The following is a 72,089-nucleotide window of genomic DNA, read 5'->3' as shown; positions in this document are numbered from 1 at the left end:
ATATTTTTCAACATGAGCGCTAATATTTAACAAAAATAAAAAAAAATATTCTAATATCAAAATTTGCTATCAATCAAAATTTATTATGTTTAGGGGGGGAGGGGTCTTAGTTTTTGTGACGATATATTTGCAGGGGGGTCACAGAAAGTGTGACACAGCGTGACAACCGGGGGGGAGGGGGTCATAAAACGTTAATTTTAGTGTGGCGTATTTTATGAACGGCCCCTGTCCAGTAAACAGTAATTGTTGTACACTGCTTATCATTTATCCCCACTAAGTGCATAGTTGAGTGATAAATAAATCGAGCATTGGCGATTATCATAACTTAAGTTGGATTTTTTTTAAATACATATTTAAAACATCCAGAGCAATATACTCAACGCTTAAACGCACGTGTAAACAGAATTATTATTTACTGTAAATTATACTAGTTATCTTTTCACTATACATAAATAGTTTAAATTTACAATACTAATTTCTAAATTATGACTATAATAAAAATAGAATACCTGAAATTGCTACACCAGTACGACGGTCCCCAGGTACATTTTGAAGCTCCGACCAAAACGGCTGCAAAACAACAAAATTTTTAAATACATTAACATATTACAGGTATTATTTTAACAATTAACTATTTTCAAAAAGAAGTTATTTACACCTTTTATATTTCAGAATATACCTATCCATTGTCTAGTGGGTACCGTTATATTTGATAAAAAATCTACCTGTGTATTCCGTTGTTTACTTTGGACATGATTATAGTAATAACTAATAACATTTCTAGTATTTGACTTATTGTTTTTCAATATCATCTATTTGTCACAGATTATTCAAATAGAATAAAATTGTGGTTTTAACGATATACCAACATGATTTTATTATCAGAAGTATGTATTATAATTTATAAGGTTAGCTGTGAAAATAAATGTACATGTTGAATAACTAACGCAAGATAAAGATGACTAATATAATTTTAGTACGTCTGATGAATAATAAACCTTTATTGATTATAATATTCACACAGAAGATTCTTTGTATAGGTAACAATTGTATCTCAATATTTTGTTTCAATAAAAGTTATAAATAATTTCGTCTAAAATTGAAATCTTTAAAAAAAATCCTGCGTAGTAAAGAGAAACACGCATAGTTCCCGTTCTCGTGGGGATTTGCGGGATAAAACATAAAATGACATAGGATATATGGTATGTATTAAGAGAGATCTCTGTAGCAAATTCCATCCAAAATTGGTTCAGAGGTTGTCGGTTGAGGCGCGAAGTAGAGACAAGCAAACAAAAGTAAATTTATTTTCAAATTTCTAACAATCTACAAAGCAATTCGTTAACAAAATTACATAAAAGTTATGACCTTCCATATTTGTGATTGCCATATTTTATACCTGTTTGCATTCTTGGCTTTATTATTTCAAGTGTTTGGAAAGAAACACGTCATATTATAATATGCAAATGAAATTTTTAGCACGTGAACTATGAATAAAATAAATACTTTTCAATAAATGGTTTACTGGAAAACTGAAAGTGACTTAACAAATACTTATTTTTTTTAATTTTTAAACATTTATTTATTCAAATAGAAGTTAAAGTATCTGAAAGCAACTCTTAAATATTTTTATTAATAATGTTTTAAAGCAATTTTTGTTATTCAAAGTTCACTAGAAATATTTTCCTATTCCGTAAATGCAGAGTATGTAATTTCACACATATAAATGTATATATGTATAGACTAGAGTCATTGCCTGTTAATGAAAACAACCTTGTTTTGGATTATATTAACGTCAGTTGAGCACTTTTACTTTATACTTTGCAAGACATTACTAATACAATCAATGAACCTATGAATAAATCGAATTGCTAATTATGCCACGCTAAATTAACACGTATTATTTTTATGTTTAGGTTGATTTCCGAATAATATCCTTCCTAATTTAATTAAAGAGTGAATTATTTTTAACTTACGTTTGTGTCCTTTTGGTTCGACGGCAGTCTTTTTCTGTAACAAAAAATTTTGTTATTAAAAAAAAATTTAAATTTTTTTGTCCAAAATATATTTTGTTGTTGTAAAAGTAACTAATAGAAGGGATTGTGGCAGTGTTTTTTTTTTACAAGACATTTCACTTATAATTAAAATTTATGTAAAAGGTACCATTAGAATTTAAGAAGTAAAAAAATCATTCATTTTAAATTCATAGACATTTAAATTATAAACCTGTTGTCTAGACTAGAAAGAGAGAGAATACCACGTTACCCTATCTCTCTCTCACTTGCGTTATATGACACTAAACAGAATAATTATAATTAATATAGCTGTTAAAAAAACACGATTCAACTCTTAAAATTAATATAGTAACTATCCCTGATAAGTGTACAAATTTTAAATCAAATCTGTCCGGTCAAAGTGGGTCAAAATCGAGTCCAAATATAGTCAGTTACAATATACAAACATACAGGTTAAGCTATTAATAAATAATAATAGTTTAAAAAACTGAAAAACACGCTTTTTATAGAAAACCGAACTAAAAAAATAGAAAATTTTATCAAATTAGTGTATTGTCATCGGTCCTCAATAAATCTACAAAGTTTGAACGAAATCTGGCCGTTTAAAGTGGGTCAAAATCGCGCCCAAAAAGTCGGTTACAAACAAACATACAGGTGAAGACTGAAGCTCATATACTTAAAGCGTGTAAAAACTCACCGTTTGCATAAACTTCTCGACCTTTTCATTGCCGCATATAGATATAATCCTGCACATAGTTTCCGGCGTAGTATCAGAGAGAAGTACATGGTTGATGTACTGCGCTAGATCAGCTGTGTTGTCCTTGCACAGACGAGTCACAGATGTGTTGGGTATATCGCGACAAGCGCTGCTTACACGCGTCGATAGGTAATCCTGGTTTCGACAAACATGTTGGGAAAAGTTGATAAATTGCGTAAAACATGAGATTAATAAGCATGTTTGAAGTTTGAGATGTACTGAAATTGTTATGTGGGTAATTTACTTAATTGTCACGGCGAGCGTTGTTTACGCGAGACGTTAGGTAATTCTGGGTTATTTGTAGGATTTTTTTTACAATTTAATTCAAGTTTCTAGCAGTGATTAAGAAAAGAAAGAAACAAGGACTTCTTGGTTCACTATTAATGTTTTAATCACAGTACCACATTGGGCAATTTTTAGCAGTATGAATGACATATTATTGTAAGTAATTATTGAACATTTAAAATGAATATACAATGCAGCTATTATGAACCAGCAAGTACATATTCGAATAACATGTTATTGGTCTATCGAAATAAATATTATTAAAGTATATTTGTTTCCGGTGATAAAGCTTTCCTGTGATACACTTGAAATCAAATGTCAAGCAATGTTAAACATTTTAGTTGAGATTATCAATAGCTGTTATCTTCTTTAAAAGAGCTAACATTTTTCTGTTATTGATGGAGCCCATACAACTATGTGGAATATTAAAAAGTTTTCAAATAAAATATGAAAGTTAAATAATTGTTTTCAAATTTAAAATAAATAAAGTTTCGAAACTACAATGTTTGTGCAAGTATATAAAATTACCAAGCAAATTGCCAACCATTGTCTAAAATTATTAAAAACTTTAAAAATAAATACAAACATTTAATATTTGGCTCCAAATCAAAAATTTTAAAGCAACCAAACAAAAAGTTATTATAGTAAAGCTAAATGCTGGCCTTTTTCGGTATTATTCAATTGTTTTTGTTTATGTACCTATTGTAATATTTTGATATTTAGCTCATAAAATGTGAATAGCAATAAATAATATAATTATTTACTAATACATATTATAAATGCGAAAGTAAAACTGTCTGTCTGTCTGTTACGCTTTCCCGCTTAAACCTCCGACCGATTTTGATGAAATTTGGCACAGACAATCTTTAGACCCTGTACAAGAACATAGACTACCTTTTATCAACATACCACGCAGGCGAAGCCGCGGGCGGAGGCTAGTATATTTATATTTTAAATAGTCAACATTTATATATTGATAATATTAGATTATAAATATCACATACCTCATTAATAAGATCCTTGACATCTTTCAAATCACTGAAGAGATGCACAATTTTCTCGGAAGCCTCATTTTTGTCAAAGGCAACATTTTGATGTTCCCACACTGTGCTTATGCAGTGACCTACTGCACCACAGTCTGCGGCAATCCTGTCATTAAATACAAAAACAGATATATGAATTTTCAAATTGAAATAAATATTGTTTTTACAAATTCGTTAAATTAATTTAGTAAGTTTTCTTTTAATATATATGTATTTGAAGAATCCACCATTGTGATTATCTTTACACTTTTTACAAAATTTTATTAAGTTTATCTCTTGTATAAATACAATACAATCACTTGAAAATAAGTGGGAGTAATCAGAAGATCGTTTTATTAACACAATGGATGTATGAAAGTAACTTACTTCAAACTTTTACACCAATATTCAGGACCTTTGGAGCATTCTTTTGGAATTTGTCTAGCTGCTGACAAACCTGGTAACAAAAATTTTACATTTATGTTAAATTAATGCCACGAATTTCTATATTATATTGTGGAGAGTAAACACAAATAGCGGTCTGAACGTATCCAACTATGAAAAAATATAATAAAAATATTTGGAATGTTGGTATAGACAAAGAGAAACAATTAAAATTATCAATATTTGATACAATTTAGGTCAAAAACATACCGCATTGATAAAAGAGAAATATTTATAAACCACAAAAAATTACAATTGATTTGCAATAATAAAAACATATTGTAAAATAACATGATTCAATGTTTATTATTGTAGGAAATTCAATCCTGTAATTTGAACTGCTAACTAATGAGTAGCTCATATGATAACTACCACATTAGTCATATCTAATTACTTATTTGTTTTCAAACATTTTAATTGATATAATAACCTAAAGAATATTTAATATTTTTTGATAATGAAACTACTTTCCTACTTCCTCATCAAAATTTGATAGCAAAAAGATGAGGAAGTAGGAATACTACATACTTTTCTCTTTTTTATTTGTAATGATTTAGATAAAATCAAATTAAAAACAAAATTACTATGCGAAATGTACATGAAAATCAAATAATATGGATAGATTTTATTCTTTTTTTTCTCTACTCAACAGACAACTTTGTGTTGTATCATGTACCTACAACGCGGTCACATTAACTTGACGCATCGCTGGAATGCGAAAACCCGCCTGCTTCCCCCTGCATTCCCTTAGCTCGCCCGGCAATCGTCAGTATGGTTAGCATCTCTGTTACCGATACAAAATAACGTCATCAAAGCCATGCCGCATGGCTTCGATGTCGTCATTTTGTCATTTTGCCCATGGCCCATGCGTCAAGTTAATGTGACCGCATTGTACATATTTCCAAATATTTAAACCAGAATAAATTTTAACCAAAACTTGTTATCAAAATGTACAAACTTGAGATATTGTTTATTGTTTCTCATAGTGTTGTTATTCAAGCTAATCAACTACCTAATTATTTATCAAATTTCTTATCTCTAAGTTTATATGGATATAATAAATATTCAATAATTACTAGATTCGCATTGTTGCATGATTCATTGTGGCAACAAAAAAATAGTTGTTCATTTTAATTTTAAATCTAGACAGGTTTGAGACACATTGTTTGCGAATCCAAAGAAATTTTCTAGAATACTGATACAATGAAGTAAGAGGGTAAAACAATATTATTCAATAAAACTTGTTATGACGAGTAAGGAAAAACTTTGCGGCAACATTATTTTCTTTGTTTCAGCTGATTAGCTTATTTATTAAACGGTTAAAAAATTACTCAAGAGTAAGAATGTTTCTAAAACAAGGACAACAATAATAATATCACTAAATCCGATTAATTATATGAAAACATACAAATAACTTACCCACAAAAAATAAGTACGAGAGACAAACAGCCAATGCGTTTGTCATGGCTGAAAATTACAATTAATTCGCACCAGTAATTTTTAATCTTCGCATTAATAAGACAATAAGATACTGATAAATTTTCACTTTGTGTAAAAGTTATATTGCGTTTTTAGAATCGATAAACAAGTGTCAAGTGACAAGTCTAAATTCGCTGGAAACGGAACAATGAATGACAAATGCTTTTTTTTACATTTGAGAATTAAAAATGAGTATTACCAGAATAAAAACATACGAAGTAATAAATTATAAACCGGAAAAACATATAATAATTATACACAACAATATTCATTATTATTCTTTCGCAATAATTAAATAATATTAATTGTTAATTTGAAAATTATTATAATTCAACTATTGCCATATCTATGACGGAGTATCACTACTCCACACTAGATGGCGTGTTATTCAAAAGCAGCTAATGCCAATCACCAATAGATAGCGCTAGTAACGCACACTTACAAAAGATAACTTTATAATTTTATTTAATATATTTGCAATTTGCAATATTACATTGAAAAACATCTATTGAACTAATATAAAACAGATATTTTGTTAATCAAAATACTTTATAATTCATCTTTATAATTTATGATTGCAATGAGAGTAAAACATTTTTGTAAAAGAAAGAGATAATACCTATTGCCAATTTGCCATACATCTCGCTCTAGGCTTCAGCCATTTCAGCTCATAGATAATAATAGATTTAATAAGAAATCCAGAAGAAAAGTACGTAATATCATATGTAGGTCCCTTTTCTTATCTTAGGACTATCAGTCTATCAACTATGTAGGTACGTAGGTACCTAATATTAAAATAAATTAATAAGTTATGGAACTTATTTTAATTCACTGTCCGAGCTAGGTAACCTGCTAGATAACCACGGGAAAGGAAGGTACTTTTCATCCTATCTCACCATCGGTTATTTTTACTACTTGTGTGCTATAAGGGAAGAGACCAGTGAGAAAAAAGGCCATTAACCATCACGGATAGGTACACACCCACAATTTATTATAATACCTACAATGAACATGCACATGATTAAAATAGAAAAGAAGATATGATTTTCATCTAGAAGATAATAAGAAAATTCACCTATCTTTTCTATATACCTCCTACCTATAATAATTATTTCTTTTATAAATATATATATTGTTCATTCAAGATTAGTGATTTCAACAAAATTTCGGAATTGTCATTCAATATCATCATTATATTCTGAAAAAGTGTAATTTACCTTAGTATCTTTTTTGTGTCAAATAAAAATGACTATGAAAGATCGTAACCAAAGAATTTTAAAACCATGTATTTTACAGTCTTACAGAGTATTATTATCTAGTAGGGTATTTTAAATTATTAAGGACCTAGATACGTATAGGTACTTTATACTCACATGTGTTAGCTATTGTTGTAAAATATAATCTATGTAATCTATTAAAATAAAAAAAAATGGATAAATAATAAATAAAAGTAATTTCAGATGGAGACCTCTACCGGCTCTACCACATATTTGAGAGACTATACCTTTATGAGACAAACAAATTCGTTCAAAAAACTTTTATTAGAATATTTTCAACGTAAACACAAAATATAGAAATACTAAAGCACACTCTAAAGAGAATATATTTTTTGCGCTACAATTAGGTTTCCCTCGGGAAGGAGCGGGTCGTAATAAAATTAAGAGATGCCTCGGGCACGGTCGCGGTAAGTCGAAGCCTTCGGGCATAAAACAAATCCGCTCACTGCCCTCTGTCTCGTTCAGAAAACTGTGGAGAAACTTGTTCATTTATTATTTATTAACAATTGAAAATTAAATGACTATATTTACTATAAAATAAAGGTATCCGTTTTTATAAAACTAATTAGTCCGCGACCAGGATCATATTTATAAAGAAAATGCATATGTAGTGGTACAAAATGCTAAAGTATGATACCTATCTATTATGACATTTATGACCGCCACGTTTATTATTATTAAATCAAGATGTACAACTATTGACAACTTAAAAATGACTATCTAACAATGAATGAAAATTTCTTATTTTGTAGATAAATAGTACCTATTTGTATGGAAATTTAGTGCGTGAAATAGAGATTCACAAAATTAATTATTAACCAACTTTTGAGTTCCTACATTCTGTGTAAGTAATAACCCTCCATTTTTGGAAAAAGGTTGTTAGTACAAAGTTGGTAGTAAGTACCAAAGTTTAAGTTCTTCTCATTTAAACGGAAGAAATTTAACAAAAAATTTTGTATTTCAGCTTGACCAAAAAACGTAGCACAAATGAAGTCTCCATGCCCTCACGTATACGGCGTCCATATTCTGAATAACACTTGAATAGCTCGTCCTAACGCACTGACATGCCTGTTTGTGCTAGTGCGGCCACGTGACGAGACTCCGCCTACACTCCTTACGTGAAGAAAACAATTTGTAGATATTGGTACAGGTATTTACTGAGAGTTCTTACCGAAGATCATATTGCTTTCGTTAACATGGCCATGGTGGGTATTTGATTTTCAATTTAGTATTAAATTATTAAATTATCAGTAATTCGTTATCCCAATCTACCAATATCTGGTTTTGATAATTAAGTTTCATAATATATATCTAAGGTACGAACATAATATAGGTACGAACATAGTTAATAAATCTTCTAGTCTACTCGTGGTACAATTTTTCGAAGATACTTTTACCTGTTTATGTAAATGACTCTACCACTTAAATAAAAATTATGTACCTAGGAACCTATGTACCTATGAAGATCTCTACAATTCCTAAGTACTTAGATAATTCATGCAAATTCACATTGACATTATCAAAGACATACACAACCATTCATTGATTGATTCCCTTTTACCAATATTTGACAATATTGATAAGCATGTAAGCGTAGGGAACTACGTAGGGAAGCGTAGGGAATCTAGAACAAAGGCATCCCAGGAAGATTGTTAAATTCCCGAAGCTTCATCTTTCATTTTCAATATCAAGGTCCCTTTATTCTTTATCTTCACCCTCATATTTCATCTACGAATGACATAGGTTCACCATGAATATTTGCGGTAAACTTATTCGACTATTCTATATTGTATACAATGTAAATGCCCTATTCTACAGGAAATAAAATGGTCTGCTTTTATATCTAGCAAACAATCTGTAATAATCTACGAGCAGCTCGAGTGTAGTCGCGAAGTTGGCCGCAGTTAGGGAAGATTTGTCGTGCGTCCGCCAACTAATGCTACTCTTGCTCTTGTAAGTAAAAATTATGATTATCGCTCGCCGAGAGCTGATCCTTTGATCCCTAACTAACGGCGAACGGCTCTGAGACGCGGGACTTTCCTTTTCGCCTCAACTATAACTCTTTTTTATTGGCCGCTCGGTGCACCTTCGACGCTGGATTACATACTGGCCTAACTGATCACTTCGCTCCTGTGCGATAAAATCGAGTTTACTAAAAGATACTGGTATTCAGGCTGTAAAAAGTGAAGTACTTTTCCTATAGCTTACTGATTTTATATTTATAGTCTATATTTATTTTTAACAAAATCTTCCAATAGATTGTTACATTCTGTGTTCCCATTTACCAAATTTTCAATTTTACAAGTTTAGAAAACTTTTCAAAGTAGTTCTCCGTCAGTAGCTACGTAAACTGCTTTAAATTTTATTAATCGGCGACTTATTCTGCTATTTCTTTTTTGTTTTAGGATAGTTGGTTATTTAGGTACCATTCGAACTTAATTTCTTATTCCTTTTTCATACATTCTAACATTTATGAACCATGAGTAAGATATGCATTCCTCTATAAAGTACCTATTGTTAGATTTAGATTTAAAATTAATATCAATTCTCTACATAACGACTAATCCAAATAATTTGCAGAGCCTTTCAAAAAAGTATTACATACAAGAAAAAGTAAAGAAACGGGAAATAAGCAACATGGAGGGACTCGATACATTTTCAGGAGTGCAATACAATATTACATAAACGAGTCTCGGAGGGTCGCGAGGCAGCCACGGTCGATTAAGGAAGCACTGCATCGTTGCCATGGAGACGCGGCCATCTTGCCCCCACTCTCCCCTTATCCCCCACCACTGTAAACAACCCTGTATTGCACTGAAACACTCGATATATTAAAAGATTCAAGATTCAATCGCTTCCAATGTATTAATGATTTTGTTTCACGTCATGTTGCTGAACAATTATTTCGTCAAGATCTATATGTAGTACTTAGTTAATATTTAATCCATAAATTTACCTCAATACCTACTAGGTAAATATTGTATGTGTATCCAATTTCGTAATTGTGATAATGAATTTATTTCAATCAGCAACGCAACAGCTCCTTAAAACATTTTTATACGATCAATAACCCATTAAAGTCTTTAATTAAGCTCTATAAAGCTTCTCGTAAATTAAGGGACAAATTTCTTACGGTAATTGTTTAATTATTCGAATTTTAAGAGGGAGTCGAGCATGCTTTGGCACTAATTGGATCACACCTTCACTAGCGTAGTAGGCGGCATTATGATAATAAATTTACAATGTGTTCCGTAGCAGGCAGCTACGGAGCCATATCGTGAATCTTAAATATATTTTCTAATCTAATTGTAATATACGCTATAAGCTGAAATAATAATCGTGTAACTTTCTAATGGAAGTCATTTGAGATTCGAAAACTTCGAACAACTGCACTCCACGTCATTGAAAAAGGAGTAAAAACGTTTGTGAATCCAGAATTTAATGAACGGCGAATGTTCAATTTTACGTGAACGGCCACAAGGATAAATGATGGCTATTATTCAAGATTAGGAACATTCACAGTACTTAGCTATTGTGGAACCAATTGAATGCTCTTAAACTTTGATTTGCATTTAACCTTATAACAAATCTTATTAAGGTAAAGGGTTGTGTTCTTTATAAATTACTACAGTCATCTTATGAAAATGTATATATAGTATATTGAAATGCATTGACCAAACTTTTTAGTTCATAGATAAATTCTGTGCCTCCAGTGAATAAGGGAATAACTCAAAAACAGCACTTTTCAGGAGAGACAAAAAACTATATATCAATACTAAATCTTTATTAATTCAAAATTTTAAGCTTGTATGGGTAAGATATGATGTTAGACTATAGTTTTACATATAAACACATATTGTAACAACCCCATAAATATACTTTTTTCGTGTTTTTTTGTAGTTGTTGCCTTATGAACGAGTACTTCATGGAATAACTCAATGTATTCACATAATTTTTTTTTTACTCTTTGCAATATAACGACTTATGCCCTTATGCACTATGTTCATAATCGCACAACACGACTTATATTATTGCCAGTTTTGGTTTTATAGAAATGATGTGACTTATTATGTTTGAAATTTGTGTACTTTATGACTCAATTGAGGCATTTTAGTGGAAAAACTATGCACGTAGCTTGAAAAACGAATGAAATCAACGGGTTTTTTTATCGTTATTAGATAATAAAAAACAAAACAACATTTAGGTATTTATTGGGTTTTTCGTAACTTTTAAGATTGTTTCAAATTTTTATTTTGTGATTTATTTGAATAATTTTTTTCAAAGTCACGTTTCACATGATATCTATAGTATTATACTATAGATTGAGTATAAAATGGGATCCAGACAACTTTTATACTAGGACGAAAGCCTTCAATTTTAGTAAATGACGATTATTGTCCTCCGCTGGATTTGGACTTCAAGCAAGGGGATTGGGTGCCTGAAGATGTTGTCCGGAGTAAAACCGAATATGTTATGGGGTTTTGTTATAACCCATGTATAATGAAAGTCGTAGACTGTAAAATAAACCTTTAATCGATCTTTCAATAATACAGTACTATGTTGTTAATGCTATATACAATGTTTCACCTGTCACCACAATGAGTCTAGTCTGTACAGGTTAGCAGGAGACAATCATTGAGTATTGGTATTAAATACGTATCAACTGCGTATTGCGTTTTGCGTATTAACTATTGTCCTAGTGAAAATTAATCGTCGAATCAATTTAAAATTCGATCAAGTGCTTTCCGTTTCGGAACGCCACAGATAATAAAATACAGATAATAAAAGTGGCAACGCCACAATGTCATGGTGGTATACATTGAGGATACAAGCACTATAAAGAGATAAGAGAAGCCCGAAAACCATATTCCTGTATGTTCAGTTAATACAGGAAAAGTTATAGTTGGTCAGTGGCGATATTTTACGGCATGATATAGAATTTTAACAATTTCTATATCATATAATATCAAAATAATGTAGATAAATAAAGAAAATACAATGAGCCGCAAAGATTTTATGAAAAAATTAAGCACAGATTTGAACGTGCCTTGGATGCAAATACGACTTGTGGCACACACTTTGAAGAGACTCTACGTGACAATAGCCCAATTTTTTCAAAATATGTGGTACCAGAGTATCCATAAAATGTTTACGAAAATGCAGGACCAAAGAAGTATCGATATTGCGGATTTTTAACCTATAAAAAAGGCAAATTACCAAAGCACAGTGGCTAAAACGCTATACAAATACTTTTTTTTATGCGACTATTATAGACTATAGTATTATTGTCTTGATTATTGTAGTTAGATATTTCAAAAAAAAAGATTGAAAACGAGTTATTTTTTAAAAACTTACCCAATTATAAGAAGAAAATATAAGTTTAACATTTTTGTTGGCTTTTTTTAGATGATTCAATTATCGTTCTGTATTTATATAAACAAAGAGTATAATATCCTTAAATGCACTTAATGTGTTAACTGTATTTTTAATATCTATTGCAAAAAATAGTTAATTTCCATAGAAATATATTAGTATCCCAAGTTAACTGATAAATACCTTTTTTAAAAAATATAAAGATTTGTTGTTGCAGATTTATTGAAAAAACGATTTAAAAATAATAAGGAATAGTGTGTGTTGTTTCCGTGCAGTATTCAAATAGACCAATAGCAACACGGCATTAATGCCAAACTGTCTCATGTCGTCACTTGAACCAATGACACTAAAAGAGTTGTTCCTTTATGCTCATGTTAGAAAAATGACACAAATGCGTTTATACTAAAATAGTGTTAGGACTGATGGAACAAAATGAATTAAGTCTTTATTCAAAAAGTATAACTACACATACGTCTTTGTGTTCGTGGGTACTTTTGACTCGAGACGAATAGTTCCTTTGCGATTGCCTAAAATGATGGATAAGGTAACTTATACCGTTAATCACACCCTACTTATACCGTTTGGGTCATTCGAAAAAATGGGTTAGGACGCAGCTAGAGATATGACCTTTTGATATGTTGTGTATTTTGACGAGCTGAATCCAATGGTGCAATAAAAACCAAAGGGAATAACTCGTCTTACTCCCTTATTCACTGGAGGCACAGAATTATTGTTTTAGAAAAATCACACGCATAGTACAATAAAAAAAAAGGTAGAGCTTACAATTAAAAGGACCTAATTTTTAAGTTGCATAATTTTACCTATAATAAAGCCCGATTACGAACCACAGCTTCTATTTATCTATAAATATACTAAAAGGAATAGTAAATCATGAAAGTGAATACAGCTGCCAAATAAGAAATGGAGATATGTGCTCACGAGAGTGAGAATCATACATAATGTATCGTATGTTTATGAAGATATACGAAGGCCTTCGTACCGTACGCTAATTCCTATTAAGTTTATATTATTAAGAGGAGGCAATCTGTACCGTTTTAATGTATTACGTAGAATTATAGAGGCGTCGGTCCCCGCTTACTTCTTATGATTTATTCATGAGGTGGAACAACGTTAAATTTGAGCATGCTTACTTGTACTGGGGCGTTTTACTATGAAATACCAAGCGCTTTATACTAATTTGTTTTTCAGGGAGATTTATTGGCATTATAAATATAATTTCAATTAAAACAAGTTTTAATAAAATTAATGATTTAAATGTGATTGTAATTAATAATTTATGCATGAAATGATAATTAAAATAACACTCATTGTTATAAATATTTTTCATAGTAATAATTCAAGGTGATGAAGTGAAGATGACATTCGTGCGTCAAAACCTACTTCAAGAATATTTTTTGTTTGTTAAAAAAGACAAACAAATTTTCAAATACATCAATTGTATTAAAAAATATAACTTACAATTATTACCCTGATTTATGAAAGTTCTATATAATCATAGTTCAATGTAGCCTATTATTTTCAATGTATTAGTAAATAAATAGTAATGCAGGCAATAACCTAGTTCTCTTCCATAAAACAGTAAACATAATTTAAAACATGTCCACATTTCAGCCATAAATTTAAAACCGTATCCAGTGCAATATCCTTGAGAAGTTTGTTCCGCTTCCACGGAGAGAGAATTTATACACAAATATTTCTAAAAGAAAACTTGTTTGAAGTCGAACAAAGCCAATCCACCGCGGTTATCCGTGATATTTTCGAAGTCGTACCTTATTCGCAAACAACGGACCAGTACACAATACAGTGCGAAACGAAATTCGAAGGATAGATAATTTCGTATCGAAAGAAATAAGGCGAAAGGGAAAAAAATATAAATTGAATAGTCGAATACACGCATCCCGGCATTACCATAAAGGCAACAGGGATCAAGCGGGATTCCTCTACGAACTTTTTTATTTTCCTTCCACCTCTAAATCTCGCTGGAAAAGCTTCGCGAATCTGCAAATGTTGATTTGATGATGTCGTGTCGCCGCTCCTATATAAATAGAACGATTTTTACGAACGTTGCTAATATTATTATATTCAATGTATCTTGACTTGCTTATACCTATGTATGGAATAGGGTTGTTGAGGATTCCTCTTCCGCTTCCTCATAATGAGGAAGTTCCGCAATATTTTGGGTTCATCTACCGTTACCGCATCCTCAAAAATGAAAATAAAAAAATCCTCTTCCGCTATCGCTTCCTCAAAATTTAGAGGAAATTTATGAGGATGCTGATCCGATCGGAGTCGGACTCTACTAACGAACAAGAGTAGAGTCTTACCGCCATATTTATATCTGCGCCTAACACTTATCTCTAAACATAATAATATAACATTTTCTCTCATACTCAGAAGAAACATATTTTACCAAATAATATTTGTCAAAAGTGATTTTAAATTAAAAAACAAACAAGTTGTTTATGCTTACATAATAATATCTAAGTACCAGTTAGTTTTTTTTTGTTGAAATCGCCTAATGTTGCTTCTGGCACTGATATAGATTAGGTTTTTTCTGTGGGTTTTTTCGAGTAATATGCATAAACAAAAGCTCATCTGAGTCCGGCTCGTGACTAAAATAGTATAGTACTTACAGGCTTCGTAAATTCGCTATTGGGCGAGCTAACCTAAAACAATAAACATCAATATGTAGAGACAGGAGAATGGCTTTTGTTTTAATTTTTAATTTTAAAAGTTTTTGTTTTTTAATTTTGATTATAATTTCCTATCATCCTCATCGTCATCCGCTTCCTCTTCCGCTTCCTCATCCGCATCCTCTTCCTCAAAAAAATATCCTCTTCCTCATCCGCATCCTCTAAATTTGTGTGTGAAAATTCCTCTTCCTCCTCCTCTTCCTCATAATCACTTCCTCAACAACCCAAGTATGGAAATAATACGTGGAGATGTGTATCCATAATAATACTACAATTATCGAAATATGTACCTATATATACAAAATATTTTATCTGTATTCAAGTAGACTTTACCAGCTATATTCATCGTTTTTTTCTAAATTCGTAATTGGAAATCTTAAGTGCTGGAAAATTAATATTTTTCGTCGCTATCTATAGTCTAGTCTAGTCGAGCAGTAAAATAAAATTAAGAATCTTACTAACTTCTGAAAAGAAAACTGTAATGTTTTTCTTAAAACTTTTTCAGTCTCGTTGTACGGATATTTTTTTAGAAAATTCGTTCGCTTTCAAACTTCCTTAGCACTTTTAAGGAAGCACAGTTTTAATTTTCTGTTTCTGTGAATTAATAAGAAAAATTTTAAAACTCTACATTATTAGTACTAGTAGAAAAAAAATGTTGTGTGGTTTTATGAAACCACGGTAAAAGTGAAACGGTTCGAACGGTTCCGAACACTGCTTTGTGTAGCGCATGTCGCGTGACGGTCGGCTGCCGAGTAGGTATACCTACTCGGCAGCCGCGATACACGCGACATGCGCTACACAGAACAAAAAGTTTGTGACGATGTAATAAAAGTTTCACTTTAAAAATATTTTTTTTCAAACCTTATTAAGGATAATTCATTAATTTTCATTCATATTCATTTCACTTTTGACAGTTAACTCTGTATAGTACTCACTAGACTTAAAGTGGGCACTTTATATGCCAATTATTAACATTAAGAAGAAATACGATAAACCTAAATGTTATTTTTCAGACACCTATAAATCATACTCTCAATCTAAAATAATACCCACACATAAACATCATATCTTTCTGTTACAAGATTTGAATACGAATAAACAACACATTTTATATTCGCTTCATAAGCTAAGTATCGAACATCCAACCGCACTTGCTCCTATACATTTATTATTTCGGATAGCACGTCGCAACTCAAACAACTTTATTGTGCTGTCGTTCAAACGCGACAGAACGTAATAGAATTAAATTGGGAGCTGCTCTGTTGTGTGGAAAATAATAACATCGAGTGGCTGGTATCGGAGGTCTTTTCACGCGTCGGTGGCAGGGGTCTCCACTAATGGAAATCCGGCCAATGATAATCTGTTTTCTACACCATTAATCCTGAACTAAGTCTGAGTAGAATCTGCGGCATCTTCGCAGTACGCGTCGAGTTTTATGCGATCGTTAAGGTCCGCAATTTGTGGAGTCGGGCTGTTAAGAAGCTCCCTCGCTCGAATCCTAATTCCTAGCGTGGACTTTCTTAATCTTACGATATCGGGCTGAAGGTAATTGTTTCAAAATTGTAGCCGCAATGGCCCGGTTTAGTCGCTGCGTGTGACGTTAACGAACTTGCTTAAGATTGTTAATTATTGCCCGGCTCTATAATTACTTTATGATCTTTGCTTGTTTTTGGCGTCCTTATAAATATATACTTTATAGAACTACTACTGTTCTAGCATCAATCCATCATCTAGCAAGGATTTGATACTGATAGGATTATGAGATTATCAAGATTAATTATAAAAAGTTGTATGAAAAGTCGTCTCCCCATCTTTAATTTTCAGTAGAAAAGTTATTAGTAAGGCACCCACGTTCTGAAACAACTAAGTGACGTAATGCATATTAATTATTTTTGAAAATGTCCGAAATCTCTGTTATTAGTGGAAACCCCTTTCCACGAAAATCTGAATGTAGCTGCATTTTTAGAGCTTATTTATCGAATGTAAGCAAGAAGAAAAATATGTATATTTTTCATATGAACAAAGAGTACTTCTACAAGTTCCCTTACTTTTAGTAATAGAAACAAAATATTAAATGGACTTTTTTCTCTACAAAAAAATATTTTTATTTTTTGTATTAAACTTGCTTTATATTAAACATGTTTTTCAGGAATGCCTTTCGTTTATAGTTACATTAACATATCTCAAAGTATTGATTGTATACATTTAACATTTATTTAAAGAAAAATAATGGCTCTTGTTGTATAACTATAACTGAATTATATCATTATTATTTTATACAGGGTGTCCCACTGTTGGTATACTAAGCTCAAAGGAGGTTATAGTTTTGCATACGCTGAGTAGGTAATAAATATCTACTTATAAAATTCCAGACGCATTTTTTCAAATAGATGAATTCTTAAAACTCTATGTTGTACACACCCATAACAAGCAACCCGCCCAACTGTGCCACTAGCACGTGAGCTATCGTTTAAGATTATGTTTTCATAGACAAAATGCTCACATTAGAGAAGCGGTATATGCCGAAGAAAGGCTGCGCGAAGCTAGAGAAGAAAACATGGATTTTCACGAAAAATTTAGCAAAAAAATTTTCACGTAATTTTGTTGTTTAAGTATTTTTTACGTGATCAGTGTATGCAAAACTACAAGGCCCGTCGCGCTTAGTGTACCAATAGTGGGACACCCTGTATAAATAGTGATATAATTCAGTGAGTAGATTTCTTCTTGAAAGTAATTTATAGTGCCAGAATATAGGCTATAGCGATTTCTACCATTCATTATGAACAAAATAACTAATTGTTATATTTATTATAACTTTTCTTAGGATGATAAATTATTATTAACGAAAACCAAATAAGTAGCTAATAATATTTTTTGTTCAACTTCGACACACATAAAAATATTAAAATTACGATAGGTAGGTAGAGTATATAGAGCAGAGTATAGAGAGAGATAGGTGTTTAACTCCTTTTTTAACATCGGCTAACAGTCATAAACCACTAAATTGTTTCATTTTCTCTTTTATAAAGATGAGATTTCAAATGCTATCTCATGAGCAAGTTTTCCTATTCTCATCATAGTTTTAAAATATAGTTTTAAGTTTCCTACGCAAAAAATTGTGTCAATAATAATAATTCATTTACCGTTACATACGTAAACAATATATCTAGTATACCTACATTTAGATAGGATACAGTCATCATTTTAGTATCATACGTCTCTATTTCTCCGTTTAAATTATCAACATAGAGCAAAGCTTCTTTAAAATAATTCTACATACAAAAACACAGCCAGTGAAGCCCTAAATTACGCAAAAATTACCAAGATATACGTGTTTATACTGCGGTGTGTAGATATAATAAGCGGAATTGAGCTTCTTTACGCCTCATCTAGCCCTCGTTATGCTACGATCGTAAATCTTCATTCTCCCCACACCCTTCTTGATTTTCAGCGCCCACTCCAATCTTTAGATATCATATGTAATAATGATTTGTTTTTATTGCTTCGTTTGGGAAATTCACATACTATAGGTAAGCTGAAGATTGCATTTATCGAACTAATGTTAACAAGCCATAAATTTGGATCATATTCTGTTTAAATTCCGGAACATTTATTAAGAAAAATTATACTGATCGACTTATTTCATTTCGGCGTTCAATGTTGGAGCTCTATAAAAGAAACCTGAGTGCTTAAATGAATGTCGAATGCGGATTGTTCAGAGGTAGAGATTGTAATTAATCATTTCACACTCATATATTTAGTTTAATAAATATATTTATATTCTATTTCTATCCCACACCGTCCTTATTATCGTAATAATTTATTACATTAAACATTTCAATGAGATTTTTTATTATACCAACAAAAATTTATATTCTACATATTTCCAGTAGTGAATAAAAAGAGTGATCCAGATAGATTTCCATTTGAAATATTTTAAATAAAACAGTAGAAGCTTTACAACAATTTATTCTCTCGAATATTTTTCAAATCCTACAAGTCCTGCAAGAAATAGCGACATAACGTACACAACGCAGTGTTCTGAGAGAGATATTATTTTGTAGTCAAGCGGCTTCAGGCACGGAACACAATTAACTTGTAAGATTGTCTGCGGAGGCTGCACTCGCACCCTCGCCCACATCCATCTACCCTCCCTACGAAACAAAACATCAATAAACTCCACAACGCAAACCAAATCCAACCTTCTGCTGATAACATTTCGGATTACAATCGGTTGCTTATTTTAAAGTTTTATGTGCCGCATTTATTTCGTGTAGGTATAACAGTCCAGTTACCCTTGATTGGTTGTCGTTCCTCTAATCCCGTTTTGATCCTTTCCACCCAAAACCTAGCCCTCGTCGACGTTCAGTTAACTATTGATATAGAACCGTGCATACCTGCTCGGGTTTCTATTAATTTTAATTAATTGCATCCTGTGACCTGTCCTTTCAGAGATTATAAAATACCATTATCGTAGTAATATGAATAGTTGTTTTTTAAGCTGAATATTATCGAGTCAAAGTAGGTAATGATTTTGTTTTAATATAATTCAGCATAGACGTTCGTATCATAATCTACATATAACATACCTACTTTGCGTGTTAGTAGAGGGCAAATATAATATAACGTAGGGATGATATGATATCTCGCCATGGACGTAACACACGTAGACTCCAGACCTCAGTGACTAAGGCAATCCTTGATAAAATAAAAAACAACATTAGTGTTTGCTGCCATAAAGATAAGGTGTGACGTGCATGGACGCGGTCGGCCACCGAACACATGCTCTTATGTAAGTAGAAACGAACCGAGAGCAAATACGACATTCTAATTACAGTCGAGTAAATAATACAACTCTGAATTGCCTCTCAGATAATGATAAACAAACAATACGTCCATATCTGTTAGCGTGGATCGAAGCGCGGTCGGAGCCGCCCTTATAAAGTCATTACAGATCGGTGTTAGTCCGCGAAAGCTCCCACCAAAAGGAGCAAAGAATCGAAAAGCGATACTGGCTAATCCCACTAATCGGAGAGCAATTGAAAAATAAAAATGTAGATGGCGGAATGATTCCATTTGGAGCCAAAACGATGCGACAAAATAATAAAAAAGGTACGAGCGGAACGGAATGGGCTTGCCCTCGGCGGCCGACGGCTAATATTGAAAGCAAATCCTCGGCTAAATCCTTAAAGCGCTTGGATTGAAGCACCTGGAAACTGTGTGTTTGCGCCCAGCCCGTACCTTGATAATCATTTGCTGGATTATTGTATACTTTACGCTTAAGGTCAACGATTTTCGTAAATCAATTGATCGCGATTTATTGACAGGCTTTGTAGCACCCTGAAATTTGGATTATACTTGCTCGAAACGAAATCAAATGTATTAAAATGTTTTATTATCCAATTTAATTTATTTGGTTCAAATAACAAGAATCAGCTTCTATTCCATATTTTGGGATCGCTTATTTAACTCGCACAAACAAATCGACATGTCTTCATAAACAATTAAGATATGTTATAAAAATGAATATTTGGAAAATTATTGGAAACAAAAGAAAAACTTCTTCATGAAAAAATTTGCCAGAAATTCTGAACACCAAAGTAAGACCAAAGTGTACACTTTCTTTTCTTTTAAAATAATACTTTTAAGTATATACAAACATACATTTAAGTTAAGTAATTTAAATAATTATCGTGATATTTTGGTCTCTCTATCTCTAGGATCAATTTATTATTTTAGAATTATTTTAATCATTTTCTTTGAAATCAGCTAAGTACAACCTCAAAAACGTCATACACTTTACAATCGTCATAGGCAACAACTTAATTGTGACCATAGAGCAAACATAATAGTAATTTTATGAAATACGCGAAGAAGTGTGATAGAAAAGCAGTTATTTCTTTATATATATATTTTTTTATAATCCCCATCTAGCTTTATTTATAATGAGAATCTAAATGAAACCCAAGGCACATTTTCTGTACCTATCATGTTTTGAAGAGCCTTATAACTTATACTTACCTATTTCCTTTTCTTATATATAGGTACTGCATCTCTATAATAATTAAAAGGTACCTAATTTTAAACCTTATACTGCAGATAATATAATCTGAACTATCTTATACGAAGATATTTATGTACATAAGTTGAAACTCTATATTCATTAGGAGGGCTGAGTAATATTATGCTGAAATTCAAACAACCCTCCAGATGAAAGAGCTTTTTCTGTGTGAAATCAAAATATTGTGTAGATTATCTTCATTTTTAATTTACTACAAAAATATATCGAATTTTTTTGTTTCTATTTTTGAAATAATATGTATCTACAATCAAAAGAGCTTTTCTTTTTTTTTATTCTAATACATATTAGGTACATGTGATAACGTTTTTGTAATTGCCGATATGCATAATGCATTTCGTTGGTCTGCATAGGTAATGGATACCTAAAGATCACATTAATATGATGTGTAAATAAAACATTTTTAAGGATTTCCTATAATGTTCTTACATTTTAATAGTAATAGCAATATCGTTGACAATGCAATCTATCTCTCGCTGCCAGCCGTCGCCGCCATAAAATAGCTTACGGCAGCGCTGAATTTATTTCCATTTCAATTTAATGCACATCTTCTGCAGCGCTCGAAAGCGCTTTATCGCTACCGATGCCATTTTGTACTGACAATCCATGATATATTTTGGGTATACGGTCTTTAAAAACAAATTAAACACTAAAGTAGGTACTTAATGCGTTAGTAATATATTTATACCTTTTGAACAAACAATTTTAATAAAATAAAGAACACCTGATAAATGCAATCTTCTTAATAATTATAATTTATAATAAATGAATCAAGCGAAACTTACAATCTTTTTCACGCTTGAGCCACTGAACGATAGATGATTTTAGACTCACAGTTACGAAACCTGAAAGAACCTTTTTGTGATTGAAGTTTGGATTATTGCTGACGGGAAAACTAAACTGAAATTTTATTATATTATATGTGTGATTGGTAATATGTATGTGAATAGTGCATAAGGATCAGTTTTCATACTTACTGGCCATTAACACTGATACAATTAAAAAATAAAACAACATAACATTTGAATTTGGAATCTGTCATCCTTATTCATTGAAATTGTGTTTTCTTATTTTCGCGCCAATCGATGTTAAATATTTTGTTTTAAAGTGTGGGGTAAATAAAAAACCTAATTGTTGTTATTATACAAAGATTTTTATCGTCTCCTACATTCTTTGATCTTGTTTTTATTTGGTTGATTGAGATTAGTAGGTACCTATAAAAATAAATAGTGGTTATATCACAACTTCTTAAGATTTAAAGGTAAGTCACAGTAAATGTTTATCTAACAAGAAAAACTTCACTAGATATTGTGAAATATGTATGCTGCAGTAGCTGCTATAATATAAAGCTCTCCTAAAGCTTCCCAATGGGACTGCAGTCTGCAAGCCGACTACAAAAGAAGCTCATTCATTGATAGGGTTTCAGTTACTAGTAAATAGTAAACGAAAAATAAATTCAGAAATAATGTCTAGAATGTAATCACAAAGCATATAAATAAAACAAATAGATCTGTTCTGTAATTATTTTTTATTATGACTAGAGGTTTAAGTTACAAAACAATCAGTGTTTCGTTGAATACATTTACAAAATAATCCGAACCTAGCCGCTCGCATATATTTTGTTTGATATGTATAAAATGAAAACCTCAATTTTCAACTGTTACATTACAATACTCCGATTTAATTATATACAATTATATTTTACATAACTTTGGGTTTCACTAACATTAGGCACACGGATGTGGATTCCCTAATTAATATTTACTAATTACAATGTTCTAGTAAAACATTAACCGCTATAAATACAATTATATACAATTTTTAATTGTTATAATAAATATTTACTCGTATTAGTAATGAGATCCTGGTTACGTTAATCTCATTGTATGGCTTTTCGCCCGTTTCATAGTTTTTCAAAACGTTAAGAAGTCTACGCGTCACATTCTTTAAGTTTTATAAAATAATTTTGAAATATATTTATGGATACAAAATTAAACACTTCAAACACTTCACCAATTCAAATGTTGCGGATAAAAATATTTTTAATTTTAATACTAATGACCAATGATTTTACTTTATACATACATTCAAAAAATAATTTATACATTGACATATTATTATTGGTTTAAAGAAATCGGTGGAACTGGTTATTTTTTTAATAATCGTAAATGCTGTTCCCTTTAACATCCAATCATAATTATTATTTATATTTATATACATGTTGAATGAGATTTGACTCGTTATAAAATTATTTTTTTTTCTGTAATGGTTCACCTGCAGTCTACTCAAAGACTTTCACCATGAATGTCGATTTAAAGAGTAGCATTTATAGCTAAAAAAATGTTGGGATGGTATAGATTTTTTAAGTATACATTTTTCGACATTTTTCGTTTTAGACTTTTTAATGAGAACAATGATAAACTAACAAAACGGATCACATACCGAAAAAATGGTATTTAACTTCATAAAATAGATATTATGAACAATATCTATGGTAGATACTCTAAAGATTAAAAATTTCATATAATTTACCACAATTTACACGTAAATGCTTGAACGTATTTATTAAAAATTAAAACAAAACATAGTAATAAATAACCTAATTACGTGGCTAATATTTACAATTTGCGATCTCAAACATAATTTCATAAAAAATATCGCAAAAATCATAAATCTACATACATAAGCTTGTAAAAATTGCACACATCGCTTTGGTATACGTAAGTAATAAGTACATAGCTACATATTTACAAAACACCGTCTAGTACGAATCGTTTAGTTTATTGCCTGAAGTTTCACAATTTAAAATTAAATCATTGATGCCACTTATGGTGCCGAGTCTGACACTTCGAAATAGGAATAATTGTTTTCTTTTTTTTTTCATTGAAACCTTTATCACATTTGATTCGTATTTTTTATTGAAATAGGTACTGAATTTAATGTTTCTGATTTGGGATTACATTGAACCTTTTACATAATTTACCATTGAATATATCAACCGAATTTTACTTTTATATAAACCAATGTTATTCTTTAGTCTGTGTTAGTGGTCAGCGTGGAGTCCCATAAGTGTCAGCATGTCGCGTGGTGTGTGCGCCTACGAGGCGGCGGCGCGGTCTCAGAGCACGCGGTCGGCCGCGTACTGGCACGCGGCGAGCGGCGCCGAGCCCGCGCGCGACACGGGCGACAGGTTGCCGTAGCCGCCGCTGAAGCTCGACGAGTGCTGCTTCGCCTTCAGCCGCAGCGACGCGATCGACGACGACATCGCCGGGCACGGCTCCGCGCGGTACATGCCGTACGGGTTGGGCGGCGCCGTGTACGGGCACGGCGCCACGCCGCCGCCGACGCCGCCGGAGCCCCCCACGCCGCCCATCGACCCGCCGCCCACGGCGCCCATCGACGTCGCCGTGTTGAAGCAGTTCACAGAGCCCTGGTGGTGGCTCGCCGGCACGACGGAGCCGAGCGGGTTCACGGGCCACGGGAAGCTCTTGGTGCCGAGCGGGCTGGGCACCTTCGCGGCCCAGTTGTTGTACGGGTACGAGGAGTACAGCGCGTCCGTGTCGGGGAACGGCTGCATGAGACCGTTGAATTGCGTGCTGAAACCGTTCTTGAAGTCCGCCGCGGCGGCGGCCGCCGCGTTCATGGCATTCCGTTCGCGTTTCCGCCATTTCGCTCTTCGATTTTTAAACCATACCTGGAACAAAAGACATCTCTGTTATGTTACGTTCTGAGGAGTTGGAGAAACTTTGACGGAGTACAGAATCCTGAGGCGGAGTGTCGCGTGGGCGCCTATTAACTTTACTCATTACCGAGTTGACGGAGCGGAGCGAAGCGCCAGGGTATTCGAGCCACGTAGTAATAGCGAAGGCGGCGGCCCCGCCCGGTCGCAGCCAACGACCCGTCTAATTGCGGCCGCGAAATGAAGATAAACGAGCGTCGCGATTGGACGGGGCATCTCCACACCGATGCGAACTCTTAGACCGCAATAAATGATCGGGTTTCGGGCGCACAGTGAGGCCTGCGGCGAATCGATGTTGTTATTTAGGAAGGCCGAGGTTAGAGGCGGAGTGAGGCCGATAAGTCGCCGTGAGCGGAGATAACGTTCTCGCTGATGTATGGCCACGTCCATCAGTGAGCGATCGATCGCCGACGACACCTCCGCGATAAATTGCGCAATCCACGTAGCGACTGCAATAAATATTGTGCCGGCAGCGGTATTTGTCTCACTCACTGTGGCGTGTTCACCCAGCCGAAACGGTAAATAATACCCTCTTTCCTCGGTTAAGTGAACATAAACGGTCGTTTCCACCCCATATACGAACGTTTATTTTTCGAAACATAAATTTCGCAAATTCACGTGGGTTTGGTTTTTGTTGCACAGGTGAAACATTCTTACCTAATTCAAAATAAGCTTCAAACGGAACTTTAAATTTTAACAATATATGAAAACGATTAAAGATAGGTAGATAAATTTTCCGTTTACATCCTGTGACCACGAATAAGCGGGTGAAAATAGCTCCACACAAAGGTTGGGGGTGTTCAATAATGACAACAGAATGATATTTATTTAGGTGCACATATGTGGAAATAATTTCCATTATTTGAATAGCGGACAGCGCAGCGGGGTGTAGGAGACCGGAGGGTCGCGATATTGCGACGCGGGGCTAATCCTTTAAATATATTATTGTAGGATGGTGTTCCCGGCCTTCGTCAAGCGGAGGGAGCCTTGTGATAATTTTTATTTAACCGTAATCAATACTAATGTTTGCCTTTTAATTATTCGGATTACACTTTTTAATCTTAAAAATAAATATTTGAATAGAATAACATGTTTTAATGTTTAAGTTAAAGAAAACGATGGTATATCAAATTTTCATTTAACTATTTTAATCTCTGCCTACGGGGGATATACCTTTTTTATTCCAAATGGCTTAATTCTTAAATATGGATAGGAGAACCATAACTTTGCATGATAATCAATCAATTCTGTATTCGCGACCATTCAATGACAATAATGGACACAAAGCTGCCACAATATCATTCAACAACGATCGCCAGATCGTCCACCCACCAATTGGAAATCTCCGATGGAAGTTGTTTAAGCATTGCCGCCATTTGAAGCTAAAATAAGGAAAGTTCCAATCATGTTCAGATAATTCGGCAGCACGTGGAGGGTTGGGGATGTTATCATGTTATCATGCGGGACGTGTACAGCAAGATTAATGTCCGCCATCACGCCTAAAACCTTCATGGCCTGACGTGGCCCTGACAGCGCGTGTGTCTTACAAGCTGCGCTATTTTCACGATAAACGATGCTCTTTACGTGAATATCTAGTAGTTTGTTACTGCTCTGATCTATTTATATGGATTAGAGAACGCGGTGCACTCATTTAGTATGTTTTGTATGTGCTTAAGTTTAAAGCTCTTCAGTTGCTAGCGATTTACGTAGAGAACTGATTATATTAGGGCTATTTTTTATGATAAGCCTTTTATAAAGACATTTTATTATTATTTTTTTTAATAATTTATAACTAATATTAGTAGCGATTATTTATAAAAATCCCAGTATGTCAAAAATATTTAGGTATCCATTACCTAGTCTATGAATATAATATAGCGCATCAGTCCTAATATAACCATATTCACTATCTGAGAAAATGCATTGCAATATGTTACTCTAACAAAGCTGATAAATAATCTATGCATTTATTCGCCGATATTATAATAAACACGGAACGATGCGACCGCCCCGTCCGAATAATAAACCTATTTTACGGTCAGCGTGAGCAGGGTTGCTAAATTGCCTTAAATTTAAATTAAACTAGAATCACAGTTTTATTAGTATCATCAATCAAATGACGGTCTATCGGAATCGCTGCTCTTAGTTCTGGGTTAGGGATTATAGTATATATTACGATGGCAATATAGCTTGGAATTCTGCAATAGCGTTTATTTGGGCACCAGCCGAAAGTCAAATAAACAATTTGGCTCGTATAAATGGATATGAACTAGGATTTGACACGTGCGAAATGTAGGGTTGTCCCAGTCTAGCCAATATACGTTTATTTTACATACAATGTCTAAATCCAGGGTTTTCATTTGGCTTTATTACAGGGATGAATGGTTTTTTAAATCTCAATTTATTACAGACAAAATAAATCGTAAACTGACTTTATTCAAATGTTAAAAAGAAGCAGCGATACATAAAAATCTACATTTTTTACTACTAATACTTATATTCTTGAAAAGAAGAATAAGAAAAGTTGTCTTCAATTTCCTAGTGGTTGTAGTAAGATAACATCTGTTCGCATTAGACCGCGGAGACACCCCTTGTAAGTAGATTATTATTAAATGCACCCTGCGGAGTCAAGTTGCCATCAAATAATGGTGCCCAAGAAAAATAAAAGTACTCTCCTTCAGACAGCAGCGAATTGTTATTTTCCAGATCTTAATACATGAATCATTTTCCTCGATCTATCTTCTTCAACTCTCAATTCATATTTAGCCATTCATTATATCTAAAGATAATTTTCCTGTCTGTCTGAAGATATTATTCTTAATGTAGAAGAAACTAAATTAGAAATACGCATACTATATAACTAATAATAATTTGAGCACTGAATGTAAGTGCAAAATGAATCATGATGTAAGGCCAATATTATTATCTTTTGTATAAATATATTTTAATTCCAGATGACAACATATCAAGCACGACTACCGCAAAATATACCTAATCCTTTCCTTAATAAACATAGATTAGTGCGATTATAAAACAATAATTTTCAGTTCATGTTCATTGAGTAGAATATTTGCCATTCTAAATCCACGCAAGGCTCATACGATCAAAACACTCGACATTCGGTCTATCAAAACATAAGTAGGATATCGGTAAGACATCTACTATCCTAACTGATCAAATCTCCGATTTAACTGGAAATTTTCGAGAATTAACTCTAATGTTTAGCGATATAGTGCAATTTTGTTTAACGGAAATTTATTGGCAGTATTACCCGGTATTACGTGAATTTGCAATCGTTGTTCCTCAATAATCTTGTTTCGGAATCAGATGTGATACTTTGCAAGATTACTGTCTACATTTTACAGTTAACAGTGTTGTATAAAGGTTAGGATTTGATACTGTGACACTGTATATTGTTCCGCATGTTTCGATGTTATTCCGCATTCCGTATACGACATCTATCTTTCTTTCCTTATGCTTATTTTTATTGGTTTTAGTATTCCTAATTGAATAACCTTTATTTTAAGCATTAAGTATCACGAATTATGCCAAAGCCTTGCCCAAGCATTATTAGTTAACACGGAATATGTCATCCCCGATCACTGTCATCGAGGACTAAAATTTCCATTCGTGGATAGGCTTTAGAAAAATAGCATGCAGGCTAAACTGTTTGCACGCATCGGGCGTTAAAAGCGCGGAAAAACCTGCATAAGCGCTTCACGTAAAATAAATAATGTTACGTGCCGGCGAACCTGTCGGCGGATGCGTTACACGTTTTTTTCTAGTAAACTCACTAAAATGTTTTTCTATCTATCTACAAACACTCATTGTAAAAACATTTTGTTATTAGATCACTTAATTTTCCTAGCGATTATTTTAATGTATATTTTTTCTGGCGTGACAGCGTGAGTTTACCTTAGATTCGGAACCATTGATATAAATAAAGATTTTCGTTAATCGTTTACATTTATCGAACAAGATTCACAATGCAAGTCGAAAAACCTGACTGCCCCGACTTACAACATTTTTCTAATAAGTGCTACGAAATTAAGGAAACAGACATCAACCGTAAACATCTACGATATTTTCTACGCGTAAAATACACGTGTCTCGCATTCTAAGAACGTATAAGACAATGATATTATATATAGAAACAAGAGGTAGATACGTCATCAACGCACCAAAACTGATTCCGTGAATTGGTCCTATTTGGGACCAATGCAATCAGTCAGATTGTCACCGGTCCCAGTGAGCGTATATGCCGACAGGTACATTAAAGTTGTCGAAAATGCCTTCCTGTGTGTTCAGAAAGTGCACGTATTCGTGCAAAAAAATAAAAGATAAAGGAATATCATATTATCACAGCAAAATATATTAAATTATTACAGTTTAAGAGTAAAAATAATAATTTACAATTCTTTATGAATGACACTTGCTTGACACGTGTATTGAAATAATGAAAGGGATAAAACATTGCTTCAATCACTAGTGTGACAAAGCTAGCGTACACTGTGTTCAAAGATTATCATGTAGATACGATTATTGAAAATAGAACGGTTATTTTATTAATTTCGATTTTGGTAAATACTTTATTATTTTTATATTTAAATCCACAGTTTACATCCAGTGCATATAATTAACAAATATAGCTATTTATTATATACAATGAAATCGTGATGGCAAAAATGTTTGTTTGCAATAATAAAATGATAAATAAAAATAAAATGATGTTGAATATACGTAAACATTAAAGAAAAGATTATCGCTACTGACGAAAAATGCTATTTGCTTTTCTGTAAATAGCTATTGAACATAAATTTTATTTGTGTTTTAGATAAAAAAGGCTTATACTTCATCCTTTCTTTTATTTCATCCTTTTTTTCATCTAGGCACCACTATTATTATAATAATTATCCTACAAGTTGGAGTGATGACCTTGTACGGGTTTCGGGAACTGCCTTGAAACGAATAGCGTAAGATCGGTCCTTATGGAGTTCTATGAGGAGGATTATGCAGTATGCTCAGCAGTGGGTGTTTATCGGGTGAAATGATGATGACCGAAAACGAACACCACAGCTAGATATAAAAAAATTTTTTTTTTCATTGTAATACGACATCATAATAATCATAAAATAGTAAATGAAATTGTCACATTTATTTACTTGTGCAGGAAACCTAACATCTATATTCTATAACATTGAACCTTCTGTGTCGTTAGTCTATGCCAATTACCATGGCAACTATTTGTTTATTTATATTTAATTGGCGAATTCTTATGACTTTTGCTTACACCTGCGCGGAAGTGACAAACTATCTTTGTCTTTTTTGTTTATATCATTTTATTAGAGCCATCTCTCTTATACAGTCTGTCAATGTAATAAATTAAGTAAAATGAAAATTGTATTTGTGTGTGCCTGACACTGCATGTGAAGCATTTTTTTTGGATATATTGTGAGTATATAACGTATCTATACATAAAATATCATTGGTATAAGAGACCTCGATACATGAGTTATTAGTATGATCGTTAATGCGCTGTCAGGGTGCGATTCGGCGCGTTTCGTACCAAATGAAATGTGTCAAGAGTTGTTTCACGGACGATTGGCTTGACGGCCCCACCCAGCCGTGCTTTCTCAGAATTCTCGTAGAATGCAATGTATTTACTTGCGTAGAAAATCGTTTGTTTATCTTTTTTAATGTTCTCTTATTTAGGGAGATTCAAGTTGAGATATTTTCTCTTTTTGAAGTAGTTTTAGTAGAGCATTCGTATAACTCTATGTTTGGTTATACAAACCGCTTTTCAGACGTTTTAATGAGATTAAGTAACGTAAAAGTGAAAATTGCAAACTCAATTATGAATCAACACATTAGACGTCATATTCATAATTACTTGAAATATTTTTGATAGCATTTTTTTAAGTTTTATTAAGCACATAATGCAGTAACTGATTCGTGAACAGTTGTGTGCCTTATTATTTAAAAAAATCATATTCAAACTTCAAAATACGCACACATTATTGCAATTAAAAATGTCATCTCCGTCGTGCAAAATTATAAACGGAAACATAAGCGACTAAATTGATAACGTATGACAGAAGTAATTTGCAAACGCATGCGGTTAACAAAACATTGAGCTTAAGATATCATATTTTAAGAGTCAATAAGCAGGCAATGACCCTAATGAGTTGGTAACAAAAATAATGTTCGACGATTTATCGGTGCGCGCGCGCACAGATTTATTTGACGCGAAGAGTTGCGCAGACGAACGGCCGCTAATCCCTACGTTAGGGTTGCCTGCTGAGGTGCGTTTTAATAAGATGAATGTAAATTCACAAATAGGTATTTTACAAAATTTTTGATTAAAGTAAATAGGCTATACATTTGTCCCTCCGTCACGTTAGTATGAAATTTAAAAATTACCAACAATTGCAATATGCATGCATATCAAAAGAAGTATTAATTTTAAGTAGTAACATTTATTCTTGAAAGTAGAAAATTTTAAGAGAAATAAAAAATAATAGTTAAACTTTATCTATATTTTTAACAAATTGCAACTGAAAACCCTATAGACAAATGAAGTCGGTTAAAAATAATCAATTATATGATATTTAATCAATTAGTTAATAATATCATATCACAGACAATATTATCATCACAGCCCTGTAATTTGAATACAGATAATTTAAGGAACGCACGCCGTTCAAAGCAGACGCACAGACGAACAGACTACAATCGTACAAGTATGAAATGAATATCTAGCACTTGAAATACTTGCACGGGGCTCATTTGGAAAATATCAATTTACAAATATCTGTAGAAGATTGCAGCAATAATTAAAGGTATCGAATTACAAGTGCTTTCAAGATTACGCGAAAATTAATCTATGAATTAAATTTCGCAAATATTTTTTTTGTAACCGTGAACTTCTAAATAAAATTGTTGCGAATATATTTTGAAAATGTTTAATTTGAAGCTTTCTAGTGTCGCTTCATCCATCAATGTCTTTTCAGGTAGTTACTAGCTAATAACTGTTATCTACTATCTTACCAAATATAGAGCCGAACTGAATAGAGAGCTTTAGAACTTTATCCATAAAGAGCAGTTTTGAGTTAATTTGTAGCAAACAAACAATCGAATCTTTTATCTTTATAGTTATTACAAATTAAGAGTCGTCATATTTATTTAAATTTTTATTTATTTACAGTGTAGTAGTTTATTTGGTTCTAAATCCACTAAACTGTACATCCCACAAAACAGTAAATGTGACATTTACTTTTTCAGATTCCTCAAAAAATTAGCGAAACAACACGTCCTGGGGATTAACATGGACGACATTAATTCTTCGCATAGCAAAGCAACCCAGAGGTATCCCACGTATTCGGAGCACAGAGTAAATAATACGAATTGAGTAGAACCGCAGAATCTCTAACAGGCCTTCCAAAACTATTGACAGTGTGTGGATGCGATCACATTTAAGCCCGGGATTATGAAAAGACCAAAATAGACGCTTGAAATCCTCGTGGATTAAGGGATTTGGTGTTCCGTTCGACGGCGAGATACAAAAATATCGAAGGAGCGCCGGATGCACCGATTAGTCTAAACATATAGCTCGTTAATATTGTTGAACACCTTCACGGCTGTCGCGTCACACAAATTTCTGCTAAAAAACTTTTACGGGATTCTTGTTTTTTTACGGTACGTGAATAGTGATGCTACTTTACGTCCTCTATATCATATTCACAAGAAAAAAAAAATTAGGTCAAGACAAATTTACTTTATCAGTTTAACCAAAGCTTCAGAAAGGTTTTTTTTATATGCTTTTATTGTAAAAAAAATATTAAAATCGCTTACCCTAACTCTCGCTTCCGTAAGGTTCGTCCACATCGCGATTTCCTCCCTCGTCGACATGTCGGGGTAGCGGTTCCTCGCGAAGGTCGCCTCCAGCTCCTGCAGCTGTTGGCTCGTGAAGTGCGTCCTCTGTCGTCTCTGTCGCTTATTCTTCTTGTCGCCCTTGTCGTCGAGAGACGGCTCGTCGGGGCCCACTCCGGGTGTTGTGGATTCTGTCTTTATCGTCGCTTCTGTCAGTGGTCGATCTGGTAACAAATATGAGGCTTAAATATAAGGTAAGGTATGAAATTTCACCTAAAAAAGACGTTGAAAGATTCACTTATGACATCATCTACTTTCACGCAGATGGTATGTTCATTGAATTTATATCCTTTACTCAAAGTATTTAAATATTTTTATGTACATTAAGCACACTTGCCACGAAAATATAAACATGAAACAATAAAATTAAATTTACGAAAATACGCGTGACACGCGTAAATCCGCTATAATAATATGTCACCGAAAATAAAACAATAAACTCCTTAATGTTTCTACATTTACAAATATACGGCACGACGTTGTGACCAGCGTCTGATTCGTTATATTTACATGTAGAAAATCACTTACATACTATTCGTATAAATACCAAAAATAAATTCATAAACTTGTGGCATATATCTTACTAGCTTTCAACCCGCAGCTTCGCCCGCGCAGTCAAAGAAAAACCCGCATACCTAGTTCCCGTTCCCGTGGGATTTCCGGGATAAAACCTATCCTATGTATTTCTCGGGTATCAAAATATCTCTATACCAAATTTCATGCAAATTGGTTCAGTAGTTAAGGCGTGATTGAGTGTTTTTGAGTTTTTTTTTTTTTGAACTACTATTTTCATATCTTTTACCTAACTTATAACACCTACAAGTAAGTACATATTATATGAAAGTAATAAATCAGTAATTTTCATTTGAGCGGATTTCTTTAGCGGTTTAAAATTGGGTTACATGTAAATAAACATGACAACCGTCCTATCGAGTATTTAAAGCTTGTTTCACATAAAACGTAGATAAAAGTATTGAATCATGAGCGCCGTCCACCGGTAGCAATCCACCGCTAATACCCAGGATTTAGGCGCAGACGCAGTGGATTCGTTTACGACACAGCTGTAAATCCGTTTTTCTCAATGATCAACGTCACTATAACGTAATTTATGAACTACACTATAATTTCTAGTTTTTGTTACATTCTATTTTCAGATAAATGGGTGAAGGGAGCGTCACGTAAATGAATATCAATAATTCTCTTTTAGATTTATTTTTGGAATATCTTTTTGATGGACAAGATTAAATTTGTATCGATGTAACCATTTTGGAATCTTATTTTGGAACTGATATTTCTATTTATCTTTCGAGTAATCTATACTTACTTATTTAAAAATGTAAATAAATTTAAAAATTTACAAAAGTTTTTATGTAGAGCAAAACAGAGACATCGAAAAAATAGGTTGTATCTGACTCCTTGTATACGGTTTTAGTTTCATTTATTTACTTGTATGTGCCAATATATTTTTCAATTTAATTAACACCACATCCGTTTTCTAAAACAGTGTAGCTACGGACAGGTACATAAGTATGTCGCGGCCGTGGGGACAGTGATAGGGTGTTATTACATCAATACGTTACTGATAACGGTACGATCGCAATCAAGCCCGTATATTGGGTTTAGTCGAAATCCTCGTGTCAATAAACCGATTGCATATTATAATTGTTCTGCATTTTGAGATCACAGATATTATAGGCACAATTTGAACGAAATCTTTAACGATTTTGGAAATAGCAGCTTACGACATATCAAGATATAAGAGATGAATATAATTTTTAATATACATACATATATTTATTGTTTAATCAATATAAATCTTTTGCAGGGAATATCTTCAGTGACTCATAAAGATTCGTAGATAGCAAATTACTGTGATGATATCATTCTAAATATAAATCTTTAAAATTGAATTCAGCTAACAAATTATTTAAAAATGTATATTAATTTAATTATAAATTATTATTAGTGCGTGAAAATCTACCGCAACTAACTTATAAAAATAAACAATACGAAGTCGATGATAGTCAGGAGAAAAATTTCCTTCTTTAAACGCTTCATCGAATTGAAACGTAAGTTTGATTCAGAGTAATTTAAATAAACACAAAAAATATATAATGACTGATGAATACATGATGAATTTGAAAAACTCAGGAGCATGCATACTTTTTGGAAAAACCCCAATTGATATTTCGAATTACGCGTTAATGAGTGCTCGTATCAACCAGCAAACCAATTCCAAATGTAATTTGCGCTTTTAATCGGATTATTCTTGGCAACTTTATTGCAGCGATTTATCTTGATTGATGATTTATTTAGTTATTATCTTTTCACTAATGACATGATGATACGTGTTTACAATTCATTAATGTCTTCACTGCTGTTCCAAAGGTCCAATAAAGCATGTGTGTGGAACGTCTTACACATACAACTTATGAATGTAATTAACATTGTGAAGAACATGCATGTATATTATATGAATGAAAAAAGCTCTACAAAGTTAATGATATATACTTGAATCTTCTCACTTACGTATCACTATGGCATCGAATTGTATTAGGTATTTTTGATTAAGTTGCATTTGTTCATGAATTTGGATGAAACTATGTAAAAGGAAAGTTAATAATGGAAATAATTTATTTATTTATTTATTTATTTATGGAACACACAACAATAAATACACATTACGTCATTATATATAGGATGACATTATCTAATTACATAATTGTATCTTATGTATTTATCAATTATAGGTGTACACAACATTCACATTAATAACACTTATACAATTAAACAAAATAGAAAGAAAAACATAATCAATATACTAAATTTTTATATACTACTGGAAAAACTGTGGATAATTTGATGCTTATACTGTGCGAGGGATCCGAAAAATATATCAAGATCTGGTAAGAGCATTATTTGTTGGTTATAAGTAGCACACAGTCTCGATAATGGAGCATGTTTGCCTAGGTTAGTTTTGCAAACTGGAACACAAAAAAGGTGTTTTACCGGATTTCTGGGAAGGCGATACGGTATCTGAAAAGCGATGTTAGAAATAATGTCCTCGCAGACAACAGCACCGTTTACACATTTATGGAGAAATAGTAAATCGTGTAATTTGCGACGGTCACGTAACGAAATCATTTTAAAAAAATCTAAGCGTTCACCATATGGGCAGCGATGTGATATACCTCGAGAGGCAAAAGCCAAGTGTCTCGTAAAGGAACGCTGAATAGTTTCAATACGCTGCGAATGTACGGCATAGTAGGGATTCCATACCACACAAGCAAACTCGAGGTGACTGCGAACCAGAGAATTATATAGCACTATTTTAGTTGATGTCCTAAAATGTGAGTCATGTCTTTTAATAAAGCCCAACATCCGTGCTGCATTTTTGATAATATTGTCTAGGTGAGATGTTAACCTAAGTCCGCTATCTAAAGTGACGCCAAGATCCACAATTTGAGTATTTTCAGTTACTGCAACATTTTCGATATTATATTTAGAATGCAGTAGTGATTTTTTTCGCGTAAATCTTATGTAAGAACATTTTTTGGAGTTGATGACCATATAGTTAGCTTTACACCAGATTGCTATGTTGTCTAAATCATCCTGAATAGCATTTACGTCTGATAAATTTTCGATCGATTTATAGATTTTTAAGTCGTCAGCAAAGAGAGCATAGTGGCAATGTTTGATGCAGTCAGAAATATCATTAATATAAGTAAGAAATAGCAGTGGACCCAAGTGGGACCTCTGTGGGACTCCAGATGTTGCAGTAAACATACTCGACTTAAAACCCTTCACAACCACTTCCTGCGATCTATTATAAAGGTAAGATGCGAACCATTTCAAAATGGAACCTGCTACACCGTAATTCTTTAATTTTATGAGCAGTGTTTCATGATCAACCTTATCAAAAGCGCTGCTGAAGTCCGTGTAGATCGCGTCAACTTGGCCTCCGTTATCCAGTACATTCGTTATGTCAGACAAGAATTTCACAAGATTTGTTTGGATAGAATGACCTTTACGAAAACCATGTTGATGTGGTGATATAAATTTATCCAAGTATAATTGACATTATCTCATCCTGTTTTGTTTATGGAACACTTCAGTTTTGCATAACTACGTGTAATTATTATATCACGTGTGATCGTCATTTATAGCCGTCATTTATTGAAAAATAACATTTATCTGTGGCTATCTATGTAGTTTAAAGCTATAATAAAGATTTATTTTGTGAATTCGTTTCGTAACAAACGATAAAAGCAGCAATAATAATTTATAGTTACTATATTACTTTTATTATTGGCGCCGAGTGTTATACAAACACGGTAGTGATACGAAATTTTGATTACATTTTATTCATCTAAAAATTCAATTCAATATTTTTATTTAGTTAATAAAGTTTAGTTCTATTTTCTTAAAATCGATATTTGTTTTATCAGATTCATCATTAAGATTGTGTCCATGAGGAAAATGTAGAGTACCTAATATGTACTTCAAGTTTAACTATTTTTACACGAAAGTAGTAAGTACTTACATAATATGTTAACTTTGACATTGCAATCAGTCCCGAATTATTATTATATTATCTAGTCATGGTATGAAAATGCATTCAAGGTTGCACTACGAGTGCTACGAGTATATTAAAACAATCAATCAAGGCTACACGTTGTATAATGAACAAGTAGGATTATTTCAGGTTGGGCAGGACGCTACCTCGCATTCTCGCGGACGATTACGATACCGAACGTCGATATGATAGCGTTATCGGCGATACGCTTTGAGCGCCCGCCGACCCATCCATCATTCCGACACAACCTTTGCGATCGCCGACACGACACAAGCTTGAAGGTAAATAGCGCAGTTAACATGTGTTACCGATATCGGTACACGCCACTTCACACTAGCACTCTGTGATAACGCTACAACGTTTCTTTAATATGTTACATCATTATCCTTGTTGTTTGGACTGATCGCTTTCTTAGTGTCAACATTATGCCTACCTATAGGTTCTTACTTTATACCTATATCATGTAGATAATATGCTATTAAGAACTCTATTAGTGAAAAATGATAGCTGCCGTATTTTATTTTATATTTGCAAAATAAAAACAAGCACTTTAACTTTTACCGAAACTTTTTCGTTCCATAATTCAAGGTCTAACTTAAATAATCAAGACAAGATGCGTACGTAGTTTTTATAGCGCAAACCATAAACAATGTTAGCTTATGAATGAATAATAATACGTATGTATCGAGTTTAAAATTAAACATTTTTACAGTATGCATATGAGGAATATCAGGCGCCAACGAGCAGTGTTTGTGAAAGCATTAGAATAACGTGCGGACGTATTTGCTAATAGATTTTACCGCTTTACCGAGTTTACTTACAGTTTTAATTTTGTCACTCTGTGTGGTCGATATGATGGAAACTGTATTATGAGGTTTAATATTAGAACCATTTATTTTTAACTATGTAGAGTTAAAAATAATCCCTGTCTCAATACTTCAATTAATGGAATTTGTTAATCGAAACTAGTTGAATAAACTGTAAGCTGTAAACTGTCAGAAGCTGTAGAAGATTCCGCAATAGCAACGTATGTTGTGTGTTTTATAATGAACAGGAAAACATTTACATCTGTAGCGAGTTTACCACATTTATACAGATACCTACAAAACTCAAACTCAAACTCAAACATTCATTTATTCAATTAGACTACTATTTAGTAGCACTTTCGAATCGTCATTACATAGTATTTTTAACATTTACCACCAAAAGCTGTTTACATGCGAAAGAGTAGGTAATAAGGATCGCGGAAGTCGAAGTCGAGAAGATTGTCGCGGAAGAATTCTAACAAATACCCGCGGCCCCATCATTAAAGCGGCTCGACGGAACACAGTGGGGTTTTAGTCGGTAAGAATCCGACATAACCCACGGCGCCTTCCCCGGGGGCCGTGGGTATCTTTGGAAGATTTCCCCACTTTAAAAAAAAAAAAAAAAAGGTAATAAGGATCCGTCCCATCTTCACAAACTTTTACGTTTACAGATAACAGTAGCATATAATCAATACATTAAACTAAAAATACTCACTGTCGTCAGTTAGTTTTCGATCTCTTCTTGGTCTAGGCGGCGCGTATAATGAAGACTGGTCCACTCCCGATCCCCCTGAATTTAGCGACGAGTGCCCACTATCCCGAAATTCGCCCGTTTCAGCCCATACTGAAACAAAAGAGATTAAATTTAGAAATCGATATATTTTATATCCCTTGTGTTATTTTAATAGCGTGCTAATTGTTGTTAATTCCACGAATTCCACGAAATCCTTGTAATAGTGTATGTAGCCTAAATGATTGAACTAAAAAATGTTTTTTTTTCTTTCACGCATCTCAATGCATTCACTAACTAGCGATGACGCCCCGTCGTTTATGAGCTAATTAAGTGTCCCCGAACACTTGTCAACCAATTAGTCACTTGAGACAGCTCACACCCTAATATATAGCTTTTAGCTAATTATGCATAACGTACACTTTCGATGTTTTAGTAAAATCTTGATTGAATCTTGTAGATAGGTAGTAGGTACATTTTAATTACTAGGTACTCAAGATAATGTCAGGTGTAGTTTACATTTATGTAAAGTAAATCTTAACGTAAGTTAAAATTAAAAATAACTTATCTAAATTAATTTTAGATTCCTAAATATATTTGTAGCAAACATAAAAAAATGAAACAATATAAAGCGTTGCATTTATAATACACAGAACTAGATTCAGAAAAATGGAAGCAAAAATAAACCAAACAGAAAAGTTGAATTTTTAATTAAATTACATCAGTGTAACAGCGAATCATGTCAACATTGGCTCGGACTTAACGGTCCGTCTGCTTTTTTATTTAAATTTATTGTGTTTTAATGTCTGCATTGTAACCCATGATCCCATTGTTTTGTAAGAAGTCACGAACTGCCAATTGATTGGAGGAATAATATTAGTTGTGATAATTTGAAAAAGACTTTCGCTTTGCTAATGTGTTACGATTTGTGAGGTTTGGCAGAGCTTTTTCGTGACATCGTGTAATAAATAAGACGTTACTCCCAATTCACCTGACAACTTTTAACGTAGTAATTGTCGTGTAGAGAAATGTATTAAAAAATATAATAGTGAAGTAACAAAAAATATAAGCAATTCTAATAGATTAACATTGGCGATAGGATTTAGGATAAACTACAGTTTTGGTAAAAAACTAAGCTTATGATACGTACTAAAACTATTTTGATAAAAAAAGGATCAGCAAGTTTATCAATAGGTAGTCAGAAATAACCCATACGAATACAACCATGCATATTATTGAAAAATGTGTTAATTGTAACACATGATCTTATCACGATACAGCAAAAACAAACGTCGGATCGTACAAACGTACGGTACAAACTACAAACGACACACTCGTTCAAATAAATTTTATGTTTGCTGCTTTGATAACAGGTGATAAGCGCGTTCATTGTTTTATTGGGGCTGTAAAGCGCGTCTCCATACGGACTGAAGATAGTCGCAAATAGAGTGCCGAGTTTAATAATTATATTGTGCCGATTCAATTTTTGTTTTTTAGTTTAATTAATTATTTGAAAACACATAAAGAAGTTGATAATGTATTGTTTGATTTATAAAGATACAATAGAGTACAATGTCGTGAAAAAATGTATATATATTGTATTTAAATTTCATTTCATTTTCGAAAAAATATTATGAACAGAGTCATGTTAATTTAATTATTTATACAACCCCATTGTGTTAATTAAAGTTAGTTGTTAATAACTATTCGTAAAATGTCAAAATAATATAATATATTTACAGTAGAAGAAAATCACTTCACGTAATACCATGTTATAATTATTGCCTTACGCTCTTATGTTTATCTTAAAACCGAAAATCCAAAGTAATGCAACATAATCTTCATGAGTACGATAAACACAATTTTATGTTTTAGATTAAATCCCCAGTAGCGAATTGATCTTATCCTTATTAAGGACGACTTATTCGTCATTAAGTAATAAAATATATTTTTATTCATTTCCAGCTTTACATTGTATTGAGGTATGTAATCTTCAATTACTTAGTAATGTATCTGTTGTATGTAATATTAATTATAATGTGGGTACTTGGATATACTTTATAAAAATGTAATGTCACTTGTTCATTATAATAAAGAGTTAAACACAACATGGTGTCAGGTGTGAAAATAATTGCAAATTAAGTGAATAATTAGTATATACAAATGAGATATTGTTCATTAAAAAAGTTAATAAGTATTTGTGAACATGGCAAAGAGTGATAAAGATTTAAGTTGCATCAATAATGCGATACAACAGCCAGCGGCAATGTTAAGTCATGGCAATATGGCGGAGAATTGGCGAGATTGGAAGAAATGTTTTGATTGGTATTTAATTGCATCTGGAAGAGAAAATGCCCCTGGACGTGAGAAGTGTGCTTTATTTTTACATTCAATTGGTAAATGTGGACGTGAAATATATGAAGAACTCGATTTTCAAAGTAGTGAGATTAACAAATATGACGTATTATGTTTGAAGTTTCAAGAACGTTTAGACCCGAAGAAGAATATTAATTACGAGCGTCATTTGTTTTTCGAGTGTTATCAAAACGCAGATGAATCTTTCGAATGTTATTTTGCACGTTTAAAAATACAAAGTAAAGTGTGTTCATTTGGGCAACTAAGAGATAGCCTCATTTTAACGCAGTTAATACGAGGAATACGAGATGCACAGTTAAGGGAGCGTCTTTTAAGAAAAAAGGATTTGGAATTGAATGACGCAGAATCGTGGTGTCGAGCGGCGGAGGCTGCGTGTCATCAAGCGGGCCGAGTCGACGCGCCCGCGCCGCCTGCTAATAAAATTGTAATTGATACACAAATTCCGGGAAGTTCATCGAGTTGTATGAATGAAGTGAGGAGTGCACGTTCAATGGTCGGTCGTGACGTCGAGGTGGAGGCGGTGAGTTCGCGCGGCGCGCGAGCGAGGGCGAGCGGCGGCTGGCACGGGCCCGCCTGGCCGGCGCGGCCGCAGCGCGCGCTTGCCGCGCCGCAGCATCAAGGTCATCAGGTGCGGCGTACGCGTCCGAAGTGCGCCTATTGTGATCGTATGCATCAATATAATAAGTGTCCCGCTTTTAACGTAAGTTGTTATAGATGTGATAAACGTGGACATTTTGCAAAGTGTTGTAGGTATAGTGCGGTATCGTTACGCGAAGTGAATCGTTCGACCCCGCCGTCAGAGGGTTCAGGTGAGGAATATATAATAAACGGTATTGAAATAAACACATTACTCGCACTTAACCTATAAATACTTTAACACAAAAGCCAAACAATAGTAGAACATTCGATATACACATATTCTTCCTATACTACATCATCCGATACTATTTTTTTTTTTTTTTTTTTTTTTGTGGCACCGGGCATGTCGGCGGACATCGAGCGGGCCGTGCGGCGCTGCGGCGTGTGCGCGCAGCACCGCGCCGAGCAGCCGCGCGAGCCGCTGCTGCCGCACCCGCAACCGGACACTCCGTGGGAAGTGCTAGCCGCTGACATTTTTCAGATTAAAAATAAATATTTCATTTTGGTCGTAGACTACTATTCGAAATACGTGGAGGTCGCTTCATTGAGAGATATTACCTCCGGTTCGGTAATTAAACAGTTAAAGGATATGTTTTCTCGTCACGGTATCCCGAAGCGGTTAATTTCGGACAACGGTCTGCAGTTTACATCTGGGGAGTTTAAGAATTTCAGTGAGGCTTGGGGATTTCGACATGTAACGAGTTCGCCTTATTATCCCCGATCTAATGGTTTAGCCGAACGTAACGTACAAACTGTTAAAAAATTATTAATTAAAGCCGAACAGGACGGCACAGATCCGTATCTAGCTTTATTAAATTTTAGAAATACGCCTATATCAGGGGAGATTTATTCATCAGCTCAGCTTTTGATGGGTAGGCGTTTAAATACTAGGCTACCTGTTTGTTCGAATCTTTTAAGACCGAAGCTTCCTTCCAGAGGGAAAGTAGCAATAAAACGTGCAGAAAAAACTAAAAAATCGAGCTCGTTCTACAATCAGCATACGCGGAAATTAAAGCCGCTGGGTGCCGGCGCGCGTGGAGGGTCCGGCCGCGGAGCCGCGATCGTACTGGGTGCGCACGCCGGACGGCGCACGGTATAGGAGGAATAGGCAGCAAATTATTAAGACTGGCGTCGATCAGAACGAGCCTGTTTTAAATAAAAGTAAGAAACCTGATTATAGGCGTCCTATCGGCGATTATGATGATTTTGATGAAAGTTATGTCCAAAATAACAAGATTAATTCTTCTCCTACTGAGGTGTCGCAAAATACAAAATTTTATTGTACTCGTTCTGGAAGAGTAGTGCGTCCTCCAGACAGATTTCTTTATTAACTATATATGTAATTAATGTTTTAGTTTAATATGTAACAATAAAAAAAAAAAAAAAAAAAAAAAAAAATAGTATCGGATGATGTAGTATAGGAAGAATATGTGTATATCGAATGTTCTACTATTGTTTGGCTTTTGTGTTAAAGTATTTATAGGTTAAGTGCGAGTAATGTGTTAAATTTATGATTGAATGGTTATCATTAAATTTTGTTTAATGTTACTAGCTGAGATGATTTATAATTAATGTCTATAGAATATCATCATACATGATGTTATGTTTTGCACTAATGGATAGATATAGATTATTGCAAACTAATTGATTGTTTAGCTAAACTTACTGTAATGAATGTAGGTACTCTATTGCTTAAGTGTATATATAAAGTTCATTGTAAAATTAGTATCGTTCGTCAGCAAATTATTTTAATATCCTTATGTTATATCTTATTGAAAGGGGAAGATGTTGTATGTAATATTAATTATAATGTGGGTACTTGGATATACTTTATAAAAATGTAATGTCACTTGTTCATTATAATAAAGAGTTAAACACAACAGTATCAATTTTAATAGCTTTGGAATTATTTTTTATCATCAAAGAGTTTCTCAGATTTTACAATGGCTCAAAAAGCTATTTCATTCATGTTTTATAATATGTGAATGACAATTGTAATTGCGAATCATATCATTCATACAACTTCGCGCATAAAAATGTTAATTCAAAAGAGAATCTCCACGTGATTGTACATTACACCTGTCACAGCAATATACCACAATCTGACGTGAGCTTTATAACTTTTATGAGCCAATTACTGTTTTATTTCGATAATAACAATAACGACGCTATGCTAAATAGGTTACAATGCTAATTAGAGTTATGATAGCAATTATAGAAACACATAATCGAATGTAGACATTTTGAAATCGTTATATTTTATGGAACCATCAAAATAATTGTTTTCAACATGTCAAGGTCTCGTACTTATAAATTGATGGAACTAAAAATATAATATCAGTATGGAGAATACAAACAGAAAATGTTGTATTTACTCTAAAAACAGACAGTCGCGCTCAGGCAAATATAGATAAGTTCAGTAATTTATGACCACGACCCTGACGCCTAAAATATGTATGTAGGAATTCATAAAGAATATTCTAAATTTCTTTTGAATACGGACCGAGAAGTGTTTATAATAATGGCGTTATAAACTGTTATTAGTATTACCTACTTATAATAACACAATGAAACAAATCCGTAGATTTAATATGAACATATTTTTGGAAAATGTAGAGTTTATTCTAGATAGGAACACAAACATTGTCTATCAGTAGTGTACGTAGTACGTACGTACAATCATTATGTGGATATTATTTGTGATGGCTGTCTATTGTATTTAGTAGTATCTATATGTATTACTCATATTTAATTCGATGTATAAATAGGTACATTTCGGGCTATAATTTATATCAAAAAGAAAAACAATATATCTATACCTAATTAACGAGAACAATTCAAGAATTACACTAGTATGTACTTATCACTTATGTTTTTGTTAATCTCATAATACTCACAGTGTAATACAAATATAAACAAATACTTATGGAATCTTTACGTGGATATAAAGACTCAAGTTAATTTAGGATTAGTTGATCAATAAAATTTAATAAATGGTAATTGTTATAAATGAGAGTTGTAATTTTGATGAACAGACTAGTTTATGACTTTATGAGGTGTTATTAACTTCTGCTTGTGAATTATGTAAAAAACAAAGAAAAATATTAGATACTATGTTTTTGATGATACTTCATATAGTTATGTATTTTATGTATATGTATCTCACTCAACCCTACAATAATATCTTTACCTATTTACTTGAAATTTAAATAATTTACTAGCTAAATATAGGTAAGTACACAAACTAATATACCATACCATAATGTATTCAGTGCATAAACTTGTTCAGCTGTAAAGAACTCTTGAAAGTGATTACAAACAAAAGATAGCTACACAACATCGTAAATAACCACAATGAACAAGAGGAAGCCGAACTATATCAATCAGAATGCCACTTGTCAGAAAGATATTAAATAGTTCTTCAGCACCTAAGTATCCCATTTGTACGATTGTCACAACGGCTCCGCTTATTAATTTATAGGGCGTAAATATATTATCAAGACATTTGAATAATAACCAATCTTAAAGTTTACAATGAATAACAGTTTTAACGCACCTTACAATATGTATTTCTTGGTAGACTGTTTGTCATTGAACAGAACTATCCTCTTTTGATAGATGATGAATACAGTTTAAGAATTTATTACCTAATGTGATAACTGATTACAAGCTACTTAATTTTGTATGTTATAAATATAACACACGCCTAACAAATTACACTAATGAAATTGGCAAAGACTATTGTGAATAGCACCAGGTATAAATCTTAATCGTTTGTTTTATTATTTCAGTTTAACAACGTTCTTCAATAAGTCATATTAAAACAAATCTTTTAATAACTGTTTATAAATAACTACCATTACAAAAATAAAACACTTTCTCAAATCTCTATTACCGTGCCCGTAAATACCGAACACATTTGAGATAATGAGATAATCAAAATAAAACAGTGTTAATCTCATCTACAATTAGTGGACCACCGGGCTGAGGTGTCTGCTTAATAACATAATCCTGATACGAGTATCAAGGATGCTGGGCCGAGTGGACGTTTCCGTCTCTCCGTGTTTACAATAACTTAAGTAGCCGGTACACCTACCACAGCTTATTATGTAAAACCTATTGAATTAATAATTTGGAAGGACAAAGATTGACTATCGAATAATAGGCTCATTAATTTGCAATTGTAGAGCCAAAATAATGTCTCTGTCCAAAGTAACGTGGTGCTTCTGAAATCGTATTTTGGAGTTATTTTCAATTTAGTTTTTAGCAGCCTGATTCTGAAAGTCATTGATTGTGTTGTTGAGTTCGATAACATGCAGAATTCGCTAATAACATGCAGACAATTATATCATCAATACTTATATGTAGAGGAACTGCAGCAAATTTGGAATACTGCAAGTAATTTGGAATACCTTGGATACTCAATTATTATAAGCGCCATCTGTGTTTTCTTCTTGTAAGATTATCGTCACACCCCATACGGAGCTAATGAGTACTAAAAACAGACCGCCATCTTGACATTCCGGCTGCCAGCCTCGTAGAAGCGAAACGTCAATGTTCAAATTTTTTTCGGTAAGAAAGCAATCAGTGATAATCATTTACTATGATATGTAAAATCTTTATTGTAATTATTTAAACTAATAAGCGACCGTTTTAGTTTACAGTTTTATTTTGTTGCTATTTCTGAAATAAAAATTTTTATATGAAATTTTAGGTTAGGATGTCATGTTGTTAATTTGGAATACCGAAAGTGAATATAATTTGGGATATTCCAAATTTTATGCACATTTTTGTAAGAAGATATCTAATCTTGTTTTTTTTTTTTAGAAATGTCTGCATCCCATAAGTACAGCAAGAGAAAGAAGTGGGACAAGGAGGATATGTCCGCGGCGATTACCGCTGTTCGAGAAAAGAGAATGGGATACTTGAAGGCAGCTAAACAATTTAACGTTCCCAGGTCAACCCTCTTTCGATTTGTTAATATTAAGGACTCCTCGATTGAATCTATAACGAATAAAGCCATTGGTCGAAGGCCAGTTTTGGGTACAGATATTGAAAACATGCTGGTTGAGTACATATTAACTATGGAGAATAAGTTTTATGGGCTGACCAGAATGGACTTGCGTCGGTTGGCATATCAATTAGCTATAAAAAATAATATTCAAAACGCTTTTAAGGATGGTTTTGCTGGAAGATACTGGCTAAAGGGATTTTTAAAACGACATAAGGAAATTTTATCCATAAGACAGCCAACTGGAACTTCTCAAGCAAGGGTCAATGGATTCACTAAAGAAAGAATGGATGAATTCTACGACAATCTTGACAAAGTCCAGACTGATAAGCCTTTCCCTGCTGCACGCATATTCAACGTTGATGAGAGTGGTCTCTCAATAGTTCAGAGTAAAATACCGAAGATTATTGCACGCAAAGGGAAAAAACAAATAGGAGCAATGACATCCGCTGAAAGAGGGTCCTTAATAACTATTGTCATCTGCATGAGTCCTGCAGGGATATTTGTCCCTCCTATGTTAATTTTCCCTCGAAAAAATATGTCCGAGGCTTTGATGAGGGGAGCTCCAGTTGGTTCCATAGGAAGAGCTCATCCATCTGGATGGATCCAAACTAATTTATTTACCCAATGGTTTCAACATTTCGTTGAATATGTTAAGCCAACAGAAGCATCACCAGTGCTTTTGATTCTTGATGGCCATTATAGTCACACCAAGAATATAGAATTAATAGATTTAGCGAAACAGAATTATGTGACAATTCTATCTTTGCCACCTCATTGCACGCACAAAATTCAGCCGCTTGATCGTACATTCATGGGTCCTTTAAAATGCTATTACAGCGAAGAAATCAGGGTGTTTCTACGGGAACACAACAGACCTGTAACACCATATGATGTTGTTGAGCTATTTGGGAGAGCTTACATCAAGTGCCAAACCGCCGAAATTGCTGCAAATGGATTTAAAATTGGTGGAATATATCCATTTAATAGACATATATTTACGGAAGCTGATTATATAGCCGCTGCTGCTGATGTTTGCGAGGAACAAAACCCTCAAACGAGTCCAAGACGGCTTGCCTCACCCGTGGCCGAATTTCGGCGATTGGACAACTTTGATGACGCTCAACCAGGGCCATCAGGCATCCAATCACTGGTTACTCCTTCTCAAATTTCTCCCGTGCCAATAGTAAAAAAGAGAACGAGCAATAGAGGCCGCAAGCCAGCAAAATCCGCAATCATTTCAAGTTCTCCTTATAAGAAAGACCTTGAGAATGTACAATTTCAAAAGTCGGGAAAGGCGAAGATAGCACAGATAAAAAATATTAAGGGAAAAGGCAAGAAGAAAGAAACTAAAACTACAAACGAGAGAAATATTACAGAAAGTGAGTCATCAGATTCAAATCCTGGAAATAACACAGACTCATCCGACGATATAGCTATGAGAAATGAGTCTGCAGTCCCAACTGATCAGGATGCAGAGTGTTTTTTCTGTAATGGGAAATATAGTGAGGATAAAAGAGGTGAAGAATGGGTAAAGTGCTTAATTTGTGAAATGTGGGTTCACGGAGAATGTAGTGGTTATGAATCCGGTATTTACATATGTGATTACTGCAAGAATTAATGACTAATAAATATAGTAATTTAAGTTCCTAATTTAAAACTGATCTGTGATTATTATGACTGATTATTACTTAATAATTGTATTAGTGTAAGCTATTTTGTTATAAAAATTATTATCAAGAGAACTGAAAACTGTTAAACTGTTATATAAATAAGATTTTTTTAGATATTAAGGAAAAGTGTTAAGCATTATCAAAGAAAAAAAGGTGATCATAATTTGGAATACTATATTCCAAATTATCTGCACCATAAGTCTAATGAAGCTTTTGGAGTTTATACGTTTAATTTAAATTTTGATATTGTTCTTAGTTTTCGTTTTGTTTTATTCTTTCTATTATTAAAGTTTATTAATTTTCTAACCATTTGATGTATTTTTTATTGGGCTAAGCCATATTATTTTCTACTTATTCCCAAAAAACAAACCGGTATTCCAAATTTGCTGCAGTTCCTCTAGGTATTGATAAAAAAAATTCTGATGCGAAAGTAACTCTGTCTGTCTGTCTGTTACTCAATCACGCCTTAATTACTGAACCAATTGGCATGGAATTTTTGATACCCGAGAAAGGACATAGGATAGGTTTTATCCCGGAAATACTACGGGAACGGGTTTTTCTTTGAAAACGCAGGCGAAGCCGCGGGCGGAAAGCTAGTCTATGATATAAACATAAATACAAGCTAATGTTACTTTTATATAGTTACTAGTTATTATTCTGTGCTTTTGTAAAGATTAACGTCCCTCACCTGCGCTCTACCTACTGCACGTATGGAAATGAAAAACATTCGGAAAATATGTAGCGTTAAAATATGAAACAATGTTACAAGTTTCATGGGAAAGACAATACATATTAAAACATCGAACTGCCCATTATGCTTCTTTTACATTTCAAATAGAATTATTATTTTATTATATGACTATTCCATTAAATTATCATTATAAAATAATGAGGTCGAGACAAGGCCGATTGAGTGTTTTGTATAGTCGAATCGTAAAAATCGAAACGAAGCAATAACACTTACAAAATACAAGATAAGGATATCAAATGCTACTGCTGTTATCGATAGGCAAGTCTCAGTATAGAGCGGTACCTGTGTTCCCTCCATATCTTCAGCCAATCCGAACGCGGCGCGAATTATCACTCAAATTAATGGTGTGTAAGTTATAAATGGCTGATGGATTAGGGCCGATCGATTCTATTTTACCTACCGTAAAGAACTTTATTGAAACACAAATTCTCGGATCCAGCCGCTAATATTCCCTAGCATTGGTCCTTTTTACTCGCGCCGTCTAGTAGGCTCTCTTTCTAGAAGACCCTTTTTCTTTACGACGATTTATCATCATTTCGCGGTTTAATGATTTTCTATGGATGGTAATTTTCTAAAGATAATATATTAATCTTTGAACTATTCACTTCTATATGTTACAACATCGGATATCAAACTTCTGTATCGTTCTTAAGAACGGTCGCTGCTCGTAAGAGCTAGACAACACGTAAAATAAGATTTTATGGACACTTTGACTTTATCTCGTAGAAAAAGTAAATAGAGATCGTTTCGAAGTCCCTAGACATGCCCAATTAGTATTCCAAATAGCCGTCGACATATCGTACACATAAATGTAGAGAGTGGACCGTTCGGAAGGCACGAACGTCGCATTATTTCTGCGGAGCAAACTCTCGTATTCGTAACTTGAATCTTAAAATGTTTATAGTAAGTGCCAAAGTTCCCCGCTACTATCCTCGAAGTTCACACGAGACGCTGTTTCTATTTCACCCGAGCAATAACAGTCTTACAGCGCTAGCAAGTAGGTTCAAAACGATGAGGTCGTGACCGGCGGCAGAGGAGTGCGGGACTTTGAGGCTTACGGTAATTGTAATAAAGCGGAGTGCAGCAGTTATGGGACGTGAGAGGTTCTAGACCAAATCCCAAGTAAGCTGTAACTTCCTTTCGGATTTTCGGAAGCCATTTATCAGTCTGATGTAGGCGTCTGGAAATTTTTCATGTTCAGTTATTTTAAGGAGATGCACAAAACATGTGAAAATGTCGTTGTTTATCCTGCGTGGGAGAAATCTGACTAATTGTTTAATTGAAGTAGGAATTTCGGTTGCTTTAAAGTCTTCACTCTACAAATTACCAGCGATAGACAAAAGCAATAATTATTTACTTATCTAATATTACTTTAAAGTTTTATATACTTTTATGACTATGAAACTCTTATGCAACCAGATTAGAAAAAATATAAAAAATAAATAAATATCAGTATTCACTGGGGCTCAATATCATAAGGTACAAAAAAATCTAATCGTGGTTACATGAATTAGTGTTTAAGTGCAAAACACAGAGGGTGAAATAGTTCCCAAAGCGCGCATTACGGAGATAAATCAAGTACAACCCTTCTACCACAAACAAATTACCGACCACCTGAGACTTGTAAAAATATCCTCATAGTAATAATGCGTAAATGAAGCATCGTCTTTAGACTATAAGAAGCTGTCTTGTTTTAATTAAAAATTGCAATATAAATATATTAAATCAAATGAGGTTATGGTAACAGGTTACAACCACATGGTACAAATAAACAATTATATAAAATTATATGTTCACATCGCTGAAACTATGATTAAGTGTTGCTCCAATGTATCTATTGCTATATGGCAGGTGAGAGGCAACGTGGAAAGTATTTAGACAACTTTCGTCCGGAATACTCTGCAACTTGATTTGTAATATTGGCAACAGGTCCCTGATTTATTGTAATTGGTAAATGAATTATTTAGGCAAACCCTTGTACATGAGATGCATGCGGGCAGTCATAACAACCTTAAATGACTGTTAATAAACATAGAAATTGAAGGTACCTACACTACAATTCAAACAGATTTGTATTTCTATTACATTATTATATTAACCCCAAACATACAGTGTTAAAGACATACAAGGAAATGAGTTAGGGTAATAGCAAGAGCAGTCCAGGGAGGAGGGTGTGCAGGCAATCACAGGTCCCATATGGACACAAATTACTTTTTCTATAGCAGATCAACTCCGATGACAAGTGGAATAAGGAAGGGTACTGTGTGGTTGGTTTGTGGATAAATAACAATAAGATACTAGTCTCGTAAACAAAAGGGTTGAATACAGGGTGGAGGTGGTGGTGCAAAAATGTTTCTGAGTTGCTTGCGAAGATAGTTAGCATAAGAATTATATTTGTTGGTCAAGTGTGAATGTCTGTTTGTCTGGTATTAAAATGGCTTGAAATTTGATAAGTTTTGTCATTGATAAAATAAAAACATTAAAAAAATTAAAGATAGATTGAAGAATGCAAAAGCAAAAGGAAAGAATTTAAAAATAACTAATTTATTTGGTACTTGGTAATTTAATAATACGCAATGAATTTAGAAATAACTGCTTTAAAATAAAACAAATATAACAAATGGTTTACAATAAAACAAAAAAATGATAATAAAACAGAAGCTAAAAGAATTTAAAAACGATAAGAAATATTATTTCAATACGACATATGTCGCGCTGCCAGCCAGGGGTTGGGGATTGTAAACGATGCCATTCTGTATATTTTCAATTTGCATAAATATTAGTGGGTGCTGTAATGTCATAAATATATTAGTGTACTGTGATACAGATTTTATGGCGATTACAAAATTACTCGCCGAACTTAGGGTGAAAATACATTAAGGTATATTACCGTATTTGCGGTTAGAACATTACGATGAAACTTTTTGTTTAGTGTCTAAAACACGAATCTTTAGACTTTCATGAAATATATTACGGTCTTTTATATTTACTTTAATCCTAACGCATTACAACTATACTGTTTCAGAATGAAAAAGAAAATGAAAGTTTTGGGAAATCGTTTTTATAGAGTTCACAGTTTCAAATAGATCACATACCTAATATGTGTAGATATTGGTTTCAAAATCCTCGAAGCTTAGTTTTTTATGTGGTAGTTTTATATTTTGTATCTAATGAAACTTACATACTAAGAAATCAAACAGTTACAGCCATATACACCAACTGTCTAAATACTTTTGTAGTATTCTAATATTTACCAACTTTATGTGTGTATTATACTAACTTTGTGTTTGAATCTTTTTCATTATACCTATGGAGAATATTGTAAAGTCATAATAAAATAATTACCGAGTGTGGGGTCCCTGTCTCATAAAGCGCAGTCACGGGCCATTGTTGGTCCCTGTCATATATCACGTGTCAACGTGTTCTATGCCTTGGAAGATTATTAGATTTATTAATTTTGTATGAAGCTTACCTACATATGAATCATATGAATATACGAATCCATTATGGTATGTCTTATGAAATTAGCCGGAGAAACGCCTAAAAAGAACTTGAGTTATTTTCAACTGGAGTTTATTCAATTTATTCCGAAGTAGGCTTGCTAATGCTACATAATTTTATAGCGACTGAAGTTGTAGAACCAATATCTTCAATAACGATCGACAGAATATGTAATTAGCCTACTTAATTATTAATTTTCACTTCATTATGTTTAATAGGTAAATAGTTTCTAACAAAAAATAAAAAAACATTTTTGTGTTCATTAAATAATCTAAACGATTCTAAAGGATGACATAACATATTTTGTATTTAATTGCACTATCCATTCCCACAGGGACAGTCATAAATAACCGAAAGATGGTAGTTACATAATTACCCCAAAACCAACACAATGATTGTGTTTATGTTTTCGTATGTTACACATTGCATTGTATTTGACCATCATACGCCATTGTTGCTATTTGTTCTAGATCTTTTGTTACCGCGAGGGTGACTAAGCACATTCAGACACCAATTTGTCATAAAATAAAAAGATTTATTATCCCATTGCCAATGTGTGTACAGCGCAGCGCCTTTTAACAACCGTTATTCTGCCCTTTTATAGACACAAATAAAAGAAGAATAAAATGACGGTGACATTAAACAAAATGTATATGAACATTACTTTCAAAACATTATTATAGGTAAGGATAATAGAGTGCAGGGTAACTTCCAATATGCAGTTTTCTCAGTAAAATAAAACCCCGTAATTTCTTCTTACGTCTAAAGAACAAGATATAAATGTCTAAACGATTTATCATGCAAACATGCGTAAAGATGCCATAAAATATGCTATTACCTATATCTGAGCTTAATCCTCTCTTAATAATACTAGAGTTCGTAGGTACCTAATATAAACTTAGAGCTAAACAAGAAAGTTTTAAAAGAATAATTGACAAATAGATTGATATGGTCTTCTTCCTAGTGACCACAGAACGACAGATGTCCCAAGCAGAAAGGGTTAGCTCGGCATCTGTCAACCACCATCAATCACTCGCACTGTAAATATTGTGTTCTGCAATTTATCCCGTTTACTTGTTATTTATCGATACATCAGCCGATACCACGCTGTGTACTGTCATCATTACGATTTATGTCCAAAGGATTCGAAACTTCCCGTTGCTGTACTGATCATTTATTATTACTAATTAATTATAGACTGAATGCAGTAAACGCTTCTATAAAGTAAAGTATAATCGAACGTAGACAATGGTCTAAATCTAGTCCAACTACCGAAAAGGAATTTATTTTGTTACATAATACGGCATATTATTTTTAAATTTATTTGTAAAACACATTTGATGCATATTCCCAAATTGCAGAACTGAATCTTGTCTGGTCAATTGCAATTAATCGTATGAAACTCAATATACCTGTTGATGATGATGAGTGATAGAATTGCGTAATTAAATAAAAAATCAGAGCCATGTTTTTCCAACCGCAGAGAGATAGACATGTGCTGAAGCTATTAAACTGTGTCATCGGCAATTAGTAAAGGCGAGGTTAAAGAATTTATAGCATAGCATACCTCACACCCCGACATGTGACACCCATTCTGAACGGCTGTTAACAAATTAAAACCGATTTGTTCTGTTATTCTAATAGAGCAGCTATGGGAAGTGTTTATGTCGAACGCTTAGTGTGTATTTTGACAAAATTTATTGCTACCACGCCTTCTTAGGCGTTTTTTGGATATGTACCGGGGCGGATGCAGACATCTGTCGTACAGAAAACTCCGTCACGCCCCTGCTAGAGCCCTAGAGGTCTCGTGAATTTTGAAAATATTGACATTGATATAAGATGTTTTTTGCACAGAAATTGAAATAAATCTATTTCAATATACTTAATAAAGGTACTGATGTTCTTTCTTATGCAGAAATTGAAGTTAATATAAAAATACACTTGGTTATTTTCGAAATATGAAAGAGAAGGAATTCTGGGATGTCAAAGTATTGTGTTCAATAAAAATTAAACACAATACTTTTTTCTAATTAACAATATATCATGACTTGCCGTGATATATTTATATATTTTTTTCAAAAGAATAATAAATATTCCTGAAATCGTATTCGATCACCAAAAATATGTTACAATACAAGCTTTCAATCACGAATTTATTACCTAAACTATCAACTTTCCTTAATGTAAAACTTATTCAAATGCAATAAAACTTATGTTAGCATTAAATTATAATAAACAACACAGGGAAGCGACAGCGGCACCGGTGTTAGATCCAAATGACACCGGGGGTTGCGATTTTTTTGCTGAACAAAAAAAAATATTTTATAGTCACGGCGGATCAGAGAGAGGCGGCAGACAGTGTGGCACCGAGTTTTTCATTTAGTTTTTGCGCTAATAAATCAGTGTAGTTAAGCACGAAAGGCGAAGGACTCGTGACAAATTTGAATAGCATTAATAAACGATTTACATGTTAGTAGCATGTTAATGAAATAACCTTTTAAATTATTTCGTCAATAGAGATTATTATTGTAGACCGTACATATAATTAAATGTGTGAGAGTTGTACTATTTATGGTTTAATGTAGAGTCTGCAGACTGCAACTACTTGCTGCTACTACTTGCAAAATAACGTACATTTTAAATTTATTGCAAGCATTCACTTCTACAATACAAATTACAATTATTGTATTGAAGCCTTATAAATTTCTTAAAAAAACATTGTAGAGACTAGCTACAAGTGCGTCTGATCTGATTTATAATGATTCATTTATCCACGTCGCTATAAAACTTAACACACGTGCATACAAGGTGTATTTGCATACCAAAGATCACACCCTAAAATTCTCCAGTTTGATATCATGCACCGGTCAGATTTAGGCGTCGAGATAAGTTTATAATCTCGACACGAACTAGGAAAACAAATATTTGTGTCGGATTACAGTCTCACTCAGCCTCCGGAATGATGCAGCACGAGACCCTTGATAACGTTTACAAACATTCAACTAACTATGAACGCCTCGAGTATTGATTTATCGCACACGTTTACGATCTAAACAAAATATCGATTGAAGGGGCAGTTAATTTATTGCAGATATCATTTTAATTTATTTTGTTTATAAATTTTAGCTTTTGTTTGAACACAAACGAGAACTGATATGTATCAATAACTCACAATAGAATCAATAGAATGTATTCATATACAGTTTACTTTATAAAATACTTATAAAACAAGTATGTATTTATACAGTCTTCACTGAATTAATAAGCGACATCGTTATCTCGCATTCTTCCTGCTCCAATGTCAGCTTACTGAAATCCTGTGAGCGCGTATCCATCCAACGCAATTAGTTTCATGATTTTCTGCGGCCTTATTATAAAGTGGGGTTAGCGCCGACAAAAAAATTCTCACCTGGAGACAAAATCAACGAAGGCTTTAGCAAGAATCCGTAAAACCTGCTCAATTTAAAATTAAAGCCACGAAACGTGTTTTTCGCGTATTTTATAAAAATCGGAATATGAGAACAATCTTCGGCGGATAAACCCGTGCTATTGTCGGTTACATACGCAAGGATGGGGTAATAGGATTTTTATACTACATAATAAGAAAAAAAATCCCTTCGCAAATGAACAACCAGAGGTAGGTATATAAAAGTGTCATCATATAACTTGATAGCATAACATTGATGAAAATTAATTAAAAGTAGGTTGCTGCTTGGTTACGTACTTATATTTTGCTTGTACATAATTAGTAGTTAATGGTGTGACAGTACTTACTAATTCGGAAGCGTAGCATAACGTAAATCAAGACCATGCAAGTTTGGAATAGATGAATCAATATAACTTACTAGGTAATACTACTAAAACTGGTATGTTTCATGATTTTTTGTCCCTTACAAACAATCTGTAATGAGAAATATTCGGAAATACTGTTCCGATGACTAAAAATAATACAACCTAGTACAGTAGATATCATATTATCTGTGTCTATACTAACAGCAAGGTACACTTTTCAGGAGTGACTATTTAATTATTATTCAACAAAAAATCATTAAAAATATAAAATAGGTCTAAGAAAAGCTGGTGAGATATGAATTGTGATGCTCTACAGCTACTCTACTATCATCGGAACAGACGAACGCCGAACGTAATGACGTTTTCCTAATAATTTTTACGGCATAAAAAATAAAGTTTTTTTATTGTTCCACACACAAAGTGTGATCATCATTCAATGATGACAGCAATTGACTAATGAACTCGGATACAATAGCGTTTAATAAATAAAATGCAGTGGATTTTAATCCCCCATTTAAATTCAATGGTGAGGCAAGTGCGGGGCTAATCATCGCAATATAATGCTTCGCCGATTTCAGGGGGCACTTTTTTCATAAAAGAAAGAGAGCACAATATACAAATGTTGGTGGAAAAGGGAGATAGACAATTCATTCGAATTGACTAAGCGATCGCTTTACCATTTTTACTCGTCATTGATGGATTACAAATTAGTATGGAGTTGAAATAAAACATTTACATTGTTTTAAATTTACGTTGATAGGATAAAATAACCTTTATCCTTCTTTTTGTTTAATTGATATCATATTTAGCTTATTATTTCTTACTTAAAAGTAATTCGTGTCCATTTTTAGTCGATAGAACTTTTAGTAAACAGGCAGTGTAGAGTAAAATTTACTCAATATGTTAATTCCTAAAACGTAAAAACAATGATGTATCTTTTACTTTAAACCTTGCAAATTTGAAGCGTTTTAATGTCATTATAGAAGACCTCCCCCAAATGGGCCACGTGACTAATTGCATAACTAAAGATGCGAGGGGCGCGTAATCCGCTATTGATGTGTTTGTAAAAACTATCCGATTAGACGACCCTATTTTGTTGCTATTTTCTATATAAATAAAAATTTAATACAGGTGCATAATGTGGATTGTTCTTAAGATTAGTGAAGTAAATTAGGTCAGAAATTATTTAATCTTACAATCTTACATTTTTTATTTAGTCATAATCTTTATGCATTCTTTAGTCATAAATTATGTCATATCGGGGCTTTGTAATTGATATTAAATCGTTGTATTAAATATTATTAAACCTTACGTTTTTTTACAGCAGTTACTTAATATAATTGATAATGTTGTTTATGTAGGTATCATATGTACCTATCTAAACAAGTCATTGTATAAAAACTAATGTTCTTGAAAAACGAAAGAGTTTCAGAGACGAAATTGAAGTGTTCAAAGTTTTGAATTTTTCCCAAATGATCTGTAAAATTTTGCCAACACATTTTAGTGCACGTGTTTGTACCTCGCTGTATCGCAAATAGAAAAATGATATGATATATAATTACGTGTCATCTCTCATCAGCGATGAAAGGAGTATAGAGGGCGGAGGTGAATAATCCCTAATTTTGTATACAAAGCGTTGTCAAATTGCACCCACATCTCGTCACGGCTCATTGCCTATGACGCCCGTCCAATTTTTGCTCTACACTCGATATGATACAAATAAAATATAACACGTGCGGTTTTTGTTTTATAAAACTTGTACAACTTACTGATACTTATGTGAAACTTAAAGAAGTTAGTATGGATCAATAACGTTTATAACAATACACTTTTTTTAAACATACCACTACCCAATACCCTGCATAGCCAAAGTTTCACTTGGTTAGACTCGGTATAAAAACAGTTGTGATTTAAAGTTTAAACTGACTCTATCATAGCTGAAAAGTATGCAATGTCGTTTCTGCAGCACAGCACACACACACACAAATTTACACCGATTCCACTATGAAGCGATATACATAATAGACTTACATTTCAACTTCTCCAAGGGTTCATGATGTAAAGGCGGTGCGTGATGCAGCGGGGCGTGCTGCGGCTCATGATGGAGCGGCGCCATCAGGCTCGATATAGCCGAGCCCACTGACGCCGCCACCGACTCGTGGAGGTGCCCACCGCCGTGCAGCTCCAGCTCGCTCAAACACAACCCGTTCTCGCTTAGCGGCTCCATTCCGGCCGCCAGCGCCTCCTTGTACACTCTGAGGTGAATGGTGATGCTTTCTTGGCACTTGGTTAAAATAGCCGCTGCTGCGACTCTGGTTGTGTTCAGGCGAGGAACATTCTAGAACCTGGAAAGAATAGATATGGAATAGAAACAAATACCTATGTTAAAAGTATGTTTGTGTACATGAAGAAATGATCGCAATGTGGTCTATCATTTATTTTCATAATCATCGATATTGAGATTTGAGAGGCCAACGAACTTTATTGTGTTTTGAATAGTTTTCTTTTGCAATGTTTTGAATTTTCTTCCAATTTGTCTCTCTATATCTGTCCAACAAGGCTGTTTAGGTTTTATTTAAATAATTTAATATCTTTGATACCTATCATTTTATGAGGTATTCTAACAGCCCGTATAAGAAAAATATTAAGTATATTTTCAGAAAATGTATGTCTTAACTAGCTGTACGAAATACTTTTGAATTACCCGTCATCAATCCACATTACTGAGGCAGTTATTTAAAACTTTCTAATGAGACTCTATATCAATTTAAGTGATATATACATACTATTATCAGCATGATTTAAGTCGTATACACACGCTGTAAAACATAAACGCCATAAACTAGAGCTTGATGGAAATATACGAGCTAACATTCATATTTCACGGGGCGTTGTCAGGAGAGATGTTTCAGCCTATAAAACCTGTTAGAATCAGCGAAAGGTACAATGATTTATTGAATCAATTGCTTTTGTTGATGTAGTCTGTTTGGTGTTTGCAGAATTCTCATAGTACTTTACGTTTGAAATTTTAAATTGTATTTACTTATTGAATAATTAACACAATTGCACATCAATTCAATCAATAACGCATGGAAAGAGAACTGGAAAATTCAGGTAGATTGTAGACTTAAATCAAAATTAAATGTATAACAGGTTAATTACGCCACGTATTGAAAAGTTATACTCATTTGTAGTTAATGATGATATGAAAATCTCAAATTAAAATATCTATTAAAATATAACCGCATCTATTTTTAACGTTCGTTATAAATTATTGCCAATTGGATTCTTATTGAATAAAAACTGAAACTAGATCTATTATATTTGTATATATTTTATTTATAGCACCCTCTCATATTTATCAATGTGCTATCTTTTTGCATATCTCTACATCATAACTATTTCAACTCGCAAAATTTACCAACCTTTCATAACATCCTCGCAATCGAGACAATCTTTAAACGATACATTAATGTTAACAGCGTTAAGTAATTTGGTAAAGTTAAACTCAATCGACTTGAATCCGATGTTATCCCTTTAAACCGATGTAAAGCCTTTTTTAAGCCGAAAGATTTAAGTTGGCGAAAGTGGCTGGCTCTATTAAAACGGCGTCTCGGAAACGGCGCGATCGTTTACGTTACTGAATCCTTTTATTTCAATTCTCTAACTCCGTACTTTTTCCTATCGTTTTTGAGATTTATTTGGGCGAGAATTGAGCTAGTTAGGTCACTGTGCATATTTAGGTGAGTCAAACACGAGCTGGATGACATTGTGATAAGGGAAAGACACTTGCAAAATATAAAATGTGGTCGCCGTTTACGTCTTTGTGATGTATGAAATATAAGATTAATTTTGTGTGTAGATGTGATGCTTTTATTTTTTGAATACTATCGTTATCCTTGTGAGAAATCCAGCAAGCATAATATCATTAAATCCAAGATCTTGTAAAAAAAAGTCTAAATAATGTGTCATTATATAAGCATCATTGTATGGCTACATATTTTGATGTGTATATGTATATACCCTGTGTCGCATAATATGATGAAATTTATTCCTCTGTTATACAAAACTTTAATGAAGTATTTTATACAAAGATTTACAAAGATTCAGTTTCAATATCTCTATGTAATGTGTACTGATTGTGTTGTCAAATTCCAAGAAAAGAAGTTCATTCATTAGATAAACCTTATTAAAAGGATTTATCATATTATTAGTCATTTAATACCTAATAATTACATTTTTCCTATCAATTAAAATGTAATGAATTATATAATTACACTTTGTTGCAAAGGAAATGAAATCTTCGTTTTAAACTAATCTATCTAAAGATAACTCCGCTATTTGTAAATATCACGTGGTTACTTACCTACTGATAATCTGGGCAAAAGTCGTTTCAAAACATAAATAGCATGAATGTTTCGTATTTGTTACAACACTACAATTAATTTTACACGAAATAAACTACTATTTTATAAACGCAAAACTCATTGTTTTTTTTTCTTAAATCTTTATCATGTTCTGTTTCCCGCCATTTTCTCAATTAACATGAAAACAACAGATAACGCAAAAAAGAACGTGAGATGATGACAATTTGAAAATAAAGTGGTTATAATAAAAAAATACAATTACTTTATAAAAACGCACTTTCGATCAATAAATTTTAAAAACATGCACTATCATAATTGGTGTATTTAATCTTGTAAGCAGCACAATCAAACAATTTTAACAACACTTCAATCATATCTGTATTACACGAAATTGAAACGAGTATGAATGTAAAACATGTGTAACGGCTGAGATACGTATCGGTAAATATTTGACTCTATCTCTTCGTATCATGTCTATCGGATTGATAACATGATTTTATGGCAATGTCGATGTTGACACGTGAAAGAGGCTGATAGCTTCGTGAGAAGTGACATGCTCTACAAATATAACGTGTCTATGATTCCCCGCGATAGAATTACCAGAGTATTGTCTTTAGATTTGCATGCGTGTAATGGGACGCGAGTATCTTACGCAAATTTACTTTGTGCAATTATTGTTTTCGACCGCCTACGAAGCTGGCACTGCGAACATCACAATATTGTTTTATTTAATTTAAATTCTATTGTTTATTATTATGCTCTATGGATTGCTAAATTTAATATATTATTATTCATATGAATATCTAATACCTATAGTAAGGCAATTGTACAACTTGCAAGAGTAGAATTTTTATTTTATACTGAAAGTTGTTTTAGCAATTGGCACTGTCAGTTCAAAACTGTTAAGTCCTTACAGACTAAAACATGCTTGTATTATCTGTGATATAGCAAAAGGTAGAGTAAAATTAAATAGTGTTTTTGGTGTGTGTATAACATTCAGGTAGTTTTTTGTGTTATTTATAGATCGTCAAGACCTTAAATTTATTAGTATTTCACATGCTGTTATAATTTTTATTTAATCTATATGTAACAATATTCTTTTAGCTATTTTCAAACATTAAAATATGTAGGTAGTTTAATGTTGTAAAGGATCTAAAATTGTTTGTTTGCATATTAATATGAGTTATAGAGAACTATATTATTTTTGAATTACTTCAAATTTGATAAAAGTACCTTCTAAGTAATTAATAATAAACAATCTAAATATTTTGCAGTTAAAATTAACAGTTAATTGATACTTCAAGAATAATAAAATCTACTATTAAGTAGTAGATATCCATAAGGATTATATGTAGGTTAATAAAATACTTAATTCATTCATTATAAAGTATTTTTTATCGAAAGGCTGTTGATTGATTGAAAGTATTTTTTAGTAAACCTGTGTTTAAAATTTAGTTACGATTAGTTGCAAGCAAGAAATTCCTTCATTTTTTTATATTTCTATCGGATTTGTCATTAAGCCTAATCATATCACCCTATCTATCAACTAAATATGAACCAAAATTTAAGCAATGAGATACCTTTATCAAACCAATAATACAAAATTCTATGTGAGTTTAAATCTTAAGCATATACCTATACTAGGTTTCCGCCCGCGGCTTCGCCCGTGTAGTCAAAGAAAAACCCGCAAACCCGCGTTCCCGTGGGATTGCCGGGATCGCGTCATTTTTCCGGGATAAAAAGTAGCCTATTTATTTATTTATTTATTTATTCATCTTTGACTTACAGTACAAAACATACCAACACGCACAAAGATAACAATTATTACAAAGTTTGATAGCCTATGTCCTTTCTCGGGTATCAAAATATCTCCATACCAAATTTCATGAAAATTGGTTCAGTAGTTTAGGCGTGATTGAGTAACAGACAGACAGATAGAGTTACTTTCGCATTTATAGGTATATATATATTAGTATGGATTATAGAAACTCACACTTTATATGTGAGCTATTCTACAAATAAAACCTACATGAAACATGACACTGATTTGAGTGGTTTTCCGTTAAGTGAAAAGTAAATAAAATTATAATGTAGGTATTTTATAACTTTTCATCATTCAAAGGCAAGCAGTAAATTGTTAAGATTAGAATTGAATAAAAATTCCTCATTCCATAAATTTTTAAAAAGTTATTCGTTTATTTCGCGTTGTTAAAATTGGGTGTTGGGTTATCTAAAAAAAAGACGGGTTGCACTCCGGGAGTGCCGGCAGCAGTGAAAACTTGATTATTAACGTTGAGCATGTTTGATATCCATCCGCCTTACGCTTTTTCGATCAGGTCACGTGTCCTGACGCGAGTTTGAGTTTTTTTACCCATTACAGAAAATGTGCTCAACGCCGCTAAAGAAGTTTTCACTTCAAAAATCTTCGCTAAGTAGGTACTAAAAATTATTTTAGTATTATTTATAGAGTATAGTTCACAGCATGCACAGCATGTTCAAATTGGTTTGAAAACAAATCTAAAAGCTGTTATAAACAAAATAAATTATATTTATGAGTCAAGTTATTCTTTTAATAAAGATTGTATTTGTTCAATTAAAGAATAAATCGAACATTCATGTTGTTGAAAATAAGAAATTATTGATCCTACCTATGCATAAATAATTTAAAATTTTAAAATTAAAAGTTTTAGTTTAAAATTTTCTAGGTAGGTACCTATTCATCAATATCTATTGCAAATTTTATTGGTGTTTAATATACATCTTATTTCTAAAATACGCTTTGGTAAATTGTAATTTAATACTTACCTATAAAAATTTTAATTTTTCAGACATTTACGTTGAACTCTACCAACTCTACTTTAACATTTATGGAAATCATGATCAACTGTATACCTGATTATTTTTATTACCTACTAGAATATTTCATTAGCGTAATTAGTTGTAAATGAAAACCATGAATAAGAAAATTGTGACAAAAAATAAAATAAATTGACTTTTATAACCGAAGTCCTAACCTATCCTTCCTGTGAAAATGTTAACTTATAAGTTTTTTATACCACTTGGTCTACCACTCTATAAATTTTAAAAAATAACAATACTTTAATAACAGATACGTATCAGATTGTTACGTATTTTACTGTATATAATATCTAATAACTGCGTATTCATTTTATAGCAATGTGATTAAATTTTATGACATAGGTACGATAACTTCCGTCGGTAAAAACGCCGACGCGACGGCAAGGCTTCATAAAACTACTACATATTCAATTTTCTAATCAGGAATTGATAATCTACATTTTTTCATTTCTTATATACGTTATAATAATACGTAGGTACTGTAATTACAAAAAATATACTTAAATATATCTTATTGGAATTTATTAAATAACATGCACACACCTGAACTAGGTAAGTAATTTTTATTTTACGTTAATCGTTAAAAATAGTTTAATTTTCTATGTATATTTTACTATTTATATACTGTTTATTAATTATTATTAACCAAATTTTACATAATTCTGTGAAATTTAATATTTAATTCAAGTTGTTCAAATAATTAAATAATATATTAATTCGTAGTGTCACAAGTATTTTGTTTCCTAGATATACCAAGGTAATGAATGATTTGTAATTTATTATTAGGTAATTAATTATTACAAGAAACAAATTGTTTAATTATGAAAAATAAAAAATAATGACAATTGAAGTAGGTATTTTACCTAGGGTAAAAGTGGGATAGATGCCCCACTTTTTGAAATAGCCTCATAATTTTAAAAACATGAATCTTATACGAACACTTTGTATGAATATAGCTAGGTTAATTATCTGTTTTGAATTACTATATATATTTTCTATCCTATCATTTATAGATAATGTGTAATAAATATTTTTGTAGAACACCTTTTTTGAGGATAGATGCCTACCTAGTTGGATAGTTGCCCCACCATGAAAATGCTAAGGAGGATAGATGCCTGCAGAGTGGGATAGATGCCTTACATACTCTATAAACGCGAAATCTAATAAAATTTATATGATAAACCAGCAAATGTCATGTTCACATAGTTGTTCTGTTGTCCAAGAATATACTTGCGCTCGCCCTCCTTCGTTTCGTTTGTATTTTCGTGGTGTGGTTCTCCTACAATCAGTATAAGGGCAGATCATTAATAAGTAAGTAAACATAACAAAAAAAGCAAATTAAACGAGTAAAATCGGTTAACATAGAGAAAACCTCTGACGCAATCAGGTAAAAATATGAACAGTACCTGTGATTATCGATAATAACATGTACATATGTATTGAGGGATAGATGCCCTTAGAGGCCCCTAAGGGCATCTATCCCTCGAAAAAAAAGGGGCAACTATACTCTTTGATAAGGATAGCTGCCCCAGTATTTTTTTTTATTAAATAAAAACAAAAAAGCCACTATTTTTACTTAGATTTGTACTTAATGAACCAGTGTATAGACATAATAAGAAATATAGTGAAATTTATTAATACTTATAAAGTTATGCAAAGGCAAATATCAACCTTTTTAAATTTTAACGTGTTCGTGAAGTTCGCCGCCGATATTATAACACGCACTAGCGAAACACGTCTTCACCAAACAACAGCTCATGCGTACACGAGGTTCGGGGTGATATGAGCTCCTATTTAAATCATTAATTCGTAGTCAGGACTCTGGGAAGTGAGGTTTTTTGAAAATGGGGCATCTATCCTAGTGCGGCATCTATCCCACTTTTACCCTATAAATGCTGTGCGGATTTGAATTGAAAGATTTTTTTCATAAAATAATGTTGATTTAAAAAAAATTTATTGTAATCATTCAGCATTGAAAATTGTACATATTTTCTTATGATAAAAGAAAGAAACGGACAGTTGATGGCTGCAATCTCTTTAATTGTGATAATTATACACATTAAGATATATTTACATTATCTTTGTGTCAAGATTAACATTCATTAAAACTACACCTTCAATATCGATAGAAAATAAGTGCATTGGCACCGAAATTACTATAAATGATGATGACTTTTTGGTGATGTCCTTAAAAATAAACAAATAAAAAATCTAATGTACCTTTTATTTCAACTCTACACTTGCACTCTTAATTTTTAATAATATTAGTAGGTAGGTGATTTAATTTCTTATGAATGTTATTTTTAGTTAGCAAACTGATATAGAGAAATGTAAGAAAACTTTACAATAGGCATAACTCAAATTAAATTTACTATATTCATGAAACGTATTTTTCAAAAGCTCTATGTTTTACGTAGAGTTTGACGTGCAGTATTTTTTGTTATTCTTTTTTTATTAATAAAGTGCTCTACATATGTTTAGCAATAGCAATGAATAGCACAATTTATTGAAAATTAACAAATAAAATTAAGGATCTTATCCTTTGTAATCCAACATTTAATGATAAAAGCATTTCATTCAATTCAACATATATGTACCTATATCTAAATGCATAGGTGTAGCTCTTGTTCATTAAATATTAACGTAACCGTAATGTAGGATGTCCTTATCACCTTATAATAGCCAATCCTAACCAATGTTTTACTTATTTCACCACAATACACACTGTTTACAGGGTACACTGAACAACGTTTTCAACTTACCGAAGATATATTATGAAAGCTGCGTTTTGTTTACACTTCGCGGAACAGTTCAATAGGTCAATTCCACGACAGTATCACAGAGTGCGTCCACGAAATCTGTTGATATCCGTCATAATCTGATAGAAGCCGGTGGATTATAGCAGCACGCGACCATCCGTAAACCACTAACGTAAACACCAAACCGATACCGATAAATCAAAGCGCACGAACGAATTTGAAATCCGCTAAATCCTTGCGGGGATCGCGTAAAAAATACTAGTATTAAAAACAGTCTTAAGTGGGCTTACGAACGCCGCGCGGTACGGTCCGCACTGACTCTAATCTCGGCCACTTCCCGACGCAATTTGAACCTAACTCCACCACTCTATACATCATCCGCCGGCGACCGCCCACCGCGCCGTCGCGTACCGATACCCTTATCTCCCTCGCTCGCGGGGATTTTCCGCTTATGTCTTTCTCTGTCGCCCTGAAATCTCGTCGCGTAGATTTTTCAGTGCGTACGGGAGCGGGGGACGCAGTCAGCTGGCCGAACTTATGCGGATAAAATCGACTTTTTATCGGTTGAGTGTGACGCTTCGTGACGTCACTGTTTACTTCGGACCGGCGTGGACATTGGCATTAGAATCAAATTCTTGAAAAGTTTTTGGACTTCATACGTTGCTTTTATCGTTTGGAATGCGTTTGTTATTTCTACTGCGATATTTCAGTAATCATAAGTTTCTTATCATACTTTATCATTGACAACTCGTAGATAAAACAGTGAGCAATAAAACACGTAGTTAGAAGTAGCTGAATTTAATAAAGCGAATTCCGGTGAGTGCATCGATAGCCGAACCGGGGTCGGAGCTTATTTAAATCGTGCAATATGTTTTCCTTATAGCACACAAATGATTGCAGTTTAAATCTCGGCGTGCAGCACCCGCAATAAATAAACGGATCGCAACGTAAACAGATGAAGCGCATTAACCGCGTCGCCGTACATAAAGAGAGTATAAATATAAAGTTCCACTCGCTGCCGCGCAAACTTAGCTAAACAACGCCATAATTGCCTTCATTACTTAAATTACTGAAATTATTTATTCAAAAAGCTGGCAACATTTAGGTGCGGGTGTTCCCGCCCACCGGGCCCGTGCGCCAATGGGGAGGCGCAGCGCGCGAGGGGCCGGCCGCCCCGCAACATGGCGGCCGACGGGACAAACTTCTTGAAACGATAGCGACGGCAACGAGACGCTGCTTGTGTACACGGCTATATTTTATCACTAATTATGTTTAATTGTTCATGTCAATGCTATGGTGAAAATGGTGAAGAGTTTTGTGAAAAATATCAATATCGATCCTGAGAAATCTACACGGGAATGCCGTCGGCTTGTGACACAAGGTGAACGGAGCAAATAATATTACTACCCTGTACCTTACTGAATTAAGGCACCGTTTTCAGAAACATGCTTTTCGTACTAAATACTTTTTCTTTTTTCAATTCAAATTATACTGAATCCAAATTATTTTGAAGTGAATAACACATTTGATTTTTGAAAAATGTGATGTTTTAATTTTAAATTCATCAAGTGATATTGATATACTTAAGTAGATGTGTACTTCTAATAAGAATCTTATAAGAAACACATAACTTATAATAATTTACTTACTTAAATATATCAAGAGCCAACGTGAGCTTTAAAGCTTTATGCAGTATCTAATAATGACTGAATAATGATTTTTACTTGATAGTCAACAAATATTTAACAATAGTAAGCTGTAAGACAATAATAATATGTTATTTAATTAGACTTTCTTATAACTTTAGATTTTCTTATAATAAATATGTAGAGCTGCTTTTATTTCCTAAAGATTGTCCATAAAACTCTCTTTTTTTTCTTTTCTCCGAATTCAGATTAATTAAGTTAAGGATAAACGTTGACTCTTGTATAAAATATAGGTACCTACCTACCCTTAGATATTTATTGCACTTTTTTGATTCAAAAATTTTGAATCTTTTCAAGGTTTGTCATTTACCAATCTATATATTTTATGCTTGAAGGCAGACTTTAATGAGATTATATCTTGAGAATGCCTTTTTAATTCTTTTTTTTTTTGTGAAAGTGCAACCACAAAATCTACTATCACGTACTAATAGATAGGTACTGATGTAGATACCTAATTAGCTTTTTTTTTAATTAAAGTAAAGATTTTCATTCATAGATTAAAATAATCTTTGAACTTTAATATTTATTAGGTACATTTAAAAAATATGACTAAGGCCAATATTATTTATATTTTACACATAAGTGAAGTCCCATGTCCCCAAGTGGGTAAGGGGCAGATGCATTATACATCTGTTTCACTGATCGATTTTCTTTAGGGACAAGTAGGTGGTAGGTAGGTATCAGCCTTCTGTTTCCTACCAGACTGAGACATTTTTTTTTCTTCGTCTCCACCGGGAATCGAACCCAGGACCCCTAGGTGCTACGCTTATGCGTAGATATATTTTGCACATAGGTAGGTATCTACAGATATGGAAGTTCCATATGGAAGTTGTAACCAAAGTTTAAAAGCACATACTAAAAATGGGTAATATTGTAAAAGTTTCAAGTCATGTAGGTAAAGCATTGTACCTATTGTCAGGTACACACAAATAAATGTCTTTAACCAAAAAATAGATTTTATATATCTACTTTTCTTTTATTTGTTAAATAATTAGTGATCATTTTGCTTGTTTACCTTTTACCGTGGTTGCCTGGAAGAGATCACTATTAAGTGATATAGTTATGATGAAATAGTTGTACCCTGTTCTATGTGTAAGTAGTTCTAAGGCTTCTGTACAACTGTTCTGTACAACTATTAAAGAGTTAAATAAATAAATAAATAATTTATATATAGATATATATTAGTAAAGAGGTATATTTCTTCATGTGATATTTATTAATTAGTTGTAATAACTATAGATAGTTAGGTATATTAACTATAGATAGAGATAATGGATACAATTTATTTTTATCAATAAAAACTTTACACAATTGAATCGTTTTTTAATCACGTTTAGAAACCCCCATAAAACAATAAATCATAGCACAAAAGCTTATTCATATCTCTATAATAATCTTAAATATCATTAATAAATAATATCTATAAAAATATCACACAGTTTAAAGGTCAAAATATTATTTTTCAACGCTCTAGTTTCACTATAGGTAAGTAAATACTTAAAAGAATGTACCCAAGAGTACCTAGTATGTAAAAAAAAGTCCTACATTCCTACATTAATACCATATTAATACCTACCTAATATACCTACATAACAATTTTCTTATTACTCATATACCTAGGTATATTTAACACATTCATATTTCATAATACCTACAATGTTTTTTTTAATTTGCATCAAAACAATACATTGCTCAAAAATTCAATCATAAATTTTTAAATCATCGTGGAGGCAACATCGAAACACGATTTCACCCTCTACAGAAATAATATCTGTATAAAAGTATGTACCTATAGCAACTCTGTAGCGACCCCTTTTGAATCAACTTTCCTAAAAACAAAGGTTTTCAACGAGTATCTTTTTCCGTTTTTTATAACTGACAATTGTAGACGAAAAACGCGAGTTTGAATCCCGCCACATAATCGATTTTTTCTATAGGTACCTACTTAAAAAATCTCACAACTGTATTTATTACTTTACTAAGACCTTCAAAATTAACTTCTAAATTATGAGAATGTAGCATTAATGTTTGGAAGAAAAACAGTGAAATTGAACAACATCTTTTTTTTTGTTCAGTAGCTACTACACTACATGCAATCACTTGACAGAAATAATTGACTATTTAATATTTATATTATTATTCTTAAAATCCGGAATGTAGGTAAACAGTGAATCTGCGTTATTAATTTGGTACCTATGTACCTACTTATTCTAACTAATTAATCAGTTTAATTGTGATACGAAAGACTTCAACAAATCCCCTGGACAGAAATTATCAGTATAAAGACAACAACTTATTAGTTTCACTTTCTTAATTAATGATATACTACATAATTATGAATAATTGTATACATATACCTACCTCCTACCACAAGTCGGTAGGTACGCTAATCTCAAAGCGTCAAGAACCTAATAGTACCTAGTTGTACCAATAGGACATTAACATTAGTATTAATAGTACCATAAAGGACATACCTAATAGAGCAATCACAGGTAATATCCGCTAATATAATTAATTAATTATGCATAGAGATCTAGTATTTTACGCATAATTAAGGGGTTGATTAGATAATTAGCATTAGGATGTTTAATCTTAATTGAGATTTGATTATTAATATTTTTTTATATTAAAAAACTATCAGGAATAATCTAAATTTTGTAAACGTCTGACATTAATGAACTTTTACCCATATCATATCTTCACTCAGTACAGTACCTCCAGCCACTACAAACAACATATAAATCATCTCCAAAGAGGTTTATCGTCATGGACTTAGTATTTTACAATGTTCAATTGTATGATGAGCAATGTTACGACGGACAATGTTTTCTCCTCCTTTAAATAATAATTCAGAATTGAATGAAATTGACTAAAATCAAATTCCTTGCACGAATATTTCATTGAAAGCATTATTACGCAACGTTCACATGTAGAGTCTAACATATCTTACATAAATAAGCTGGTTGGGATGATGCAAAAAAGCATTGTGATATTTTTGGCGATCACATTTTAATTGTATCAATTTTTCCTTTACAATATGAGAAGCTATGTAGTTATCTACCTTACCTTCCATAACAAACATATTTACAGCAAACTAATCATTTATTCAGCTATATTTTCCAAGCAATAATTCTCACAAATAAATCGTCTCAAGCGGTAACATACTCCCATACTAAACTCGTTTTAAACACATGACGTGATTACGTTCGACGTCGAGTGCGAAAGATTATCACAGATTAGCTGTAAGAACATAAGCTCACAGCATCACAGTGAACTTGACCGGACGAAACGATGTAATTACTTCACCCTAGTAACTGGAGTAAATATAATTACTTGGAATAGTTCGTTTGTTTACAAAGTAACGCATATATGCAATTGGAACTTGAGATTTACGTACGTTGTAAAAGAATTGTTACTTTGTAGTGGATGTATC

At 32.9% G+C, this 72,089-nt stretch overlaps 2 protein-coding genes across 2 annotated transcripts in view; both read right to left on the bottom strand.

The window, feature by feature from the left end:
• The window catches only part of Sap-r (prosaposin), a 20,790-nt gene extending 14,637 nt beyond the window's left edge, over positions 1-6,153 (bottom strand). The window contains exons 1-6 of the mRNA XM_090120708.1: positions 5,940-6,153; positions 4,464-4,533; positions 4,059-4,203; positions 2,710-2,904; positions 1,974-2,007; positions 510-570 (exon numbers count right to left, since the gene is read on the bottom strand). Of these exons, the coding sequence (XP_089976834.1) occupies positions 510-570; positions 1,974-2,007; positions 2,710-2,904; positions 4,059-4,203; positions 4,464-4,533; positions 5,940-5,985 (551 nt within the window). The 5' untranslated portion in view covers positions 5,986-6,153. The remainder of the gene's footprint in view (positions 1-509; positions 571-1,973; positions 2,008-2,709; positions 2,905-4,058; positions 4,204-4,463; positions 4,534-5,939) is intronic.
• An 18,255-nt stretch (positions 6,154-24,408) lies between these two features.
• Ptx1 (pituitary homeobox homolog Ptx1) lies at positions 24,409-59,305 on the bottom strand. The gene is made up of 4 exons (XM_090120230.1): positions 58,997-59,305; positions 39,208-39,336; positions 33,033-33,274; positions 24,409-25,136 (listed from the first exon to the last, which is right to left on the bottom strand). The coding sequence occupies exons 1-4, from the start codon at positions 59,190-59,192 to the stop codon at positions 24,561-24,563; spliced, it is 1,143 nt and encodes a 380-aa protein (XP_089976356.1). The 5' UTR covers positions 59,193-59,305; the 3' UTR covers positions 24,409-24,560.
• Between the last annotated feature and the right edge of the window lie 12,784 nt (positions 59,306-72,089).

This window comes from Colias eurytheme, chromosome 4 (assembly GCF_061535395.1).
Source record: "Colias eurytheme isolate Ceu_HAF_F1 chromosome 4, ilColEury1 Martin Lab GWU primary, whole genome shotgun sequence".
Lineage (NCBI taxonomy): Eukaryota > Metazoa > Arthropoda > Insecta > Lepidoptera > Pieridae > Colias > Colias eurytheme.
Note: the sequence above shows the minus strand (reverse complement) of the source record. Positions and strands in the feature narration are given on the sequence as shown.

Coding starts and splice junctions, on each gene's coding strand:
- Ptx1 (XM_090120230.1), bottom strand. CDS start 59,192: ATGGAGCCGCTAAGCGAGAACGGGTTGTGTTTGAGCGAGCTGGAGCTG. Junction 33,275..39,207: donor TCGAAAACTAACTGACGACA/GTGAGTATTTTT, acceptor ATTTGTTACCAG/ATCGACCACTGACAGAAGCG. Junction 25,137..33,032: donor TTACGGAAGCGAGAGTTAGG/GTAAGCGATTTT, acceptor CTTTTGTTCCAG/GTATGGTTTAAAAATCGAAG.